Raw genomic sequence first — 68,219 nt, forward strand, 5'->3', positions numbered from 1 at the left:
ATTCCAGTCCTGGCTCCAGGAGGCTTCATCTCTAAAATGAAGAGCTTTTATTTCTGCCACATTTTAGACATCCATGCACTTTCATATTAGTTGGAGACCCAACTGTGTCCCGTCCAGCCCAATTCCTCGGTCAAAGCCCTTACTCCAAGTGTAACTGGATCTACAGATGGAGTCCGCAGGAGTTGGTCAAAGTGAATGAGGTCATAAGGGTGGGGCTTGAATCTAATAGGACAGAGGCCTTATAAGAAGAGGAGGAGGCAGGGGCACCTGGGTGGCTCAGTGGATTAAGCCTGTGCCTTTGGCTCAGACCATGATCTCAGGGTCCTGGGATCGAGTCCTACATCAGGCTCTCTGCTCAGCGGGGAGACTGCTTCCCCCCTCCGCCCCCCACCTGCTTCTCTCCCTACTTGTAATACCTCTCTCTCTTTGTCAAAATAAATAAAATCTTAAAAAAAAAAGAAAGAGGAAGAGAGACACATGAACACCCCTCCATTGGAGGACACAAGAAGTGTGTCTACAAGCCAGGGAGAGACCTCTCACCAGACCTCCTCCAGTGCCCTCCTGATCTCAGACTCCAGAACTGAGAGAAAATATGTCCATATTATTTAAGCCGCCCAGGCCACAGTATTTTGTTATGGTGGCCAGAACTGACTAATGCAATATTAAGACTTATTTTGTTTACTTCAATACACTTACATAAAAAGGACACTTGACTTTTCCTTTGTAATTGGAAAATCGGTAATACTCACCATAAATAAATGAATCAGGGCCAACCGGGCACGGAGCCTTGAGCCCAGGATATTTTTAGGGGCCTAGAAAATGCTTTAATGTAAATTTCTTTTAAAATCAGAAAAAAAAGAAATACAATAATGAGCCTGGATTATATTCTTATTTTTACCAATGCAGTCAAAATATAATTTATTTTTATTTATTTATTTTTATTGTATTTATTTTTAAAAAATTCTTCCTTTCTTTCTTTCCCTCTTTCTTTTAAGGAAGGAAGGGACCCACCAAGGTAAAAGTGTCTAGGACCCATGAAAGTCAGGATAGAACCCTGGAATGAATGTACCTATAGAAGAAACACAATGAAAATGGAGTGATGTCACTAACTTCTAGCAGATTCTACCTGCTGAAATTTATTTTATTTATTTTTTAAGACAGAGAGAGAGGGTACCTGGGTGGCTCAGAGGGTTGAGCCTCTGCCTTTCACTCAGGTCTTTTTTTTTTTTTTTTTAAGATTTTATTTATTTGACAGAGAGAGAGATCACAAGTAGGCAGAGAGGCAGGCAGAGAGAGAGAGAGAGGAGGAAGCAGGCTCCCTGCTGAGCAGAGAGCCCGATGCGGGACTCGATCCCAGGACCCTGAGATCATGACCTGAGCCGAAGGCAGCGGCTTAACCCACTGAGCCACCCAGGCGCCCCTTCACTCAGGTCTTGATCTCAAGGTCCTGAGATTGAGCCCGGCATTGGGCTCTCCGCTTGACAGGGAGACTGCTTCCCTTCCCCTCTGCCTGCCTCTCTGCCTGCCCCTCTGCCTACTTGTGATCTCTTTCTCTCTGTGTCAAATAAATAAATTAAATCTGTATTTTTAAAAAAATTTTATTTATTTATTTATTTGACAGAGATCACAAGTAGACAGAGCAGCAGGCAGAGAGAGAGGGAGGAGGAAGCAGGCTCCCCACTGAGCAGAGGGCCCGATGCAGGGCTCAATGCCAGGACCCTAGGATCATGACCTGAGCCAAAGGCAGAGGCTTTAAGCCACTGAGCCACCCAGGCACACCAATAAATAAAATCTTAAAAAAAAAAAAAAAAAAAGACAGAGAGAGAGGATGAGCAGGGGTAGGAGAGAAGCGCAGAGGGAGAGAGAGAATCTCAAGCAGACTCCCAGCTCATCGGGGAGCTGATGTGGGGCTGGATCCTATGACCCCAAGATCATGACCTGAGCTGAAATCAAGCATCAGTTGCCTGACTGAGCCACCCAGGTGCCCCTGAAATTTCCGTATCTTCTGAAATTTCTGTATCTTCTTTCTGTGCCTCCTTAGTCCTTATTGAAAAAGGAGATTAAGATGTATTAGGTATTTAGCTAGTAAAGACCTACTAGCCCCAAAGTGATACTTTGTCTTTGAGAAATCAAAAAGGATCAAAAGAAGTGGAAAAAGCAAAAGCTTTTTCAGTTTGTGATTTTTTGTTATCTGTACACCCAGAATTTCTTGACACCCCTTCTGTGAGTTCATCCAGTATTGGGGAGACACTGGGTTTGATGATGATGATGGTGTTGAAGATGATAATGTTGGTTATTATATTCCTGTGGCCCAGATTTAGTACGAATGCTTCCTGTATTTCAGGCCCTGGGCTAGAAATTTTCATATTCAAATCTCACATAATCCTCATAAGGACATTGGGAACATGGCATTATTATCTCCATTTTACGGATAAACTAAAGCTTAGAGAGGTTAAGTAACTTGCCCAGAATCACTTAGAAAATGTCAGAGCTTTAAATCCAGGGCTGATTGGCTCTGAATCCCAAATTCTTAATCCCTTGGTTACACTTCCTATATTTGTTTCTCTCTTTGCCATTAATTTTCTTTAAAAAAAAAAAAAAAAAAACATGTTGTAGGGGCATCTGGGTGGCTCAGTCGGTTGGGCATCTGACTTCATTTCAGCTCTGGTTATGGCCTCGGGGTCATGGAGCCTGAGTCGGGCTCCACACTGAGGGGGTGTCTGCTTGAGATCCTTTCTCCCTCGTCTTCTGCCCCTCCTCCCACTTACATGCTTGTGGGTTCTCCCTCTAAAAATAAAATAAAATAAAATAAAATAAAATAAAATAAAATAAAATAAGGTTTTATTTATTCATTTGAGATAGAGAAAGGGAGAGAGCATGGCAGGGAGGAGGGCAGAGGGAGAGGGAGAACCAGGCTCCCTACTGAGCAGAGAGCCAGACACTGGGCTCAATTCTAGGACCCTGGGATCATGACCTGGAGCCAAAGGCAGACGCTTAACTGACTGAGCCACCCAAGTGCCCTGCCCAAAAAAACCATAGAAAAACACATTGTATTTGTTTATAGCTTTGAATGGATAGTTATTCACGTAGTATAAAGTGGAAAGTAAGTCTCCTTCCCACCCCATTGGAAGATAGTTTTCCTCACCAAACTGAGGAACTACTCATCAGTTTCTCTTTCTTCCTTCTTTCCTCCGTCCTTCTTTCTTTCTTCCTTCTTCTTTCTCTCTTTCCTTTCTTTTAAAATTTTACTCATTTACTTGGGGCGCCTGCGTGCCTCAGTGGTTTAAAACCTCTGCCTTCGGCTCTACCATGATCTCAGGGTCCTGGGATGGAGCCCCACATTGGGTTCTCTGCTCAGCAGGGAGCCTGCTTCCTCCTCTTTCTCTCTGCCTGCCTCTTCCTACTTGTGATCTCTCTCTCTCTGTCAAATAAATAAAATATTTTAAAAAAATTTTTTTACTCATTTACTTGAGAGAAAAAGAGAGAGCACAAGCAGGGGCTTGCTGCTTGTGCTAAAAAGGGGCAGGCAGAGGGAGAAGGAGAAGCTGATTCCCCACTGAGTGGAGAGCCTGACACGGGGCTCTATCCCAGGACTCACGATTGGCTTCTCCTTCTCAAGAGTCACTTGCTCCACCAACTGAGCCGGCCAGGTGCCCATAAAGGAAGAATATTTTATTTTTTTTAAGATTTTATTTATTTGACAGACAGAGATCACAAGCAGGCAGAGAGGCAGGCGGATGGGGCAGGGAGCAGGCTCCCTGCTGAGCAGAGAGCCCAATGTGGGGCTCGATCCCGGAACCCTGAGATCACATCCTGAGCTGAAGGCAGAGGCTTAACCCACTGAGCCACCCAGGCGCCCCAAGGAAGAATATTTTAAATTTTAAATGTTATTCATTTTTGAAGTGGTTGACGAGAGAGAAAATCTCTAAAGGCCTGATACACAAGGGAAACCATTTTATATTTCTTTCTAAGTCAACACGACTGTATATAAACTTTGTTCAAACCAAAAGCCTGATTTATGGCCGGCCACACAGACATTACACATCTGCTTTGTGAATGAATCGCTTAAAGGAAAACCACCTTGTCCTGGAGATACCACTCAACGCTCCCATTTCCTGCATTCCTTTACAACAGAACTTGTGATTTCTGCCTATATGCTAATTGACAATCCTTTGAGCTTTTACAAGATGTAGAAGGTATATAACCTGTAAAATCTATTCCTTCTCCAGAACACTTTCTTCCCCATGAAGAGTGTGTTTCCCCAGTTAGCTGTCTTAACTTTGGATGGAATGAAACTTTCTTTTTTTAATTTTTGTTTAAAGATTTTGTTTATTTGACAGAAAGAGAGGGAACACAAGTGGGAGAAGGAGAAGCAGGCTTCCCACAGAGCAGGGAGCCAGATGCAGGGTTCGATCCCAGGACCCCTGGGATCATGACCTGAACCTGAACCGAAGGCAGATGCTTAATGGACTACGCCACACAGGCTCCCCAGTAAGAAATTCTTTAAAAAAAATGTTCATAGTAATAAAAATAATACTAAAAAATATTAAAATGATTTCTGATGCCTGTCCAGGAGCAAATGTGCTGGGTTGGAGGAAGAGAGATGTCTGAGTTTGTTTCCTGAGAGCAATGGGAATACTATGTTCCCAAATAGGAGAACCCTTTTTCCTTCTGTCCGATCTACTTATTGGCCATGTGTTCCTCCACTCTACAAAGTGTCTTGCGCCCCGGGTGCAGCACTGCAGAGGCTGCATTCCTTCCCTCTGTCTTAGAGGGACGCCTGGGTGACTCAGTTGGTTAGACCGCTGCCTTTGGCTTGGGTCATGATCCCAGCGTCCTCAGATCGAATCCCGCATCAGGCTCCTTGCTCAGAAGGGAGCCTGTTTCTCTCGCTGCCTCTCTGCCTGCTTGTGTGTACTCTCTTTCTGTCTCTGGCAAATAAATAAAACATCTTAAAAAAAAAAAAAATAGCCTTAGAGCTCAGGACAAGAGACCCCACGTTATTTATTTATTTAAGTACTCTTTATACCGAACATGTGGCTTGAATTCACAGTCCCAAGATCAGGAGTCACATGTTTCATCCACTGAGCTGGCCAGGCATCCCAGGGACCTCACTTTCTCATCAGGGTGTTCCCCAAAGGCAGGGCCTGGCACTCCTTAGTTAAATGCTAATACACGAAGATAAATGATCGGGCGTAGGTTCAGATGCCTTTCTACCCTCACCTTTCAGACAGTTTCCTCGTCATTTTTAGCATCTAAAAGATGCTCAGCTAGTTTACTTAATTGAATTAACAGACTTAATCATTCTGCAAATACATCCCACATCTGAGCAGGGAAATGACTTGGTTCTAACACACTTAGATAAAAACTATGCGGGGTACAGAGCTTAGGATTCAAAATACGTGCTCAAGATCTGCTGATTTCCTTCCTCATTTGGACTTGTGACAGGGCTTGGTCGCAGTGAGGAAAATGTGTTCAGTCCTCCCAAGGAGGAGAGTATTACTAGTATATTCTTCCCCAGATGCTGCTCATGCTCGGAGGCTGCTATTCCATGGTGGTCTCAGGGTCCAGCGAGGGGAAAGGTCTTTGCTCTCGCACAAAGGGGTGGAGGCCCCACGCTGTGTGTTGGGGGGGCGCCCATAGAATGTCCATTTATAATGGACGGGTGGTAAAATAAGGGAGACTGAGCAGCTTCCCCTGAAGAGAGGCCCCTGAAGTTGGGGCTCCCGCCACCCAACTGTTTCCCAAATTACCACATAGTGAGCCTCAGTAAACATTAAACCTACTCAAGGACCCAATGAATTGCGGACGGAGCCCCTAAAGCTAGAGGGATGGGTCCAACAGCGCCCCCTTGCGGTGCCCTGCACCCAAGCCGCCACCGGGGAGATGCGTCTTTGCGGTCCCACCAGTGAACACAGCACAAAGGACCCAAGCGGCCACGGGAGCGACCCCTGGAGGGAATGTCGTCCACGCCATCCCCCATCTTTTTAGAGACGGGGCACTGGGCCCAGGGCGGGTAAGTGGCTCGTCCAGCGGAGCCCCAGGAATGCGCTCCAGCGGCTTAAGGAGGCGGTCCGACCGCGGAGACCGCGGGCAACCTGCGGCGGGGCTGCGCTGGCAGCGCGAGGAGCCTGTGCTGACTCACGGAGAGTGTGTCCTGCGGGCGGCACGGAGGCGCCCGTGGGGATGCGGGGTCCCCTGCGGCCGCCGGCGCCGGAGCTTCAACTAGAACCCGGAGAGGCGCACTGGAGCCGCGCCCGAGCACACGGGAGTCCCCTGGATCCCAGCCCCGCGCGCGGGACCGAGGGAGCCAGAGTCCTCGGCGCAGCCGTGGCCGGGCGCGTCGAGGGGGCGGGGCTCCTGGGCGGGGCGCGCCGAGGCGGGGCTCATGGGGCGGGGCGCGCCGAGGGGCGGGGCTCATGGGGCGGGGCGCACCGAGGAAGCCGGGCTCCGGGGCGGGGCGCGGCGAGGGGCCGCGCCGGACCTCAGTCCTGCTGGAGCGCACGGAAGCCTCTCAGGCTCGGTCCCGAGATGTTGGCCAGCAAGCGGGTGGCGAAGGTAACGGCGGTCGGACGACCCCTTTCTCACGGCTCCCCTTGCCTGCCTTGCCCTGCCCCCTGCATCCCTCCCGCGGCTCTCGGAGCGCGGTTATTTGTCGCTCTCCCAGCCGCCGGGTCTGGAGGAGGAGTGGGTCTGCGAAAGGGGCGGGAGCGGGAGTTGAAGAGAAGCTGGGGTCGGGGATGGGGGTGTGGGGCATCGAACCCGGCTGTCGCTACCTCCCTGGGCTGTGCTGGGGATGGGGATGGGCTGGCTCCGAGCCGAACTGGTTTCGGTTTCTTTTCTCCTGCCAGAAACTTGTGATCACAATTGCTCGGGTCTCACGGAGGTGCTGGAAAGGTTCCAGGAGTCAGGGACTCTGCTGGGGCGGGTGTGTGTGTGTGTGTGTGTGTGTTGGAAACAGATAAAATGAGAACAAGGTCTTTGCCATGGAATAGCTCATACCCCGCCCCGAAATTGGGTACCTACATTTCTAGAGTCCTGAGAAGTATGGGGTGTTGAGTAGGAGTCAGGAACCAAGTTCCCTGGGTATTCTCAGGAGGAAAAGATGCCAAGGCGGAGCTGGAAGGCGTCCTGGAGTAGGTGGCCTGCGCTCATTCCTTCTGCAAATGTTGTCGAAAGCCTGTTATGTGCTGGCTCCTGTTCTAGGAGGTAGGGAGACAAAGATGAGCAAAAATCTTGGCCCCCTCCCCACCACCTTGAGCTTTCTTTCCAATCAGGAACACAACTTGAAGATTTATGTATTTTTATTTGAGAGAATCCGCTGAGCACGGAGCCTGAGCTGGGGCTTGATCCCATATCCCACAACCCTGAGAACATGACCCCAGCAAGTGGAAATCAAGAGCCCACACTTAACCGACTGAGCCACCCAGGTGCCCCTCCAATCAGGAACACAATTTGAAATAAGGTCTGGGAGGGTGTGGGGGGGAATTCTCCAGGAGGTGGGAAAACCCAGGGTGTTTGAAGGACTGGGGTGTAGCCAGGATGTGGGCGTAGGTGGGGAAGGAAGAAGGGTCAGGGTGAAATGGGTCTGGCATACCCCCAGACTTTGACTCTCTTGGAAGTGGCCCTCCACTGTGTAGAGTGGGGGATGGGCCTAAGGGGTTGGGGAGGGCTGCAGTCTCCTTTCCACCTTTGAGAGAGAGAGAGAGGATCTCAGATTGGGGCACAGAGCAGGCTCGGCCCAAAAGAACTGAAATCTGGAGCTTAGTAACAAAATGGGGCAGGAGGTCCTTCTAGCCAAGTGCGAAAGGGGTAGGAGCCAGTATTTATCACACGGGCACCACGAAGTGCCAGGCACAGCAACTCTGTGAGATAAGTCATATGCCCCCATTTTACAGATGAGGATGTTGAGGCTCAGAGAGAGTAACTCGGTTGCCCAGGGTCACCCCAGTAGGGAGTGGTGAGGCTGAAACTGGAGTCCAGGTTGGCGGAGCTCCAACCCACAGGCTTGTCCAGTGGCCTCTTACTTTCATTTTCTTTTCCTCTGAGTAAGGTGATTTCTTCACTGGCCTCAGGAAAGAGCTGTGTGTCCTAGTTTGGGTTTCCTATCCTCAGGCTTGCAGAATCTTTTGGCAGAACTCTTCTACAACAGAAAAGCCCAAGCAGTCCCAGTTACAGTAAAGTCGGGAAACTGTTGCAGAGCTCTGTTTGACTCAGGGTTTCAGCCTTGCCGAAGGGTCATAGATGGTACTGAAGCTAGGACTTACGGAGCAGATGCTTCGACTTTCGGAGTGAAAAATAATCGAGGGTTCATAGACCCTGGGCAGAAGACGTGAGAAGCAGTCTGGGTTGGAACAGAGACAGAACAGAGACAGAGTATGGGCTGAGACATGGGCGATGGGGCAGCGTTGTGTTTATTTGTTGGGGGTGCAGAGAAAGTTCGTGTGGTCCACAGTCTGAGAAGCCCCGCCCCCCATACCCTGGAGTGGTTTTGAGCTTTCTGTCCACCTTTGTTTATACCGCGGTTTCTGTTGACATCTTGGGCTGGATAATTCTTTTTTTTTTTTTTTTAAGATTTTATTTATTTATTTGACAGAGAGAGAGCGCGAGAGATCGCAAGCAGGCAGGCATGGGGAGGGGGGAAGCAGACTCCCTGCTGAGTAGAGAGCCCGATGCGGGGCTCGAACCTGGGACCCTGGGATCATGACCTGAGCTGAAGGCAGAGGCTTTAACCCTCTGAGCCACCCAGGAGCCCTGGATAATTCTTTATAGGATGTCTACCGACATCCCTGGTCTCTGCCCACTAGGTGTTGATGGCACTCCTCCAATTTGTGACAACCCAAAATGGTATAGGCATTGCCCAAGATCCACGGGGTGGGGGTGGGGGTGTCCAGTTGCCCTCAGTTGAAAACCAATGGTTTATACCCATTTGGTGTTCCAGAGGAATATGACTTGCCCTCAAATGTCTTTTTTATTATTGCTGTTGTTTGGTTTTCCAGAGAAAAGTTCTGTTGTCCTTTAGGGTGGACCCCAAAAGGGAAGAGGGGTTCCTTGATCAGATAGGTTTGAGAAGCACTGTGTGCTATGGGCTCACATCTTGGAGATTCACGATACACTTTAGCTTTCTGTTTTCCAATGTGCTTGGTCACGAAACCCTTTTCCATCAATAACTAGTCCGCTTGCGCGGGGTGCACTGTACATATTTGCTCCCTCCGCCTAGGGAACTCTGACCCTTCTCTGCATGAGGGAAGCCTGTTTACTCTGCATGGCCTGGCTCAGTGCTCCTCTGCCCTCCGCTTCCCCAGTGTGTATCCACACACCTTCTTCACGTAGTCCCGTTCATGTTTCTCCCATTACTCCAGGGAAGCTTTGGAGGGCTGGGCCTTTCCTTCTCTCTCAAGCGTCAATAGAGGGCACTCTGTAGTGGGCTGGAGGGGGAATGCAGCGATGTCCTAGTGACCGGGCTACATCTTGGGGCGGCGGTGGGCATGTGAGTCACTCCTGTCCCCCTGTTTTTCTGCTCAGTGCAAGGATCTTCATCTTCTTTCTCCATCTAGTACCTACAGAGCTTGGTGAGGCTTAAGGCAACTAAGTCATTTAAAACACTAAGCACCCTGCCTGACACAATCTGTTTTTGTTTTTAAGATTTATTTATTGGGGCGCCTGGGTGGCTCAGTCAGTTAAGCCTCTGCCTTCAGCTCAGGTCATGATCCCAGGGTCCTGGGCCCCACATCAGGCTCCCTGCTCAGCCGAGAGCTTGCTTCTCCCTCTCCCTCTGTCACTCCCACTACTTGAGCTCTCTCTTTCTCTCTCAAATAAATAAATAAAATCTTTTTAAAAAGTTATTTATTTTTTGAGAGAGAGAGAGCATGCCAAGCAGGGGGAGGGCCAGAGGGAGAGGCCGACTCCTTGCTGAGTGGGAAGCTGGATGCGGGGCTCAGTGGCATGACCCTGAGATCATGACCTGAGCCAGAAATCCAGAGTTAGACTCGTAGCTGACTGAGCCCCCCCAGACGCCCCCGTGACTGGCCCATTCTAAGTACTCCGTTTATGAGGGCTCTCACTTTGCCAGTTTCTGTCCCTGAGGGGGTTCCTTTTTGGGACCCGGGACAGCTTGCTGCTGGGACAGGCAAATGGGCAGCTGAAGGAGGGGAGACGAGCCATCTGTCCACGGCTCTGCCCCCTGCAGGAGCTGGAGGATCTTCAGGCAGAGCTTCCCCCCTACCTACGGAACCTGTTCATCGATGATGCAGACGTCCTGGTGTGGCACGTGCTCCTCCTGCCCGTGAGTGTTCCTGGGGATCATGGCCTTGGACTGGGGTGGCAGGCCAGGGGGCATTGGCAGGGTGGCTGAGGACGGGGCCAGAGTTTCCCCTCCCTTAGAGTCCTTTTTTGGACTCTAGTCATTGGTAGGTAGGGGTCTCAGGATTGATGCTTCTGAGATCAAAGTAGGCTGTGAAGAGGCTAGAAGAGAGTTCTGGATTTAGTAAGAGATTTTCCTCAAGCCAGTAGTCACCAAGCCCAGCACAGGAGGGTCAGCAGACAAATGGCTTCGAAAGCAGAAAGCAGACCTCTTGGACCTTTGTCAAGGGGTAGGGGTAAACTTCCTGTTTTTCTTTTTCTTTTTTTTTTAACTTCTTGTTTTTCACAGTTGCCCTGAATCTGCCCTCTCCAACCTAAAATGTATTTTCTTTTCTTTTTAAGATTATATTTCAGGCAACTATTTTTTTTATTCCAGTATAGTTCACATAGAGTGATACAAGAGTTTCAGAAGAACAATACAGTGATCAGACAACTACTGTTACATAGGACAACCCAGATAACTCACCTCTACTGTTCTGATTTGTCTCCATTTATTAGATCTTGCTCAGTAAAGTCTCCCCCTGAAAACAGTATTCTAGAGGACCTATCTGAGTGCAAGAATTCTATTTTATCATTAATAGACTGACAATATTTTCTATGGGAAGCCATCTACACACCTTTAGTTACATGAACATAAATATTAAAACAGTGAAGATTTACGGTAGTTTTTTGTACTATAAAGAGAACAATTATTTGATTATTTTAGGATTTGGACTTTTTTTTTTTTTTAAGACTTTATTTATTTATTTGTCAGAGAGAGAGAGAGAGGGAGCACAGGCGGGGGGGGGGTGGCAGGCAGAGGGAGAAGCAGGCTCCCTGCTAAGCAAGGAGCCCAGTGCTGGACTCAATCCCATGGCCCTGGGATCATGACCTGAGCCTAAGGCAGACGTCTGTTATGTCCTGTGCGCTGCTGGGTTGCAGTAATCCATTTACCTGGCTCGGAGTGAGGACTCCTGTTCTGGGCCTCAGGTGCCAGAGGACAAAGGTGCTAGAAGGTGCTCCAGGAACAGATTAGATCCCCCAAGGATGCTAGCTCTGAGGTGGATGAGAGCGAAGGTTGGGCAGCTGGTCAGAAGGAAGAAGGTAGATGACAGGGACCCCTCGGGCAGGTCACATTTCAGAGGATACTGTGAAATCCAAGGACCCTAATGGTTGGTAAGACCAAGATGGCTGGTCTTCTGGTCTGAACACAATCCCACTGTGTGGAGGGGTGTCCCCTCCCCCTCCACCAAGCAATTCTCAGGACATCAGCTGGGCGTCCTACTCTTTAACTCACTTCGGACACCGTCTACCTGGAGATAGCATCAGATCCACAGATGAAGGGCCCAGTCCCACAGGACTGTCCCTGCCGCACACACAGCCCTGCCTCCCCTCAGATGTCAGTCTCGAGTCTAGGCTGCTTCTGGCCGAATGGTTATAAATCAGAGGTTCCCATGACCCCTTCCTCGGGTTTAGTTCCTTTGCTAGAGAGGTTCACGGGACACAGAAACAGATTCCTTACTAGATGACCAGTTTATGATGGAAGTTTATAAGGCAGAACAGCCAGACAGAAGAGCTGCATGGGGCAAAGCACCAGGGAAGGGCATGGGGCTTCTCACCCTCTCTTGGCGCGCTGCCCTCCCCGAACCTCCAAGTGTTCACCAGCCCAGAAGCTCACTGAACCCTGCCCTTTTGGGTATTGGTGGAGGCTTTATGACATCTACACGATCAATGAAATCATTGGCCATTGGCGATTGAACTGGAGCCTTTCTGCCCTCCAACCCTTTAAGCCTAGGGTTGGCTCTCCTGCCAGAGCCCCCTTCCTTAGGTGCTTCCAAAAGCTGTTCCATTAACATAACAAAAGACATTTGGGTCACTCTCAACACTTGGGAATTTCCAAGGGTTTTGGGAGCTGTGAGCCAGGCACTGTGGGCCAAGACCAGATATATATGAGAACTATATCTGAGTGACCAGATATCTATTTCTTATAAATCACAATAGCATACTGGTTGTACCCTTGGGAACTAGCCAGAGACTTTCCAGCCATATAAGGGTCCTGATCAAGTCTGCTAGGTGGGAAGAGTTGTTGCAGGACAGCCAATTAAGGGCAGCCCGAAGGTGCCTAGCGAGGCCATAAAGGAGACGTGGTTGGCGGGCAGGGGAAGGAGAACCCAGAAAGGTCTGTGGGTCGAGCTGATAGATTGCCCCTCAAAAGCTCAGTCTCAGTATACAAGGCTCACCAAGGTGGCCCCACTTGTCACCTTGTAAAAAAGCTGATAGGGGGACGAGCCTTTGAAAGCTCACAGTAAGAGTTCCCATTCACTGAGAACCCCTTGTGGACAGAGCACTGTTTGCAGGACGTTGCATGAGCGGTCCTACTGAAAACCTGGCAACCACCCCACGGGGAAGGCTGACATCTCTTTACAGTTGAGGAAATGGAAGCTGAGGGGCTTGAGTGACCTATCACAGGGTAAGGTGGCAGAGCCGGAAGAGCAGTGAATGTTTTTTCTAAACCCAAACCCCAAGCAAATAGGACTTTCTCAGCTGACCCCAAGGCGCTGTATGAAGCCGTCAGGTGGTCCAACTTCTTCTTGTTACAATAGGAAACTGACTCCCGGAGGAGCTCCAAGCCACGCCCCAGGCCCGGGGCAGAGCTGGGGCCCGTTCCCAGGACGCCCTGCTCCAGGGCTCCTCGGCCTCCTTCCTCTGATGGAGCCCAGGAAGCCCGGTCTGGACCGCCGCAGACGGGACACGCGGGCATTCTCCCATCCCTTTCCTGAAGCGTCACTCTCGGGCCTATCTCTACTTCGCAGGCCCCTGGCTCTTCTTATTATCAAAAATGGAAATGCTGAGACATTTTCCTTCTCTGTCCTATAGTCGTTTCTGCTATCTCAGAGACACACCCAGGACTCCCGTGGCTCCCGTTTTGTCCTCTGCTAACCAAGAGGAGCTCTCATACAGCCTTGACTCTGGGCTTACCTCTATATGTCATTGTGGCTGTCTTTGTCCTATCTTCTTGGTAACGAAGTTTCTGAAAGGATCTGGAGTTTTGGAACCAGCCAGAAGCTGCTGTGCTCTGTGCTGGGTCACCTGAGTTCCAGGACTTCCTGTTTCTAGGAGTGTAGATTAGTGCTCACATGTGGAGACGTCGAGACCGGCGCTGGGTTCCCATCCGGCACTCCACTGTGACCCTGGGCAAGCTAGAGACATTGAACTTGAGTTTCCTCATCATAATATAGACCCTAACAGTGGTGAGTTTTCATGATCCTTACTGTAGCAGCTGACACAAAGGTAGTGTTTTCCATGTGGTAGGTCCTCTTCTAAGCCCTTAATATAAATGAACTCATTTAGTCCTCACATAAGTTCTGGGAAGAAGTCTATTCTCAGGACGCCTAGGTGGCTCAGTTGGTTAAGCAGCTGCCTTCGGCTCAGGTTATGATCCCAGCGTCCTGGGATCGAGTCCCACTTCGGGCTTCCTGCTCAGCAGGGAGCCTGCTTCTCCCTCTGCCTCTGCCTGCTACTCTGTCTGCCTGTGCTCGCTCTCTCTAACAAATAAATAAATAAAATCTTAAAAAAAAAAATAATTCTATTCTCATTCTCATATGGAAGCACAGAGAGGTTAAGTTACTTGCATAAAGTCACACAGCTTAGAGAATGGCAGAGCCAAGATTCATACCGGGGCAGGGTAGCTCCAAAGTTCATGTAACCGCTACCCTCTGCTGCGTGGACTAATGTGTGTCAAGCCCTTAACACGAGGTGGCACGGGGTGGTGCCCAGGAAGGTTTGAAGAATTTCCGGTTGCTCGAAGTCTGGAGGGTCTTTACCTGGCTCCTCGCAAACCGTCAGCCACTCTAGCCGCCAAGTTCTTTCTTCTTTAAAAAAAGTCTTTATCATGATAAGATACACAATAACAATATATACCATTCATGGACAAGCAGACTCCTTGCAGAACTCAGAGCCCGAGGAGGGGCTCGACCCCAGAGCCCCAAGATCATGACCTGAGCCCAAACCAGGAGTCGGACGCTTCACTAACGGAGCCACCCCAGCCTCTCCCTTCTTTTTCTTTTCTTTTTATTGTACCTATGTGAGAAGATGGATGTTAGCTAGACCGATTGTGCTCATCATTTTACCATATAGGTAAATCAAACCGTTACGCTGTACACCTTAAACTTGTACAGTGATGTCTGTCAATTATTTTTCAATAACACTGGAAGAAGGTTAATTATTGGAAAAAACAAAAGAAGCTGAGAGAGTCCTTAGAGCTCATCTGATCCAACTTGATCCAGTCTTTGTTGAGGAAATGGGCCCCCAAGGGGAGAGGCGGCTGGCCCACCCCCGGTTGCGCAGCAGGACTCAGGATCTGACCTTGGTGCCTCCCAGGCCCATGATCTTTCGTGACTCCGCTCCTTTGCGAATCCGTGGCTCAGTCAGCAAGTGAGTGCAGGTGCCACCTCCATTCATGGTCCTACCTGGGAGCGAGCAGAGAATGCCTGGGAGCCCAGGGCAGGGTGGAGAGAGAGAGGGAGCCGGACCAAGGTCCTAGGAGGAAACCAGTCTTTTCAGAGCTGACGTGTCTCGGAGTCGATCTCAACCCCTTCTCTTGCGCAGGAGGAACCACCCTACAACCGCAAGGCCTTCCATGTGCGCATCAGCTTCCCCAAGGACTATCCGTTCAAGCCCCCTACGGTGACATTTACTACCAGGATCTACCACCCCAACGTGGGCCACGATGGAAGCGTTTGCCTGCCCATCATCAGCCGTGAGAACTGGCAGCCTCACACCAAGACCAGCCAAGGTGGGACTGGGGCCCGCCTAACAGGAGGGAGGGATCCTGGATACGGGGTGAGGGGACTGATTCTGAGTCAGAAAAGCCCAAAAGAGGGGAGATAAACATTGCGGGTCTCAGCTGGGCCTGTCTGGATAGAAGGGATGCATCCGGAGATGCTGGGCTGGCTGACCAGGTCCTGCCCCTGCTCTTCTACCTGGACAGGTGCGACAGAGCAGCGGGCTCTAGAAGGAAGGGCTCTGCTGCTCTGTCTGCGGACCTTGGTGAGGTCTGTTCCTTCCCAGGCTCAGTGCCCTAAATGACCATCAAGGGGACAGGCCCAATAATGACAGTACACGCTGAGGAAGCACATTGAGTGCTGTGCTAGGAGCTTCGCACACAGACTTTATCCAGTCCCAGAAACCCCATGTGTGACTCCCTCATTGTTGCTTGAGTAGAGGGGGACCCCGGGGTACATGACAGCTAAAGTGCCTGCACAGCTGGCCAGGGGCTGAGCTGGGATTCAGAGCCAGGCTTGGCTGACCCTAGAACAGTAGTGCCCAGCAGAACGTTCTGTAGTGATAGAAATGTTCCATAGCGCATGGCCTAATTCCCAATCAGTAGCCACGCGTGGCTCTTGAACACTGAAATGTGGCTGGCTAATGGGATGGAGGAACTGAATTCCTCATTGCAGTTAATTTTAATTCATTTCAACTTAGATATTCACATGTGGCTAGTTGGACAGTGTGTCTCTAGAGCCCATGCACATTTGTGTGCAGTCTGTCCTGCTTCTGGACCACCTCAGGAGTTCTCTTTTAAAAAATTAATTAATTAATTAATTGATCAATTTTAAAAGATTATTTATTGATTTATTTGACAGAAAGAGAGAGAGAGATCACAAGCAGAGCAGAGAGGCAGGCAGGGGGTGAGGGAAGGAAGCTCCCTGATGAGCAGAGAGACCCACACGGGGCTTGATCCCAGGACCCTGAGATCATGACCTGAGCCAATGACAGAGGCCTAACCCACTGAGCCACCCAGGCACCCCAATTAATTTATTTTTTAAGAGAGAGTGAGAGTGTGTTCGCATAAGTGGGAGTAAGAGTAGGGGAGGGAGACGGGGAGAATCTCAATCAGACTCCCCACTGAGCGAGGAGCTTGACACAGGGCTCGGTCTAATGACCCTGAGATCATGACCTGAGACCCCGAGCTGAGCTGAAATCAAGAGTTGGAGGCTTCACCGACTGAGTCCCCCCAGGTGTCCGAACCAGCTCAGGAGTTCTTAGCCTTGGAAGAAAAGATCCCCAGGGGGAAGGGAGGAGGGGTCCCAGGGGGACTCTGGAGAACTCTGAATGTCAACCACGTTTGTGCGTGTTCATACGTGCACTTGCCTGGAGCGGTGGACCGCTGCCTTCGCCGGTCCCCAGAGGCCCCTGTGAAAGAGTGGGAGCCACGGGGCAATAGTGGCTTCCAGTCTTCAGCCTCAGAACCCTTTTTCCCGAATAAAAGTTGATGTATTTGGAATCCTGATATCAAACAGAAAGTGGTTCTTGTTGAAAAAGGAGTGGGACCCCGAAACCCCAGTTATCTCATCGACCCCCATGATGGGAAGCCTCTCGGGAGCCATGCATGGAACCTAGTTTGAAAGTGCTGGTGTCGCTGGTCGGGGCTCTGGGTATCATCAGTGAGGAACGAGGGGTATCCGACTCGGTAGAGCCGTCCTCATCCCGAGGGATGGACCCTCCCTGGGAGTCCCCCCATGGAGAGAGTGTGGAATGCCGGGGCGACTGGGGGGCGCTGCCGTGGCCTCCCTGCCAGGGTTTTTCTCTCACCCTGCTGTCCTGATCTGGCCTCTCTCCCCAGTCCTGGAGGCCCTCAGCGTGCTGGTGAATAGACCGGACCTGGGGCAGCCGATTCGGTTGGAGCTCGCCGACCTGCTGGCAGAGAACCCAGAGCGGTTCAACAGCGAGGCCCGAGAGTTCACCCTCAAGTACGGAGCCGACCGGCCCTCCTAGCGGTTCTCCCCCGTCCCTGCGCGGGATCCTCTGCTTGGGGGACAGACACGTCTCACAGACTGGGGGCCGGAGCCCTTCTCCTTCGTTCCGTATTTTCCTTCCTAGATTGTCTGTCCGTCATTAGTCTCTGTGGGGTGTGGGCCCATTCCCAGGTTCGCCTGACCACAGGTGGGCTTAGCTTCACTCCTTCTCTCTGCCCCAGAGCCAGAGGAGCTGGCGATGGTTACGGGACAGCTCTCCGGCGCTCTAGGGTGTGGGAATCCTGGTCTCACTAACTGCTCCATCTTAGGACCCCAGGTCACTCCAGCCTGGCTGGCAGGGAGCGAGCCCAGGAGCCCATCCGGGAACAGGGGGTACATCGGGAGGGTGTGTGGGAGGCAGGGTTCATATTTACAATTGAGCCATTTGTTTATTGCGTGACCAAAGTCAGTTAGTCCACTAATGGGACTGACTTTGGTCACACAATGGTGCTGAATCTTTCCTTTCCACTGAATCTTTCCACTGACAAATCGTGAAATGAAGGCTCTCCATTCCGAAAATCGGACTACATGGTTTTGTTTGCTTGTTTGTTTTTAAGATTTATTTATTGATTTTAGAGAGGGAGAGAGAGTGCACACAAAGGTAGGGAGAGGGGCAGAGGGGGAGGGAGAGGGAGAGAATCTCAAGCAGACCCCCCTGCTGAGCATGGAGCCAGACACAGGGCTCTATCTCATGGCCCTGAGATCATTTCCTGAGCTGAAACCAAGAGTTGGGCGCTCGATCGACTGAAGATTTTATTTGTTTGTTTGTTTATTTATTTATTTAGAGAATGTGTGTGTGCACAAGCAGGGGGAGGGAGAGAGAGAATCTCAAGCAGATTCTATGCAGAGTGTGGAGCCCAATGCGGGACTCCATCTCCAACCCTGAGGTCATGACTTGGGATGAAACCAAGAGTCAAATGCTTAACTGACCAAGCCACTCAGGTGCCCCCTGACTGCATGGTCTAAACCTCCTTGCAATTCCCTTAGGATGCCAGTTTCTGGGGGCCAGGCTTTAGGCTGGGAGGAGTGACCCCTCCCCCAGTGTCCAGTTCAGGGGGAACCACAGAAGCCACCTGCTTGTCCACCCATTCAAGTCACAGATGAATTTGGAGGCTGGCTGGGTGTTTGCTGAGAGGATGGTTGGGTTCATCCGGAGAACATGAGCCTCAGGGTTAGCTGCTCTCTACTAAAAGGTGTGACCCCACTCCCCAGAACAGAGGGCTCGCTGGACTTCAAGACTTGTGGAACCCCAGATGCTGTGGGGGGGAAACTGGCCATGGGGGACTAGGCTGTCAACCCATCTACAGGGGGAACACCCCCATTTTATGAGGCAACTGAGGCACAGAGTGCTTTGGTGGATGGCCAGGTTTGCCCAGTCGGTCAGGGCAGGGTCCACACCTTCAGTTGCACAGCCAAGCTGGCTGGTTTTCATTTCTGTGTTTCTCATGAGCTGTTCTTTTTTTTTTTTTTTAATTTATTTGACAGAGAGAGAGATCACAGGTAGGCAGAGAGTGGGGATGGGGAGCAGGCTGTCTGAGCAGAGAGCCTGATGTGGGGCTCGATCCCAGGATCCCAAGATCATGACCCGAGCTGAAGGCAGAGGCTTAATCCACTGAGCCACCCAGGGGCCCTTCTCATGAGCTGTTCTTGTCAGCGCACATGCTCGGAATGGCTGATAAGGTCAGACAGGCCTGTTAGCAGGAAATTATAAGCAGCTCAGGGGTGCATCTCTAATGAATGATAGAAAAGCAGAAACAAGCCAGAACTTCAGCCTGAGCTGGAAGGATTAACTTAACCTGAAGGAAGGACCTTCAGGGAGCAGCCATCTAAGCTTCTGGAAAGCCGCTGCTTGTAACAAACTGAGTGCAGGTGTCTCCACGGGCCCTGCTAACTTAGCTTGAGATTTCCAGAGAATCTCCTAGCCCAGCACCTAATCTGGGAGAAGTGTGGAAACAGGGAAGAGAATCAGGAAAAGCACCACCAATAACTCAGAATGTACAAATGCACTCACTTTTGGACTCACTTACGGAACACTAAGGGGACAGGCTCCCGGTGAGGCTGTTTGCTCATTTCATTATCTCATTCCACCTCCATCAGGTCTGTTCAGACCGGAAGCTGAGACTCAGAGAGGTTAATTCACTGCCCCGAGGTCACACAGCTGCATATTGGTGGGGGATGGGGGAAAGGAGTTGGAGGGGGTGGCACCCAGGCCACTGTCTTTTCCCAAGTGGCATCCTGGTTGTTGAGGAGATCTTGTCAGGTGAGGAACGCTGGCAGCCGGCAGGGGTTTATCATTCCAGAGGGAGCGAGGTCCCGGGGGGAGGGGGGCGGGGAGGTGCACCAAGGGGGCAGACAGGATTTTATAAAAGGACTTTTAATGCGTTTAAGACTGGTGCCACCTGCCTGGGCCCAGGCCCCTACTCTGTCCACCTCCACCCACAGGGCCGGTCCGCTCCTCATTTCTTCTTGGTCTTCACCAGCCCCTTCTGCACAAGGCTGCGGTACAGCTCCTGGATATAGGTGTAGACGCACTTGGAGTCAGGCACCGCCAGCCTCACCATGTCGTCCACCTCCAGCAGCTGGGCGCAGTCGGCCAGTTTCCTGAGGGACAGAAGCCAGAGCTGAAGCATGTGGAAGCCAGGGGGAAAGGGGCAGCCCAGCCAGGGTGAAACCCACAGAATCGTGTATGTTGGAGCCGAGAGGTCAGCTAGGCCGACCAACCCATTGTACAGATGAGGTCACTGAGCTCCTGACAGTCCAAACTCAAACTCAGCTTGGTCTGATCCCAAAGCCCACGTATGTCTTCAAGTTCAAAGCAAGTAACACAGCTGGGACTCAATCCCAGGCTTGCCTCCGGGCCTCCTTGCCCTGGGTCCTGGCAGTCCCAGCCTGTCGGGCTGCCATGGGTGCTGGCAGTGGGAGAATCCAGGGTCCCAGCAGAAACCCTCTCGGGCCAGAGATAGCCAGGCTGAAACCCAAGCCAGACTGGCCAGAGAGCCAGGGGAGGGGCGCAGACTGGAGGACTGCCAAGAATGAGACAGGGTCCCTGCGACCAGTGTGGTGTTTTCCCCTCCTGGGGGTGGGTCAGGATTCTGTCCCCCTACAGGGTTCTTTCCCCCTACACAGGAGAAGCTTCATTCCCACTGGACCTGAGGACTGGCGAGGCTGGGCTCTTCTGGTTGCACAGCTGACTGGGGGGGGGGGGGGGGGTGGAGAGCACTGGCTGGTCCCCCACATCCCAGGACTCCATGGAAATCAGGTGAGTTCCAGAACAGGGACAGTGGGGAGGTAATGGCTGGGGCAGGGGCCCCCTTACTTCATACACTTAATCTTCACACCAAACCCAAAGAGAAGGGAAGTCTATGGTCAAGAATCACAGAGCTAAGAAGACGGGGACAAGATCTGAATTCAGCAGGTCAGACTCTCCATCCTGCGGCCCCGTGCATCCCTACCAAAAGCCTTCCTTTTTTGCTGTTGCCTGATGCCTTCTGGCAGCAGGGTCCTTGTCACCTGATTATTCATCTTGCCTCCCCTAGCTTTGCCTGGCTTGGAACCAAAGTAAGGCAGCTGCAGGAGGACAATGACCTGTGTCCTGCGAGCCAGGGACACTTGGTTCCTGGCATTCACTTAGAGCTCTTAGCCTCTACTGGGAGTTTCATGTCCATGTCCCGGTTCTGCCAAGCCTTCCTGTATGAACCTAGGACGTTGAGGGACCTCACTACTGCTGAGAGGATTGAAGGGGATGCGCCAAAGAAAGCTCTTAGCAGGATGTCCAGCACCTAAGCACCCTCAATCCGTGGGGCTTGTCATCATCATTAAAGCTGCTTCTGAACCCAGAGCAGGACCTGGCACTCCTGACCCCCTCAGCTTCGCACCCCAGTGCACTCACTCCATCTCTTGGCAGGAAAATATGAAACTGGAAGGGATCTTCTGAAATACCAAGTCGGGTGTTTTTCAAATTGCATTCTTGGTGCCCTAGAGCCCCGTACACGTGCCTCAGGGAGCATCTTGGGAAGGGTGTTGGGTGCTTAGCTGGTGTGCTCCAGGAACACCTCCCAACCTAGAAAGCTCTCCTTTTGAGTGATGACCTTGATAGACCATGAACTCGAGGCTGAGGAGTGAAGATATAAGGAAGCTGACAGAAAGTGGAAAATGGTGAGGTTAATGGATTAGAAGTCCCCACGGAGTTAAAAATCTCTGGGAGTGGGGCTGCTAACCTAAGTGAGTTAGAGAGGTGAGGGGTGGGGGCAGGGGGAGAGAGTTCAATGTCTGAAACCAAGATTTTGAAGGTGGTACAATTATTGGCAAAAACTAGGTTGTTGGGGCCCCTGGGTGGCTCGGTGGGTTAAGCCTCTGCCTTTGGCTCAGGTCATGATCTCAGGGTCCTGGGATTGAGCCCCACATCTCTGCTCAGCAGGGAGCCTGCTACCCCGCCCCCTCTGTCTGCCTCTCTGCCTACGTGTGATCTCTATCCATCAAATAAATAAATAAAAATCTTAAAAAACCAAAAATCTAGGTCGTAACCATGAGCAGGTGGCTGAGAAGAGTGGCCTCAACTAACTGAGGCCAGTGGGTTGTAATGATTCCTTTTAACAGGTTACTTCATCCAATGTCATCCAGGCTACGGACACTTATCATTTGGGTTAGGACATGCTTTGCACCTTCTGTACCAGTTTCATGACATACAAATTACAACCTTGAACTCCAACCTCTAGGAAGGAGCTAGTGTTTGAAGCAATACGTACACTTCATAAGAAAAGTGTTATTTAGTTAGATGAAAGTTTAAAAAAAAATAAAAAATAAAAAGGTCCCCCTGTAATCTGTTTGAGGAATCTGCTGAAAAAGAAAAACCCATTTGCAAAGCACAGCTCCTCCTCCGTCTTCTCGTTTTGCCCCTGGGGGACACGCAGGCCCAGAGAGGAGAATACTGCTGCCCCAGGCTTCCCCACGGGTTTGTGGCCAGGGGCCACAATATCCTCTGCCTAATCTGTTTCTACCGGGTGGCTCAGAAGCCTCTCCCTGGGGCTAGAAGAAGGTGTGCGTCTGGTATGCACTCTCTGGGGGCCCTAAGGCCATCACCGTGTACTCTGGCCTCCCAGGTAGGTACAGACAGAGGCCTCCGGCTGAGGCCAGCTCTGGTGGGGCTTTAGTGGTGGGAGTACCTCGCCTCCCGCCACCACCCAGCAGCCGCGTCTTTGCTTCTCAGGTTCTTCCTTGGGCTCTGCTGTTCCTCACACTCCTCCTGCCCTTCCAGGACCCCTTTCTCCATCCCACTGCCAACACCCCTGGCATCCAGCCACGTGAGCCTCAGCAAGAAATCCCCCTCCAGATTCCAAAGTGATGAATAACTACCAAAAAACTGCTATTATCCATCATCATATAGGAACAACAGCTCAGATCCTTTTTTTGGAGTTTTTGCTGTGGGTTAGGCACTGCTATAAAAACCTCGCTTAATTATTTACTTAATTCTCACAGTAGCTCTGCAGAAGAGGAAACCTCGTGCCCATTTTAGAGATCCGGATGTGAGGGCTCAGGAGGTAAAGGAGGCTGTTCGAGATCACATCACACTGCTAAGAATTGGCAGACTCAGGCGCTGGCCCCAATCATGGCACTTTCCATGTGTAAAACAGCAGGCCTGCCTCCTGCCTATCGCTCGCCCTGCCTGTTCTCCTTGGGGCGCCGCCCCCTGACCCCCGCGTTACAGATCACACAGAGGGGTGTGCTTGTGGTCCGTCTTGCCCTTTAGACTGTAAGCCATGACAAGTGGGGACTCTGTCAGGATGGCTGCGTCCTGACACATAGCTCCTGGCGATCGAAAAGCACGTGTTGGATTTGTGACCCGTCTGACCCGCCAGCTCTCTGCCCTGCGTGAAGCCAGGCTCCGGAGCATCCCCCCTTCACATCCCGCCCCCCCCCCCCCCCCCCCCCCCCCCCGCCCCTCACCCCAGGGACCACCCTCAGTGGCTGCCACTCACTCTGCTGTGTCGAAGGCCAAGGTGAAGTTGTGCCGGCGCTGCGTGGGCTCCAGCGCTGCGTAGTCGAAGGCCTCGGGGAAAAACTTGTGGATGAGGGCGCAGAAGGCCATGCCACTGCTCCAGCTCGAGGAGAAGTTCTGGATGTCCACGTGCTGCCAGCGAGTGGGGCCTTGATAAGCCTCGGGCTGGAGGCCTGCCCCACTCGGACCCACCCCAGCCCTGCCGCCCTGGGGAAGGGTCCCCGCCCCACACGGCCCCTGCTCCACGCCCACCTCATAGTTTCTTGTCATGGCCCGGCACCACTCCAGGAGCATGTTCTTGACCCCACCAATGGCTGCCCCTGCGGCCTTCGTGTTTCGGAACAGGGCAGTGGGGCCCGTCGCAGCCCTGCAAGAGGAGGCATAGAGAAGACCGGCCCCCAGCAGTGAGAGGCCACAGGAGGCCCCATCGAGGAGGAGCCTGGGCCCCAGATATCAGTCCTCCCACCTGGCCTGGGCTGTTCCCACGCCCTCAGGCCTCCCGGCCCCACTGATGGGTCCATGGTTCACCCGGGAAAGCCCAGCCCGGCCTGCACCCTACCCGCCAAACTTGTCCACGATGGCTTTGCGGTTCTGTGCTCTGGGCCCCCGCGGCCGGGCAGGGGCTGACACCCGGCGCTCTGGTGCCTTCTCTTTCTTCTTCTCCTGGGACGGAGGGGGCTCTGTGGGACTCTGGGGCACATCGCTGGGTGAAGACTCACTATGGAGAAGGTTCAGAGCAGTGTGAGAGGGCCTGGGACCAGCCACTCCAGAGCACAAGGTGGGGGCAGGAGGTAAGGGGCCGGCTGGTGGTGGTGGGGAGCTCCCTGCAGTCAGAAGAGGTATAGGAAATTGTAGCCCCCCCACTCCTGGCACACGTCTCCTCTGTGCCCAGCACTGGGAGGGGGTCGAGATGAACTAATGAGGCTCAGTCTAACTTTGGGGGGAGCCTGTGGTCTGGTGAGATGTGTGGGCAGAGCTAAGACAAGTCTGAGGTCTGACCTGAGTTTGAATCCTGGCTTTGCCTCTTATTTGCTGTGTGATCTTGAGGGCTGTCATGTCACTTCTCTGAGCCTCAGCCTCCTCCTCTGGAAACTGGGGACACGAAGAGCTACCTGACACGGCGGCTCTGAGGCTCGAGAAAGAAGGGGAGTGGAGAGCACCCTGCGGAGCCCGAGTGAACATGCACCCACTGGCTTTCCTAAAAAAAGTGGCATGGAGGTGGATCTCGGGTCAAGACAAAAGAGGATTCTTCCAATGAGCCAAGTTGCACGATGGCAATAAGGCTCTCACTTTATCCAGCACCCACCGGGTACCCGGCACTATGCGCGGGGCTCTATACTGTTGTTCTTTAAAAAGATTTTATTTATTTATTTGACAGAGAGAGAGAGAGACAGTGGGAGAGGAAACACACGCAGGGGGAGTGGGAGAGGGAGAAGCAGGCCTCCCGCTGAGCCGGGAGCCCCATGAGGGCATTGATCCCTGGATCCTGGGATCATAACCTCAACCAAAGGTAGACGCTTAAGGACTGAGCCACCCAGGCGCCCCTCTATACTGTTTTATAAAAATAATCTCTATGCCCAGCATGGGCCTCGAACTCAGGACCCAGGGATCAAGAACGGCATGCTCTCCCGAGTGAGCCAGCCAGGCGCCCCGCATGCTTCATACATTTTACGGCATGTAAGCCTCACGCTAATCCTGTGAGGCAGGTATGATTACGTGGTGGCTTCACACAAGAGAACAGTGACGTGACCAAGACCACACAGTTGGTAAGTGGCAGAGTCATTGTCTGAACTCGGGCTTTCTGCTCACGCTCTGTGGGCCGTGCTGACGCCACGGCAGTATGCTCAGGGACAAGATGAGGAGCCCCGAGAAGATCTGCCTAGGACGCTGAGGAGGAGGAAGTGGAGGAGGGGAAGGTGGGGAGGCTCTAGCGGTGGAGGGGGCATGGTCCCTTCGCTTCCAGCCTCTGGCTCCTTTGGTTTCCTAGGTTCTGCCCTGGGGTAGGGGGCTGAAAGCCAGGAATTCTGGAATATCTCTAGATCAGTCGCCAGGGAGACCCAGGCCCAGGCGAGACGGTAGACTTGGAAGGGAGTGTGTGGGAGAGGCAGCTGGAACAGGGCGCCAGAATTTGACATTACCTGGCTGAAGGGCTGGTCTCTCCAGAAGCTGCCGAGTCTGGACCCAGCCCATCTGGAGGGAGAGCGGGGAGGGAGAGAGGGAAGCTGGAGCTATCTTGACTCACCATTGCTGTCAGCCCACCCCCTCAGGGTAGCTCCTGCACCCCCCCCACCCCCCCCCACCCCCCTGTCCCTGGGTCCCTGGACTCACTCACCTGGGCTGAGGCCACTGCCCTCTTCTGTGGGGCTCTCCAGCCATTCCTCAGGGGAGCTGGGAATCACCCCTGCTCCCTCCTCCGACTCTATCTGCGCACCCCCGTCCTGCTCTTCCTTGGGACTGCCTGGCTCCTGGAACCGGCATGACCTGTATGGGCTTGTGGACGCACAAGCACCTGTCCCTGGCTTTGTGAGGACTCCAGGAAGATCCGGAAGGGAGCCTGGGGCTCCTGGGCTGTACCCCCTCTCCCCCGGCTCTTAATGTCATTCAGAAGACTGGACTTACCCGAAGGAATAAAGCCAGGGGGTGGGAGGCTTAGTTCCTGGGGTGCAGGGGACTCCAGAACACGGCGGGGGGCCTCCTCCCTCCTCTCCTCTGCCACACTCACCGCCTCCTTCTTCACATCAGCTTCCTGAGGTTCAGCGTCGGTCTCCCCTTCCACAGCAGCCTTCTTCTGAGAGTCTGCGGGGGCCTCTGGGGCACTGGCTTTCTTCTGGGCTTCAGCTGTGGGCTCCTCTGTCTTGCTGCTCTTCTCCTGAGAGGCTGTGGTGGCCTCCTCCTTCCCATCAGCCTCCTTGGCTTCAGTCTTGGCCTCCTGCTCCCCAGCAGCCCGGTTGAGCTCAGCCTTGGTCTCATTGTTCCCACCGGCTTCCTCCCTGGATGGAGGCTTGGCGTCCTTCTCATCAGCTTGCTGCTTCTCAGAGGCCAGCACAGTCCCCTGTGCTTCCTCAGCCTCCCTGGGGTCGGCCTGGGTCTCTTCCTTCCCATCGGTCATCTGAGGAGCCACTGTGGTCTCTTCCTTCCTGCCGTCTCCCTTGTGACGTTCGGCCTCTGCTTTGGATCCCACCTTGACCTCATCCAACCCATTGGCTTCTCCCTGAACTCCAGATGGGGCGCCGTCCTCGGCTGGTGCTCTTTCCTGCTTTCCCGCCCCATCCAGGGGCCCCTCTTTTCCGCTCGCCTCGGTGGTGCCTTTGGCCTCTCCTGCAGAGGCTCCACTTCCCTGCGTCACAGGGGCCTCTGGGGTTGGGGAGACAGTGGTCCCATCCTCAGAGGGCTTCTCCTCCTTCCGCTCCATCTCTAGAAAGTAGAGACAAGCAGACTTGGTCATGCCACATCCCTGCATGAGGTGAGGAACCCGCCCTCAGAGAGCATTGGCCTGGGAGTCCGGAGGCATGCTACTCAGTCCCGGGTCCCCCATGTCGCCACTGCCTGGACATGTGACAGGAGCATCCGTGTTCCCTGTGGTAAAATGAAGGGGTCCAGTGTTGCTTCCCCAAGGGTGAGATGTTGGGCCACATGGACTTGGCCTTGGATGGTGTTCACCCAACTGCCCTCTGCAGGCCGTGGCTTGGGCTTTAAAGAATATTAGATCACGTAATTCCTTTTCAAGGACTTTGCCTCTTTTCAATTAAGCGAATGAAATGGTTAAAACGGGATCCTGGCATCAGGAACACCCGTGGAGTGGTTGTTCTTCTCCCTTTTTAATGGAGGTAGTAGCTAGCCTCGGTCTCGGGCTCGGAGCCCAAAGCAGGGGGGAGTATCCAGATCGAATCTAATAGTACTACTTGGTTTCCATTGTATTTTTGTTGTTGTTGTTACTTTCTATTTCTGGCCAGTGATATTGAGTTTCCATTTCCAATAGTGATACAAACTTTCTTTTAAAAATATATTTGTTGAATTTAAAAATAAGTTAATTCAAAGGAAGGCATTCAGGAAAGCAGGACACAGGTGGTACAGATGTGCCGAAATCCCGGGGGTGGCGTAAAAGTGCCTGAAATTTGGGAAGCCCAGGGCCAGCTGGTCTCTGGGGCTCTGCCAGCTCCACCAGCTGCCACCGCTCTGTCTCAGCTTGGCCAGGGGTTCTCCGCAAAGGTGGGCCTGGACATGGGAGAGTTTATTTTGGTGAGGAAAAGAAACGTACTCTCCCTAACCTGTGCCAGAGAAATCTGACCCTCTAACTGCCAGGGGTGGGGTGGGGAAGAGAGAGGTTGTGATAACTTGACATGAGCCCTCGTATTCGAGTACTGTATATACTGTAGGATCCACAAAGACAGGTGGGCGGGGGGCAGGCAGGGCCACCTCCTTCACCCCCCTGCCCTTCTTGGGTGTCTGTTTACAAAGAAAACAATCCTCAAATAGTGTTCAGGGCATGACTCAGGGAGTAAGAGAACGAGGTACTCGTGTCACCGGCTAAAAATACCTTCTGCCCTCTGCCGTGCCATCATTCTGGGCGACAGTACCCAGGGCACCTGGGCAGTTGGGACAGAGGCAGGAAGACAGGCAGGCTGGTACAGGGCTCCGTTCCCTGCCATCCACTCAGGTCTTACTGCCCCCAGTCCAGAGTCCCCAGGGTCCCTGGATTTGGGACCCCCACGGTTTCTGAGGAAGCCGACTGGGATTTGCAAAGATGCTCACACTGTCCTCCAACCCCACCCCTCCCACCAGAGCCCCTTCATGGTTCAAAAGTTTCAGCAATGTATTAACTGGGAGCTAACCAGCCAGAGTTGGGATGCACGTCAGTGGGGATCCAGGAGGCCGTGGAGCCGGATTGACCCCTATCGCTTAGTTGCTCACTCTGCGACCCGAGCTGACCTTCTGCTTCTCAAATCCTCAGTTTCTACTGACAGTGAAAGGATTGGTCTAGATGAGATTTTCCAAACTGTTCTGTGGAAAACTAGGGTCTCCTAAGACATGAATAGGAGCTGGGGTTGGGGAACTGTGTTCTCTGGAGGAGGCTGTTCCAGAAACAGCCTCCTCTTTCCCCTTTTAGAGATACACAACTTCATTAGTAAGGAAGGGGGTTCTAGATACTCCGTAGTAAAGAAACCTTAACTTTGCTTAGCCTGATTTAACTAATTGTTCCCCAAACCTATTTCACCATGGATTTCTTTTTTTCTTGCTTTCTTTTCTTTTTGTTTTGCTTTTCCTGAGATGCTTCTACCGCCATCTCAAGGAACGCCCTGTGTCCCAGAAGCGAGTATGGCAGATGCTGGCCTAAATCATCCACACAGCCCCAAACTCCATGTTCGTGTTGGGAAGGTGGTGTGGAGCAGTGGTGGAAACCATCAGTTCTGGAATCTTCCCACTGTTTACTAACGGTGTGCTTGAGCAAGCTACCCACCAGCGCTGTGTTGTGATGTGGTAGAGATAAAAGCCACCCTGTGGGGTGCTGGAGGGTTAAGGAAGCCAATGCATGGAAAGTGTTTTGAAGTGTGCCTGGCCTGAAGGGAGCACTCGGACTTTATTGTATTATTATTATTTCATTTATTTATTTATTTATTTGTATTATTATTTTTTTTAACTGGGCTCCACGCCCAATGTGAGGCTTGAATTCACAACCTTTAGATTAAGAGTCCAATGCTCTACCCGCTGAGCCTTGTGTCTGTCTATTAATGTTGGCTCTGACCCAACCATGAGGGCATTTCGTTGGTAAGACAAGGCAAAGAGGACTGAACACCAGTAAGATGACAACAGACCCCTTTCATACCTCAGAGTGCGATGGTGCTTAGCTAAGACTTACCAGAGCCCTGGAGCCATCTTCCCCTTCATCTACCTGCTACACTGGGGTTGGGGGGGAGGATGTGAGGGAAGGAAGGGCAGGTGCACGCATGTGCACACACACATGCACGCACGCATACGCACACACCCCTCAGCTGTCCTGGGTGCTCATCACCTCAGCTCTCCACAGCCCCCAGGCTTGTCATAAATAGATAAGGAGTGAAGAACCCCAGAATGTGAGAAGCCAGGGTAGCATCGCCCACCCCAACACTAAGGATCCCCTAGCAAGTTTCCAGCTTTCCCCACAGTGCCCTGTGGGACCTCACTCATTCCTTACTCTTGCCCTTTGGAGTAGGTGTTCCCGGCCCCATTTTACAGATTAGGAATTTGAAGACCCTTGAGTAAAGTCACAGGACAATTAAAGGGCCCAGCCAGACCTAGAATCCATTTCTCCTGAAAACCAGGCTGGCCCTTGTGCCAAAAAATGCTGCTGCTCTGGCCAGTTCTTCAGCGAGGGTCCCTTCAGGGGCCCTAGCCGGGTGTGAGGGGCACCCCACAGGTGGGCAAGGGCAGCTGCGTGTGGCTGAGGAGTGCAACTCTCTCTCTTCCACGTGCACGGCAGGCCTCTCCTCCGTCCCCTCTTCCTCTCCACGGCCCCCCTCCTTTTTCCTCCGGGGAAGCCTACAGATGCCCTGTTTTGTATCCAAAGCAGCACTCCTGACAGCTCCTCTTCCCTCTCCGTGTTTCTCTTGGCTGGCTGGGAGAAAAAGAACCCAGGAGCTCGAGTTCCAAACCCCAAATAATGTAGACGACACTTGATGGTTCTGTTAGAACCTCCCCGACCCCCTGACACCCAGTCTGTCTTCTTGTGGTCCTGAGGCTTCCGCCATCCCCCATCCCAGCCAGTGACTCCCCCTTGGAGAAACCACTCTCAACGGCTTAGAGAATCTGCCTCCCACCCTGACCAGACCAGGACGAGACCAGACTCCCAAGGCCCTCTCTGCCCCTGTCAGGTCCTCCCAGAGGATGGCCACCTGCAGGCTTCTCTGTAGGTGATTTCGAGTGGCCCTAGAGCTGGGTCCCTGACCTCTGGCATCCAAAGAGAGTTGACAGAGAGGTGGAGAGGATTAGCAAAGAGCCGGGATTTCTCCAATTCTGTGGCTCCATGAGGAGGCCCCCAGCCCCTGGAAGGTGGGAGAGGGATTGGCAGCTCGAGGGGGACACTTAGAAAGGGGCCCGGAGTTTCTCCTACCTGTGGGGCCTCTGCCTGGGGGTTTTGGAGCTGTCTCTTTCCTCCAGCTGAACGACCGCACTCCTGGGCTGCCTTTAGACCCAGCCAGTGGCCTCCAGCCCCCAGCTCTTCAGTCGGCTGCCTCCCCCTTCCACCCCCCCTCCAACCCCCCCACACCCCCACTCCAAGAGCCTTCAGCAGAAGAAGAGCATTGTTTATGGCCCTGTTGGTACAACACTTTCCCTTGGCCTAGGAGGCTCAGATTTCCCGTGAGGATCTGACAGGTGGCACCTTTCAATCACAGCCCAGCCCGTCTTTCCTGCCCTGACCCCGGCCGTATCCATCCTGTGGCCACTCTTCTTCCCTAAGTACTCGCCAGGCCCTGGTGACCCCGAAAGCCAACAGCAGGCCATGTGGAAGATGGTCACCAGCCCTCTGGGCTCGCCTGCCCATCGAGAGAGAGCCCGGGTTAGGTCTCCTCTGCTCCCTCTGCCCCCCTCACCCCATGTTCCTTTAAATAGTCTTTTACTCTTCCTCAGACAGAAACAGCTGCTGAAGGGTGGGCTGCAGAGGGGGTGAACGGGACAGCTGCCCACAGGGGATGTCTCGGGGCTCACACAGCACGGAGAGATGTGGAGGGGGAGGGGCGGACAGGTGAGGAGGCTGAGTTCTGTTTTAAACTGAAGTGACTGGTACATAGGAGGCTGAGCTTTTCATACTAAATTGAGATTTTTTTTTTCTAAGATTTTATTTTTAAAGTCATCTTTATGTCGAACAGGGGACTTGAACTTAATCCCGAGATCAAGAGTTGCACGCCTTCCAGGCGCCCCTGAATTGAGATTCTGCTCAGGAAAACAAATCCGCATCTTCTCTATGTGTCCTGTGATTTCAGAGAGGTCCTGCTTTGGGAGAGAGTGTGCAGGGGACACTCCTATCCCCTAGGGAGCCCCCAGTTCCTTTCACCTGGACCACACTGGCCTCCTTCCTGTTTCTAAAATTAATCAATTCCTTCCCAAGCTCAGGCGTGTTGCCTTTTTGCAAGAATGTTTCCTTCTCATTCTGCTCTCAGCTCGAATTCTGTTCCCTCGGCGAGGCGCCCGTGGCTTCAGTCCCTCTCCCATCATTTCGTCCCAGCTTATTTTCTTCATAATAGTTACTGGAATCCAAAGGGAGCTTATTCATTTCCTTACTGTCTGCCTCTCCCTGGACTCTAAGCTCTCTGTCTCTAAAGGCAGAGACTTTATCTCCCATGCCCATGGCTATGTGCCCAGGACCTAGCACATTGCCTGGTTTACACGAGGCGCTCCATATACATATATTGAATAAGTCAATAAGATAATAGAAGGTCAAGGGGTGTGGGGGGGACAATCCTGTGGGGCTTAGAGGCTCCTGTCAGGATGTTGGCTTTTGTTCTGTGATTGGAAGCCAGTGGAGTCTTTCGGGTTGTGAAGGGACATGATCTAACTTTAGTTTTTGACGAGATGACTCTGGTTGCTGTTTTGAGAACAGACTGAGGCGGGAGCATGAACTGAGGTGGGGAAGGCAGTCAGGGCATTACTGCAGGAAGCCGGGGGCAAGAGGGTGGTGAGGAGACATGGTGAGGAATGGTAACTGAATGACAGTGACCAAGGCTGTGCCAGCTTTGTCTCCAAGCCACTAGAATGACCTCTCTGTTCAAGTCACTGACATTCCTGCTCTCTCATGTCCTGTTCTCCTCCAGGGAGTTCACCTACACTGCTTTGTGTTCTCTACTCCCCCCTTATGAGTGGTCAGGGCCCCCTCTCAGATTCTGGGTGACAACCCTGCATTCCGTCCTTTGGGGTTGAGGTCCCATCCAAGAGGACAGTACTGATCCATGATGAGTACAAACACACAACTCCCTTCTGGGAATCTGGGAGGCTGGGAAGGGGTGGAACCCAGTAGAGAGAGAGAGGCCACAGCCACAGGGTGATGCTGACAGAGGTCAGCTACTTTAGACAGGGTATCTGGATTTCAAAGAGATCTTGGGAGGCTGGGGCTGTATATACTGTTTTTGTTGTTGATGTTGTTTACAAGAAGAAACTTAACAGAAACAATTGGAAATTCCTACTTATGGGTTCTCAAATTCCCAACTGTAAGTGTAGAAAGGAAAAGACACAGTTTCATAGTAAATAAAGAACCATGACATCATCATCAGTAAGAAAATTTATTACCCGGGCACTGGCAGGAGGAGGAAAAGTGTGGAGTTGTTCAATGGGTATAAGGTCTCAGGTGTAAAGTCTCAGGTGTTCAAAATGAGTAAGTCCCCAAGATCTTTTATACAACGTTGTGCACACAGTTAACAGAACTGCATCATGCACTTAAAAATTTGCTTAGAGAGTAGATCTCATGCGAAGTATTCTTACCACATAAAAAAGGGACCATTTAAAAAAATATTTTATGTATTTATTTGACAGAGAGAGATCACAAGTAGGAAGAGAGGCAGGCAGAGGAGGGGGGGAAGCAGGCTCCCCGCTGAGCAGAGAGCCCGATGTGGGGCTTGATCCCAGGCTTGATCATGACCTGAGCCGAAAGTAGAGGCTTTAACCCACTGAGCCACCCAGGTGCCAAGGGACCATTTAAAAAAAAAAAAAGATTTTATTTTTAAGTAATCTTTACACCCAACATGAGACTTGAACTCACAACCCCAAGATCAAGAGTTGCACCCTCCTCCAACTGACCCAGCCCGGCGCCCCCCAAAAGTGGCTATTTTTAAAAAAAAATATTTTATTTATTTGACAGAGAGAGAGACAGCGAGAGAGAACACAAGCAGGGGGAATGAAAGGGGGAGAAGCAGGCCTCCTTCTGAGCAGGGAGCCTGATGTGGGGCTCAATCCCAGGACCCCAGGACCATGATCCGAGCGGAAGGCAGACACTTACTGACTGAGACTCCCAGGCACCCCTAAAAGGGGGTATTTAAAATAAAATTTATTTATTTATTTGAGAGAGAGCGCACATACAAGTGAGGAGGCGGAGGGAAAGAGAGAGGGAGAAGCCGACTCTGTGCCGAGCAGGGAGCCTGACACTGACATGGGGCTCAATCTCAGGATCATGACCTGAGCCAAAGGCAGATGCTTAACCAACTGAGCCACCCAGGCACCCCAAGAGGGGCCATTTTTGAGAAATTGGGAGAAATGAAATATGTGCAAAAGATCACATTAAGAAGTTACTATAATTTTGAGAGTATGAAAATGGCGTTGTGGAAAAGGACTTTATTTGGAGAGGCCAAAATAGATGAAGAAAATATGACCAAATGTTAACAACTGTTAAAGTCTGGTGATGTGTATGTGGAAGTTGAGTATACTGTGCTTTTCACTTGTCTGTATGTTTTACATTTGCTCTAATAAGTCTAAAAATTAAAAGGAATGAGAATAATGATTTTTTTTTTAAAGATTTTATTTACTTATCAGAGAGAGAGAGAGAGGGAGAGAGAGCAAGCACAGGCAGACAGAATGGCAGGCAGAGGCAGAGGGAGAAGCAGGCTCCCCGCTGAGCAAGAAGCCCGATGTGGGACTCGATCCCAGGACGCTGGGATCATGACCTGAGCCGAAGGCAGCTGCTTAACCAACTGAGCCACCCAGGCGTCCCAGAGAATAATGATTTTTTTAACTGAGAGTCTGCCATGGGCTAGGTGCTTTAAGTCTATTTTTTCTTTTTCTTTTTTTAATGATTGTTTTAATTTTTTATTTTGAAATAATTGTAGGTTTGCAGGAAGTTGCATAAATAGTACAGAGAGAGTACTGAAAGTAAAATCTTACATAACTATATGCAATATCAGAGCCAAGAAATTGACACTGGAACAATGGTATGTATAGTTCTATGACATCTTATCACATGCTTAGATTTGTATAAACACCTCCACAATCAGGATGCATAACCACCCATCACCACAAAGATCTCCCTTGTTCTACCCCTTTATGGGCACACCTCCTCCCTAACCTTAATGCTGGGCAACCATTAATCTCTTTGTCTCTATAATTTCGTCATCTTGAGAACATTATTCAAATAGAATTGTACAGTGTGTAACCTTTTGCAATACCTAATAAAAATCCCATCAAGGAATAGATTATTCTTGTCAGAACCCATCTCCTTTTCCTATGCAATTTCTTAATATTCCATAATGTGTTGACTATATTATCAAAAGCTAAAACCAGGGGTGCCTGGCCGGCTCAGTCGGTTAAGTTTCTGCCTTCGGCTCAGGTCATGATCCTTGTGTCCTGGGGTCAAGTGCCACATTGGACTCCCTGCTCAGAGGGGAGCCTGTTTCTCCCTCTGCCTGCTGCTCCCCCTGCTTGTACTCTTTCTTTCCGTCAAATAAATAAATAAATAAAATCTTAAAAAAAAAAAAAGAGCAAAAACCAGTACAGCAACATGTGTCCACTAAAAGACGTGCACAATAATATTCACAGCAGCATTGTCATAATAGCCCCAAACTGGAAACAATCCAAAAATCTATCAACAGGTGAAATGATAAATGAATTGTGACTTATTCATACAAACACTAGACAGCAATAAAAAAGAATGAATGACAGATACACACAACAACATAGATGAAACCTTATGGATAGTACATTGAGCTAAAGAAGTCAGCCACAAACCAGCAAATAATGTATAACTCCATTTACATGAAGTTCAGGAGTAGTCAAAACTAACTGATGGCAATAGAAGTCAGAATAGTGGTTAACTTTGGGAGCAGGGGTAATGACTAGGAAGGAACCCAAGATAACTTTTGAGGGTGTTGGAAATAGATTGTATTTTGATCTGAGTGGTGGTTATAAGAATGAATATATATATATATAATATATTTAAAAATTTTATTGATTTATTTATTTGACAGGCAGAGATCACAAGTAGGCAGAGAGGCAGGCAGAGAGAGGGGGAAGCAGGCTCCCTGCTGAGCAGAGAGCCCTATGCGGGGCTCAATCCCAGGTCCCTGGGATCAAGACCTGAGCTGAAGGCAGAGGCTTTAACCCACTGAGACACCCAGGCGCCCCTGAATATATATTTTTAAATTAAAGTTAAGTTTAAAAAAAATTTAAGCTTAAGTTTCATGTATTTTAGTCAAAATGTTATACCTTAATTTTATTGAGAAAAGGTTTTTTTTTTTTTTTAAGATTTTATTTATTTATTTGACAGAGACAGTGACAGAGGGACTATAAGCAGGGAGAGTGGGGGAAGGAGAAGCTGACTTCCTGCTGAGCAGGGAGCCCTGGCCTGAGCAGAAGGGAGGAGCTTAAGGACTGAGCCACCAGGCACCCCTGAGAAAAGATTTTTAAGAAACCTCTATACCTAATGTGGCACTCAAATTCAGGAAGAGGTTGGGGGTTGTGGATCAAGAGTTGTGTGCTCTACTGAGCCAGCCAGGGGCCCCTGCTATACCTTTTTTCCAGATTTTATTTATTTATTTGGGAGAGAGAGAGAGAAAATGAGCTCAAGTGCACGCTCAGGAAGGGGCAGAGGGGGAGGGAGAGGGAGAGAATCTCAAGGGGATTCTGCACTGAGCGGGAGCCAAGGCAGGACTCTGCCTCACCACACTGAGATCATGACCTGAGTGGAAAATCGACGGCCCCATGCCTAACTAACTGAGCCACCCAGGCACCCCTACCTTAATTGTATAGTCTGGGGGCACAGGGCTTGAGAAAGATGAGTCTTTAGAGCAGAAATAAGCGCCAGAATTTAAAATCCTGACTTTCTTGGGCAATTAGGAAAGCATATAGTGACCAACCAGCCCACCTTCGCCAATGGGCATGTATACTTGCACCATAAATTTACATGTCCTAAACCTCGTTTACCGGGAAATCCCTTGAAAAATCAAAGGATTGGCGTGGGTTTTTGTGGTGCAGGGGTGCAGATCGAGGAACACAAGAAGTCTGGTAAGATGAAAAGAGTTCCCAAGTACTTTCTTCCTCCCTCGCTCAGATACACTAAGTTAGCTCTTGTGGCAGCCAGAATCACTCCTATCCATCTCTTTATGGTCCAGGGCGTCTAACGGAAGCAGCTGCATAGAACAGACTATACGTATCTCGTTTTTCTGTGAGCAGGAACCGTGCCTCGCTTCTCTGCAACCCCAGGGAAAGCTTAGGACCTACATGCCCCTGTATATGCACAGTCCCCGGGAGCACTGGCTCTCAAACCTGGCTGCACAAAGAAATCACCTAAGGGACTGAAACATTGACGGATGCCTGGGTATTACTCTTTAATTGGTATGAAATAAAGTACGAACATCGGGATATTTTAAAGCGTCCCAGGTGACCTTAATTCGCAGCACAAACAGAACTGCTCCTAGGGGGAGTCCCTCCTTCTCCGCGCCTGTTTGCGCCGGGGCGTGAACTCTCCAGCGGTGGGAGCGGGGTTCACCGAGCTCCGCCCTCTACCCCTTCCTACGAAGCCGTTAAACTCCAATCTCTCCGCGATCACCCGGGGAACTTGACAGCCAGGCTGCAGGCGCTCTGCACTCCGCCCAAGCCTCTATGGTATTTTGGCGTCCTCTCTAGCACATGCAAGGCGCCTTTGTCTTCAGCCACGGCCGGCGGCTCCCTCTCTATGGTAGCCGATTGCCCGTCCGCCTCTTTGGTACTTCATTCCGGAAGCGAGTCCTATCATGGAGGAGGCGGGACTTCCCTCCCGGAAGTGACCCACGTGCTTCCGCCTTAGCCTACCTGGTCGCGCGGTGAGTTTCGAGTGTTTGCCCGAAGTTGGGGACACTGCGGGCATTGTGACAGACCGCGGGCCGTGGTAAGTGACCTCTCTCCTCAAGGTGACCCTGATGATGGCGCCGCCATTTCAGAGGTGCAGACCCTAGACCGGGACCTTTGCATCTTAGCTCCGCGTGTTGTCGAATTCCCCGGGCCCTGGAGGTTCAGGTCCGCGGTTTAGTGTTCCTCCCCGGTCTCTGGATTTTCTCCTTGGGTAGAAGTGACCAGGAGGCACTGGGCCGCCAGGGCTCGATTTCCAGCCGCTCCACTGACATGTGACCTTGGGCTAGGCAGTGTTCCCTTTCTGGGCCTCAGTTTCCACGTCTGTGAGATGGGGTGGTTGAGCGCACTGAGGTCAGTGACCGGTGCCAGCCGCATGTCTTACGATTCCTCCGCATCCTCCACCCCCTTGGGATGGGAAATGGAACGGGCCGGGTGGAAGCTGACGGTGTGGTGTCTGCTCCCAGGACTAGAAGGCGAGAAGGAGCTCTCTTCCGCGGTGCAGGGCTGAGATGGATCCGCTCCGGGCCCAGCAGCTGGCTGCGGAGCTGGAGGTAGAGATGATGGCTGATATGTACAACAGGTAAGGGCCCACAGTGCGCTCCCTTGTCTTTGAGAATGGTCCTAGGTCATCCTCTCTGGGCTGCCTTTCGGAGGGTACCCGCCCGCACCTGCACTCCTCCTGGCTGAGGGCTAGTGCAGATGCAGTATGGGGTCACTGGAACAAGTTGGACATCTAGATTGGGATGCAGTTGGTGAGCAAGTAGCTGAGCAGGAAGAGAAGCACCAGATCAAGCTCTGGCTGGGTTCCAGGAACAGTTGAGCGTTTGCCTTTGTGCCAAAAAGCACATAGCCCACTTAGTAGTTAACACTTCTTAAGTTCTTACTCCACCTCAGGCCCATGCTGAGCAGTTTGCATGCCTTAAACTTTTTTTTAAGCTTCAAAGTGATCGACTGGGTCAGTTTTAGTTGTCCCATTCTAAGGTGAGGACACTGAGGCTTTTAGAGGTTGAGTAACTTCCCCAGGGCGCACAGCTGGTCAGTAGCAATATCAGGACCAGTACCTCAGTCCAACTCCAAGCTAGTGCCCTCAACCATTTGGCAGATTTGGGAACAAATTGTAACTGGTCTAGTCACTCTTGGTTTGGCCTAGGGCAGGTTACTTGGACCGTTTGGTGGCTTTCCCAGCTATAAAATGGAGGTAGGGACGCCTGGGTGGCTCAGTTGGTTGTTCAGTGCACGTTGTGATCTTAGGATCGCAGGATCAAGCCCCGCTGTGCGTTCTGCGCTCATCAGGGAGCCTTCTTGAGATTCTCCCTCTGCCTCTTCCCTGTACACCGACACACTCATGGCCCTGCACATGTTTTCTCGCTCCCTGTCAAAGAAATAAATAATAATAAATCTTTCTAAAAATAAATAAAATGGACATAGTAATGGTACCTACCTTGTGGAGACATTGTAGATGTTACGTGTAGAAACGTATGACAAGCTCTTAGTATTAAGCCCAACACAGAGTAAATAGTCCACACCTGTTTGCCGTTTTTATTGCCTTAAGCCCCCTGGTATTTTCTGTTGATGGTTTATCTTGGAGTCTATATATTAGAATACTTCCAGACATTTTTAAAAAAGATTTTTATTTATGATAGATAGTGACAGTGGGGAACACAAGCACAGGGGTGCTGGAGAGGGAGAAGAAGGCTCCCCAGCCCGATATGGGACTTGATCCTAGGATGCTGAGACCATGACCTGAGCCGAAGGCAGATGCCCAATGACCGAGCCACCCAGACACCCCACTTCCAAATATTTTAAATAATTTAAAAATGTAAGCTGTGAGGTCAGACTCTGGGGGTTCGTATCCCGGCTTTACATGGTCCTGAGGCTCTCCATGCTATGATTTTCTTATCTGTAAAATGGGGATAGTGATTGTGCCTACGTCATAGGGTTATTGTAACGACTGCATGACAAGCCGTGTCAAGCACTTAGCATGATGCCTGGAACATAGCCAGTACTCAACTAATGGTTCCTATTTAAATAAACCTGGGCTCAGATAGGCGAGCATTCTCAAGGACACTTTAATATGGTTGAGATGCGAACTGAGGATTTTACACTGCCTTCCTGGGAGATGAAATCAGCAAAGCAGGACAGGAATGATGGAGAGATCCTGGTATGCCTCCGGATGCTGCTGACCTGACCTTGCCCTTCCTCCCCGCCCAGAATGACCAGTGCCTGCCACCGGAAGTGCGTGCCTCCCCACTACAAGGAAGCAGAACTGTCCAAGGGCGAGTCTGTGTGCCTGGACCGCTGTGTCTCCAAGTACCTGGACATCCACGAGCGGATGGGCAAGAAGCTGACAGAGTTGTCTATGCAGGATGAAGAGCTGATGAAGAGGGTGCAGCAGAGCTCCGGGCCTGTGTGAAGCCCCAGACAGTGTACACCCCACGGTGTGCCCTGCCCCTTCCCACTTGTCCAATAAAAGTGCCCCTATTGGGTGTCGGCTATGAAGACTGCTGGGCCTCGGCTCCCTCGGGAGAGCCTCCAGGAGCCCAGAGTATGGTAGAGCTGAAGAGGGGTATTTGTCACACTGCGATGTGACTATCTATGTACGTGTATGTGTGTGTGTATATATATATTAAAACAGGTTTGTTGACACCAGCTACACGTAAAGCAGTGTGCCTGGCACTTATGAGCAGAGGCGGCAGCCGCAGCCTCTACCAGCAGAGGGAGTCTCATGTGTTTCAAAGCATAGGCTGCTGCCATGTTCTGGGTTCTATCCCAGGGCAGCCGCTTCTGTGTGACCCTGAACATGTCACTTTACTGTGCTTTAGCTTCCTCGTCTGTGGAATGGGGATAATCACAGGGCTGGGGCGAGGATTAAATGGTTAAATATGTGTCCAGCATGTGGAATAATGACTGGGACTTAGGAAGTGCTCTGTAGATAGGAGCTGTATACACGTGTTTAAATAGCAACCTAAAATTTAAATGGAGTCAGGCAGGCATTTTTCCAGATGTGAGGGAATAGAGGAGCGAGTGCACAGGAGATGGGAAGGAAGATTTGGGAAGGAAGTAGCCAGCGCCTGGGTTCTAAGTGGCAATATCGAAGCATGTGACGGGGCCAGCTTCATGTGTGGTGTGAGTGATTCAGGGAGGGGACTGAGCGAAAATGCTGCCGTTCACCGTTCACCTGAATCAGGGACTGCCTCCTCACTCTTCATACAATATCCCATCCAGCTCTTTCCGCCATCTTCCTGGGCTGCCATAATGGTGCACACGGATGTCTTGACAGATGTTCGCAAGAGCGTTAATGCTGAAAAGAGAGGCAAACACTAGGTTGTTATTAGGCCATGCCCAGAGTCCTCGTCTGGTTTCTGTGAAGATGAAGCATGGTTACCTTGGTGAATCTGAGATCACTGATGATTACAGAGGCTTGTGACCCTCATGGGCAGGTTAAACAAGTGTGGCGGGATCAGCCCCAGATTTGATGTACAGCTCAAAGATCTAGGAAAATGGTCGAATAATCTCTTCTGTCCTGCCAGTTTGGTTTCATTGTATTGACAGTCTCAGCTGGTGTTGTGGCCCGTGGAGAAACAAGATGAAAACACATGGGAGGGATTCTTTTTCTCTGGATGTAATGCATGCAGATAAAACGCCTCAGTTGGGGTGAAGAGTCTGATCTAATCCACTCAGCTGGGCTAAGGGGCCCTATTAGACAGTGGAGGCCCAGAGCCCTGGCTGCTTGTCAGAGGTCTCACAAGAGACCTGTCTCCCTGAGGAGATCACTGCCCCAAGTTCCTGAGTGTCCTGGAGAGCTGTGCGCCTTTCAGAACGCGTGGCTCACTCCCTCCAGGTAGGATTTTGGTTGATGTCAGTGCCACCGTGGCAGTAGTGCCTTCATAGCAGAGAGGTGGGTGTTGGGGACAGAACCTCACCAGGTCACTGGGCATCGGGTAAAGGATGCACTAGATGCAGTTGAGTTTGGAGCTTAGAAGTGCAGGCCAAGGGACTCGGGTGGTTCATTCAGCTGAGCGTCTGATTCTTGATTCTTGATTTTAGCTCGGGTCACAATCTTAGGGTTGTGAGGTCAAGAGGTCAAGCCCTGCCTTGGACCATGTGTGGGGGTGGGAGGGGGGAGGCTCTGGAGGAGTGCGCTTAGGATGCTCCCTCTGCTCCTCCCTTCACCTCTCTCTCCCTCTGTTTAAAAGAAAAAAGGGTGGGGGGGGCGCCTGGGTGGCTCAGTGGGTTAAAGCCTCTGCCTTCGGCTCAGGTCGTGATCCCAGGGTCCTGCGATCAAGCCCCGCTTCAGGCTCTCTGCTCAGTAGGGAACCTGCTTCCACTTCTCTCTCTGCCTGCCTCTCTGCCTACTTGTGATTTCTGCCAAATAAATAAATACCATCTTGGGGGGGAAAAAAAAAGGTGCAGGCCCAAGCTAGACTGCCTGTGGTGGAATTTTCTAGCTGTGTGATCATGGGTGAGACATTTACCTGCCGTGTGCCTCAGTTTCCCCATCCATAACATGGTAATCGTGGTACTCACCTCCTTGAATGAATGGTGTGAAAATGGAAAGTGTTCATAACTGCAACACTTAGGAAAGTGCCTGCCTCTGTCGGATTAAGTGCTCGGTAATGTTAGCTTGTGTGTTTGTTTGTTACTGCTGAGTTTGGTGTGAGAAGACCTTGGGCAAACTTAAGCCCTGTGCACTGACTTTAGTGGCAGGCAGAAGGCAAAGGCTCCTTTCTAGTACCGAAGTGCAAGCGTGGGTCGACAGGTGGCGCTGTCTGCTCGCAGGAGCAGCCTGGCAGCGGGCAATTCCACAAATGCCCGTTTGCCTGTTCCGTGCAGGCGTCCTGAGAGGGAGAGGGGAGGGATGAGAGAGCTAGATGCGGTGCCTGCCCGCGGGTTTAGCAAGGAACATCAAAAATTCTGAGAGCGCATAGCGGGAACATCTAGAAGGGGTGGTAGGAGCGGAGAGAAGAGGTTCCAGCTGGAGGGAATAGTACTTGCAAAGGCTTTGAAGTGGCAGAAAGTGTGGAGCGTTCAAGAAACAGCTTCAGTGTGCCTGGAGTGCCGAGTGTGAAGGGAGGTGGTGGTGAGAGATAAGCCTTGGGGGCTGGGCAGGCAGAGATCCAAAAGAGCCTTGAGAAGCTGCGTTAAGGAGTTTGGATCTTCTCCTGCCGAGGGCAGCAGCAGAGCGTTGGAGGATGTAAACCCTGGCAGCGAAAGATCTGCTCTCCCGGCTGCCCGCTGGGTGGGTAGTGGAAGATGGCGGGAGGTACCAGTGAAGGGGAGAGGTGCCAGGGAGCCCGTGAGAACAGCTGTTCAGTTGCCTGGTGTGCTAAGAAGTGTATCACTTCGGTTAATCCTTGTAACAACTTGCAGGCGGCTACGGTTATTCTCACTTAGCAGATGAAGAAGCTGAACTCTGAAAAGGTAGTTAACTTGCTGAAGGTCACGCAGCAGGCAAGGGACAGAGGCAGGGGTCCAGCTTATTCAGACAGCAGAGCCCACTTTTAACTGTTGCTCTAGAATTCGGGGGGTGGGGGGCATGCTCTCTCAAGAGGTACACGTCGGCAATTTCATACTTCATTCAACAATATTTATTATTGGCTGCTCCATGCAAAGAGCCACAGAAGGTATCCAAAGTGCATTTGCTCTGTCCCGGCTCTCATGAATATTGTGGGGAGCTGGAGGGGGTACAGGAGAGGTGGGACACACATACGGGTAGCAGATTAGGTTAGGCTCTTTCTGCCACAGATCGGAGTCCAAAACTCCTAATCCTAATGTATTTTTGCTTGGTTATCATTTTTAAAATCAGGAAATGTCTCAAGAATCTGGATTTGACTTTTTTTTTTTTTTTTTAAAGATTCATTTATTTGACAGTGAAAGAGTGAGAGAGGGAACACTAGCAGGAGGAATGGAAGAGGGAGAAGCAGGAAGCTCCATGTGGGGCTCAATCCCAGGACCCGGGGATCATGATCCGAGCCAAAGGCAGACACTTAACCACTGAGCCACCCCGGTGCCCCTGCATTTGACTTCTTTTGAAAGTTTAAAGTATCTGTCAGCCTCCATTTCTGCTTGGGAGTGGCCAAGGAAGAGCAGCGAAACCCCACTGCTGATTTCTTTCCTCATCCTCTGCTTGGCCAGTAGGCATTTGGTCCTAACCTGCCCTGGGCTTTCAGGTGAACCAGACGCTAGATGGGAAAACATGTCGATGTCGAGGGATAGGCGGGCGCTAGGTGGCTCCCGGTGGTCCTGCCCACAGCCAGGCATTCTTGGTACAGTCTGCTTCCCCCGGGTGTGCACTAGAGCTACAGACTTGCTTCTAAGAAACACCACAGCAGAGGTGACAGGATGCCCCTTCCGAGGTTAAGGTACAAGAGATAGGAATGGCCATCTTGTTAGTGGTATCTCTCCTCTTGCTTACCACGAGGAAGCAAGCTTACATCTTGTGAGTGGCCCTTTGAAGGGGCCGGTGTAGAAGGAACTGAGGGCAGCCTCGAACCCGCGAGGAACTCAGTCCCACAGACAACCCCGTGATTGCTTCTGCCTCTCCAGATGACCGCAGCCCCTGCTGACCCTTCCCAGCTCTGCCAGCCACCTTGGAAGCAGAGGATCCCTCTGAGCTGCACCCTGAGTCTGACCTACAGAAACCAAGATAATGAATGTCGTTTGAAGCTATTACGTTGCGGGATAATTTGTTATGTAACCATCTCTAACCAACACCTGGACAGATCTTACAACTACTATAGTAGTTGGAGATTCTGGTCTTTTCTACACCTCGACCCAGCATGGGCCAGGCCCTGATTCCAGGCATTTGGGACGCATCACTGTACAAAACATAAAGATCCCTGTCCTCTTGGAACATATATGCTAGTGGGGACAGTTCTGCATAGTAGAAGTCTGGGCTAGCAGTGCTGTTTTGAAGGAGAGAACGTTTTCCTTTCCTGGGGAGAGGTTTTTAACTGCTTTTAGGTCGCAAACCCCTCATGAAACTCCAAGAGACGCCATGGATGGTTCTTTAGAAATATGTACATGCACATAGAGTTTTGCATACAATTTTAGGGATTGTCATCAAAATGTTTGTGGGCTGACCGGAGGGGAGTTTTGTGATGAGCATTGTTTTAAGTGTTGGGACAAAGAGAAACAAGATTAAAAAATTGAATGGGGAGATATACTAACGTCAGTTGCTTTGGCAGTTGTGGTAAGTGCCACAGGAGATGTTCTGGAGCTATAGAGAGGAATGTGTCCCCAAGTCTGGGTGCTCAGAGAAGGATGTCTCCCAGAACGGGGTAGGTAAGTGAGATTTGAAGGATGAGTGGAATTTGGCCGGCAGGGGGCAGGTAGTGGTAGGTTCTGTGTTAAGTGCCAGGAGGGGTCCCCGCCCTCCTGCACAAACAGTCCTTTAGGCAAAACACACATCTTGATGAGTCTCCTCAAAAGGAAACTCAAACATATAGATCATATAGCAAGGGGATTTATTGCTGGAATCTTGCAGGGAGACTTCTTCCCCCAGGAAGTGACCATTAAGCCATAATCTGAAGGATTAGTTAGGTAGACTCGGGCAGGGGAATGTTCCAGGCCCAGGAGAAACTTGAGATGGGAGAACATGGGGTGTTAATGGGCATGGAGAGGTCACCATGGTGAAAGCACAGAGAAGAGAGAGAACAGAAGGGAGGCTGGGGCTGCAGGTGGGGCCCAGACGAACTTGGGGTCATTGTCGGGAGTTTGTATATTCACCCAAGGGTCATGGGAAGCTTGTGGGGGAGGAGTCTGATCAAATCCCTGTTTCCAGAAGATCATTCTGACTGGACCATGGGGTCATGTGCACAGGTGGAATCAGGCCAGCTTGAGAGGGGCGCCTGGCTGGCTCAGTTGGTGGAGCATGTGGCTCTTGATCTGGGGGCTGTGAGTTTGAGCCCCATGTTGGGTGTAGAGATGACTTAAAAATAAAACCTTAAAAAAAAAAAAAAAGCCAGATTGAAAGGGTGCGGGAGTGCAGGTGTAGCTGCTGATAGATAACCCAGCTTCAGGATGACCGTGGACGAAGACGAGACCTCTTTAACGATAGGGTCCATAGGCCCTCTAGTAGATTGGATGTGGAAGATGAGGCAAGGAGCAAGTCGGGTAACTCCAGTTTTGTGGCTTAAGCGACCAGGTGGCAGGTGGCACTTTTACTGACACAGGCAACAACGGAGCAGAAGGGGGTTAGGGGAGAGGAAGGTCCTTTGTGGTCATTATTGGGCACTTCTCATTTTAAAAAGATTAAAAAAAATTTTTTTAAGTAATCTCTCTTCCCAACATGGGGCTCAAATTCAGAGCCCCCAGATCAAGTGTGGCACTTGACCTCCCAACTGAGCCAACCAGGTGCCCCCCTCTGACTATTTTAGAAGATCCAACATAGCTGGATCTTTCCAGCTGCATCCTCACACCACAGTCCCCTCATTCTGCGGCTTCATCCATTCTGTCCCTCATTCAGCAGACTGACTGCCTCTGGCATCCTCTTGCCGTAGGACCTCCATGTGCACTGTGTCCTCCTCTTGGCGGGCTGATAAATCCTACTGATTCAGACATGGGAAGCTGTCTTCAGATCAGACTACAAGCACGCTGACCTCTGGTCTCGATCAGATCCCCTCCTCAGTGAGATGTTCGCCTGGCACCCTCCGTCTCTCTTCCTTAGCACCTCCTTTGGATGCAATTACACCACCTGTGTAATCACTCAATTCCTCTATACCTCTGTCCCACTGGACTTTGCATTCTGAGGGTAAGGTCTGTATCCTACTCACCATCGAATCCCTAGTGCCCGAAACATGTGAAGGTGTGTGTGTGTTTGAGATATAAATTCGCATATCATAAAATTAAATATTTTATTTTTTAAAAGATTTCATTTATTTATTTAAGAGAGTATGAGAGCATGAGAGAGACAGCCCATAAGCAGGGGGACGGGCAGAGGGAAAAGCAGGCTCCCCACCGAATAGGGACCCCAACGCAGGACTCGATCCCAGGACCCCCCAGGATCATGATTTGAGCCAAAGGCAGTTGCCTAACTGACTGAGCTGCCCAGGCATCCCAAATTGAATATTTTAAAGATTTGTATTTATTTTTTAATGTAATCTCTACACTGAACTGGGGCTCTAACTCACAACCCCAAGATCGAGAGTCCTATGCTCGCACCAATGCAACCAGTCAGGCGCCCCCTTCTCTTTTTAAAAATTACAAAATTTTTTGCATAATCTTAAAAGTAGTTTAGTGTAAAATTCGGTGGATTTTAGTATATTCAGAGAGTCGTACAACCATCACCCCTGTCTAATTGCACATTTTCGTTGCCCCAAGAAGAAACTTCACACCCACCAGCCATCACTTCCCATTTTCCCACCTCCAGTTCCTGGCAACCACGAATCCACTTCTGTCTCAGTGGCTCTGCCTGTTGTGGGCATTTCATATACATGCAGTCACACAGTATGCGGCTTTTTGTGTCTGGCTTCTTTCACTGAGCAGTGTTTACAGGGTTCTCCCATGTGGGCACAGCATGAATTGCTATGACCAAATACAGTTACACTGGAGATGAGCACACACACATTTTGTTTATCCACCGACCGATGAATGGTTGGGTGCTGGCACTCTATGGCTATTCCGAATAACGCTGCTGTGAACGCTTGTGTCCAAATTTCTGTGTCTATGGCTGTTCTCAGTTCTCTGGGGTATATTCCTACAAGTGGAATTTGCTGGGTCATGGGGTAGCTCTATGCTAACTATGTGAGGAACTACCAGCCTGTTTTTCCAAAGCGGCTGCACCATTTTATTTACATTCTTCATGCAAAAGTTTATAATAATGATTTATTACACAGAAGAAATAAGTTCTGACATAGTGAACTGTATACCATTATTTCCAGCACCTAACGGACTAGAAGAGCGAGGCTCAGCAGCGTGCATGCCTTGGGCAAAATCGCACAGCTCTTCAGCTCTTCAGAGTCAGGATCAGGACTCCGCAGCGGACGCTGCTGTCGGCCCAGCCTTGAAGCAGGCTGCACCAGCAGGAGATCCTATATGATTGGGGGGGGGGGGGGGTCAGGGAGATGGAGTTTAGGAAGGCATTACTTTTGGGGGCAGGGAGTGGGCTGAGAAATCCTATCAAGTCTGATACAGAAGTGTATCTTAGGTCTTTGCCCTCCCCCCCCATCTGAACTATTACAGTGGCTTTAAGGTCTTTAAACTGTCCTAAGTTCTCTGTCCTTTCCAATATATTCTCCTTTCATTAAGCACACTCATTAGGCAAACTCAACCACGTCCATCACCATCCTTAAAAGGAAAAGAAAAAAGAGACAAGACAAGACAATCCAGGAGCTCCTTTGGGCCATCTCACAGCCCTGGAAGTCCTTGGCCTCGCAGAGGTCACTCCAGACCAACCCCAGCTGACTCTTTCAGCTTCAGGCCCCACCACCCTTTCCTGTATTCATCAGATGTCTACCAGAGGTTCGTTCCGTGCCTGGTGCCAGGATAGTGGCAGACCTATCTCTACCACATGGTTGTGGCCCCCAAGAGATTTGCAGCTCATGGGGAGGAGGCAGGCAATGAAACCAATGAGTCAAGTTTACTGTGAGGGCTTCAGTGGAGATTAGACTAGTGTTTTGGGGAGTATGTGGGCAGGGCCCCAAACCCAGCCTAGGAGACCAGACAGCTTCCAGAGAAAGGTAAAACTTGAGGTGAGTCATGAGGGAGGAGTGCAGTAGATATGAAGGTCGGGGGCGCCTGGGTGGCTCAGTCATTAAGGGTCTGCCTTCTGCTCAGGGCATGATCCCAGGGCCCAGGGATCAAGCTCCACATTGAGCTCCCTGCTCAGCGGGAAGCCTGCCTCTCCTTCTCTCACTCCGTCCACTTATGTTCCCTCTCTCCTCTCTCGCTGTGTCTCTCTCTGTCAGATAAATAAATCTTTAAAAAAAAAAAAAAAATGAAGAGGGGAATCTGTCATGCCCACAAGAAGGAGGAGCATGCGCAAAAGCAAGGAGATACGACGAACCCGGCTGGTTTACACTTCGTTCCACAGGTGCTTGCTGAGGGCCTCTTAGCTGCCAGGGACTCTTATAGGTGCTGGGGATACAGCAGGGAACACAGCAGACAGACCAGGTCCTCGCCCCCATGGAGCCGACGGTCCACGAGGGGACAATGTGGAAATGTGTTGGGGATGAAGAAGGGCAAGCATTAAAGCCATAAAGGCCCAGGGACCCCTAAAGCCCATCTCAGGGAGGGGACCCACAAAACCCTGAAATTTGAATATGAAGATGTATGTATGTGAGCTCATGGTCACAAACGCATTTTCACAGGGAGTGGACTCATAACATTGCCTATGGTGTTCTCAAGGGGATCCATGACTGTTTGGGGTTAAAACCCTTATTCGAGGGCACCTTGTGTTAAGCTAAGGAGTTTGACCTTGATCTGGAACTTCTGGGAGCAGGTAATGAATTTTAAGAGGTGAAACCATCAGAGCCTGACTCCGTGCTCTTGCCAGAGAAAACTCCTTGTGCCTTTGTCCCCGCTGAGCCTTTGCTCGTGTTCTTTCTCCTGGCCGGGAGTAATGGAGCGGGCCACACTTAAAAGCCAGATCTGACTTTGCATCCTGCCTCCACCCACCTCGTTCCAGCAGCTGGCTAGCCTTCCCTCCTTGTGAAAACCTGTGGAGATGAGCCCATGATGTTTTGAGGATTTAATAGTTTTTGCTTGGCAAGTGCCCAGCGTTCAGTAGCCACTCAGCCAATGTGAATTCCTCTCTTGGCTTGGTGACTTAACTGTTCAGGGATCCTCTCTTGTCTGAGGTCGTGCTGGTGGTTGCTCACACTGCCACAGAGCTTTGTGGGTATCACCACTCAACTCTTAACACCCTCTGTTAAGCTCACATCTGTATTGACTGGCTTTTGCCTCATCTCATTAACCCACACTTCCCCTCTATCTTATCGTGGAGGAACCTGAGGCTCAGGGAGGGGTCCGGAAGTGTCTGGAAGCATCCCATCGCCACGGCTTTGGAAATAATAATAAAATTAGCCATAGCAGTAACAACAATGAACCCGCAATGTGTTACTGAGCACCGCTCGCTCAGCATTTGCCCTGCACCACAAGCCCCAATTCCATCCTTCACCTCCAGCCTCCATAATTAGGTACTGTTACCTGAATTTACAGAGGAGGAAACCCAGGCTCAGAGAGTTTAAGCAGCTTGCCTGAGGTATCCCAGGTCAGGCACTTTTAAAGTCCACATGCAGACCTCCAGCTGACTATCCCCTAGGAAACCCGTGTCATTCTGCTTCTTGGAAAACACTACTCCCAACTGCACAGTTCAAAACCCCACCCAAGCCCGCCCTTGCATCGCGGCCAGTCTGCTCCAGCTAAGTCGTTCTCTGTTTTGATCAAGGATACGGAGGGCGCTGCCCAATTCTTCTGGGGGACCCGGGGGAGAGGATTGGGGTGAGGGAGTGCGGGTGAGGGTGGAAATATTAGGTGCTGGGGCGTGTGCCGGGGGGAGAGTATCTGGGGACCGGAGGCGAGTCACGTGCGCGTGAAACTCGACCTAGGGGGAGGGGAAGAAAAGGGAGCCCCCGCCCCTACCTCGGGGCGCAGCCCGGGACGAGTGTAAATACCACGCTTAACTCAGTGGATCCACTTGGTCTATGCCCCACCTTAAGGATCCCGGGTGCCCGGCGAGTTCCCAGCCCCCCGATTTCATCCGAGGGAACAGAGGCGGCAAGAACACCAGACTGCGGCGCTGAGTCTCCGAGGCGGCCCTGCCCCGGAGCGCAGACAAGTCCGAGCACCCGGGCGGTTCGGAGCTGGGCCCGCGGGACAGCGGACACCGAGTGTGGACGCGCCCCGAAGGCGCTGCGCTCCCCAAGGCGTCGCGTCCGCGGCGGCCAGAGGCGCGTTTGCCCCCAGACCAGAGGTGAGCAGCGGGCGTGGGGAGGGGGTCCCTAGCTGCGGGTCCGCTGAAAGCCCCCCGGGCCGGCTCTCACCGACACTCGCAGGCTCCACAAAGAAAACTTGCTCCCGGAACCCGTGGGTCCCGCGGCGCACTGTCGACGTCTCTCCAAGCGTGCCCCTCCTTCCCCTTCCCTCCCGCCCCTCCGACTCCCCTCTTCCTCTCCGCCCGCTCGGCGGCACTTCCTCAGTTTGGAGCAATGGTCTCGTAGTTTGAACGGGCGCGCGGGAACCCAGAGCCCCATTGCACAGATGAGGGTACTGAGGCCCCGGCGGCCGCAGCTGGTGTCCTCCGCCCCTCCCTCGTGCTCTCCCCCCTTGCCCTTCCCCGTCCCTCTCCTCTCAGCGGTATCCGTCTCCCCCTGCCGCTCCCCGCCCCCGCGCCGCCCGGGTCCCGTCTCCTCCCACGGTGGTGGCGGCGGCCGCGGCGGGGGGAGCTCGGGCGCCTTCCCTCCCTCTGGTAAACACACCCGCCCGCCGCCGGCCCGCTGGCCCATCCGCCACCACTGCCCTTATAAAGTCAGCGGCCTCGGGACTTCCTGCCGGAGCTCGAGCCCCCTTCCCCGGCCCGAGAGCGCTGGCTGGCGCCGATGCGCGCCTCGTGGTGGCCCGCGCCCCGCCGAGTGAGTGAGGGGCGCCCCGACTCGCCCTAGGTCCCCATCCACGTGGCAGCTGTTGGCTAGGATCGAGAGACTGCAGGGACGCGGGTCGCCCGGTGCGGAAAAGGAGAGGGGGGAGGGCTGGCGGGGTCCGGCCCCGGAGCAGAGGAGTGGTCTTAAGCCGAGCAGCAGGAAGGGGGGGGTGTCTTAGGCGAGCCCCAGACTTCCCCTTCCTCCTCCTGCTTGCTTCTGGGGGGTCCTTCCTGGCGCAGGCCGCCGGATTCTGGCCAGCGGTGGCTCTTCAGAGCGCGCTCTGCCCCTTGCTGACCTTTGGGGACTTGCGGGAGTGCGGGTTTGGGCCCGGGGAGCCGGGCTCCGCGCTTCTGGCCAGGGTGAAAGAGCCCGGCAGCGCGCCAGGAATCGGCTGCGCTCGCACAGGACCTGCCTTGTTTCCGATAGTGGCCAGGCGGGAGCCCGGCGCCGCGTGAACCCCTGGCACTGCCAGTGCGCACAGAGCCAGGTTGGCGGCACCCGCCGGGAAGCCGGGGGTCCTGGGGCCTTCCCGGGCTGGCTCGAGGGGGTCTCGGGAGGCTCCATGATGCGAGACCCTTCCCGGGGGCCTCTGGGGGTTCCCCCAGCTCAGCGCTGTGTTCCTGTGCAGGCTCGCGGCCGGCATGGCCCCCACGCTACAGCAGGCGTACAGGAGGCGCTGGTGGATGGCCTGCACCGCGGTGCTGGAGAACCTCTTCTTCTCCGCTGTGCTCCTGGGCTGGGGCTCCCTGCTGATCATGCTCAAGGAGGAGGGCTTCTATTCCATCATGTGCACAGGTATGCCCGCTGGGGGAGGGACAGCAGCTGGGCAAGGTGGAAGCTGAAAAAGGACAGGTGGCCAAGGGGACAGAAAGCAGGGCTGCCAAAGAGGGAGCACTGGGCTGACGCACTTCTTGACCTCTTCACACTTCCCCTAGAGAGTGGGTGGCGATCTGCTCACTCTACCTCCTTTATCTAATGGAGTCTTTTCCGAATGCCAGGTGTCCTGCTGGATATTCAGACCCTAGGACTGACCACTGGAGTCCTAAGTCTTTGGCACCTCAAGTCTGGCTAGAGTAAGATGGAAACCCCTAGAAGGAGAGCTGCCGCACCCAGCTAGGGGGGGGGATTTTTGTTTTTGTTTTTGTTTTTTTAAACCAGAGCTCCTGGAAGGCTATACAAGACAAAGGAGCCCCTACAAAGTGCACTTAAACGTGACTGGTCTGTGTCCTTCCTCTTCTAGGACTTTGAGCCCCCAGATATTCAAATCAGTCATCTGTACAAGGTTAATAAGCCAGGCATTATGGAGGGACCCTGTTTTCCATTTCAGTTCCTTTGGCTTCCTGTGAGCGGCCCCTAATGAGGAAGTAGGAATTCTAAGGCTCCTGAGTGGAGGGGAGGAGACCAAGTCCCCTCTGAGTTGTTTACCCTGGAGACTGGGGGGCGACCTGCTCTTTGTCACCTCCTGCTCTTGATGCTTGCCACTGCCCATCCTGTAGCTCCTTCCTGCCTCACTCCGCCCGCTTGGTTTGGGCGTTTTGGTTTAGGTTTTTTTGGAATCAACTTTATCAAAGATTAGTCTACAGCACACACTTTGATGAGACTTGACAAATGTGTGCCTCAGGGACCGTCACCCACCACAATCAGTATTTAGAATATTTCCATCACCCCCAAACTCCTGCTTCCCTTTTGCTGCCCATCCCTCAGCCTGTGCTTTTTTTTTTTTTAATCCACCTGTGCTTTTTAAAAACACATGTGAAAGCTTTATTAAGATCTAAGTCATATACCTTCCAATTCACTCATTGAAAGTATACAGTTTAAAAAAAATATTCTATCTATTTGAGAGAGAAAGCACAACAGCAGGAGCAGAGCGAGAAGGAGAAGCAGACTCCCTGCTGAGCAGGAGCCCCAACATGGGACTCCATCCCAGGACCCTGGGATTATGACCTAGAACAAACGCAGCTGCTTAACCCACTGAGCTAGGCAGGTGCCGCTAAAGTATACAATTTAGTAAGTTATGCAGCCATCACCATAATCAATTGTAGGACATTTTCTTTACCCCAGAAAGCAATCATGTACCCATTAGGAGTGCCTTAGTTTACCTTGGACAAAAATAGAATTTTTTTTTTTTAAAGCACTTGTTACCATTTAGTAAACCTCCACCCAAGGGCTTCAAGCTACCAGAACACAGCCACCCCCCGCCCCCAAATCTTCTCTTCAACTTTTCTGTTGAAGCATTTGGCTTTCCCAGCGATGCGTGGCTTTGGGCAGCCCTCTCTTGTCTAGCACTCTGTAGTAGCCTGATTTTACCCCTCCAATGATAGGAACTGTTTGCCTATTTCATGTAAATGGCATCTTATAATATGTAGTCTTTTGTGACTCACTTTTTTTCACTTAGCATGATGCTTTCAGGGTTGATCTGTGTTGTCAGGTGTCAGGACTCTGTTTCTTCTCCACCGTATGGATCAACCACATTTTATTTACGTACTCATGAGCTGATATGCATTTGTTTCCACTTTTTGGCCATTATGAATGCTCCTGTAAACACTTAGGTACAAATTTCCATGTGGGCATAGGTGTTGCTTCCTCTTAGGAAAGGAGTAGAATTGCTAGGTCAGGTAGTAACTATATGTTGAACATTTTGAGAAAATGCCAGACAGTTTTCTGCAGTGGCTGCACCATTTTCCGTTCCCAGTGACGGTGTGAAGGGTTCCAGTTTCTCCACATCCTCGCCCTCACTGATGATTGCTTGTTTTTTTTTTTTATTATAACCAGTCTAGTAGATACAAATATTATCTTCTTATGGTTTTGATGTCCAATTCCCTAATGGCTAATGATGGTGAACAACTTTTCATGTGTTTCCTTTTTTTTCTTTAGATTTTCTTTATTTATTTATTAGACAGAGAGAGATCACAAGCAGGCAGAGAGAGGAAGGGAAGCAGGCTCCCCACCGAGCAAAGAGCCCCATGCGGGGCTCGATCCCACGATCCTGGGATCCTGACCTGAGCCGAAGGCAGAGGCTTTAACCCACTGAGCCACCCAGGTGCCCCTTTTCATGTGTTTCTTGGCCCTTGGTATATCTTCTTTGGAGAAATGTCTGTTCAGATCCTTTGGACATTTTTAAGTTGAGTTACTTGCTTTTTTTTTTTTAATATTGTATTTTTTTAAAAGATTTTATTTATTTATTTGTCATAGAGAGAGAAGCGAGAGAAAGCACAGGCAGACAGAGTGGCAGGCAGAGGCAGAGGGAGAAGCAGGCTCCCCACCAAGCAAGGAGCCCGATGTGGGACTCGATCCCAGGATGCTGGGATCATGACCTGAGCCGAAGGCAGCCGCTTAACCAACTGAGCCACCCAGGCGTCCCTATTTGCTTTTTTTAAATTAAATTATTTGACAGAGAGAGAGATCACAAGTAGGCAGAGAGGCAGGCAGAGAGAGAAGGGGAAGTAGGCTCCCCACTGAGCAGAGACCCCCTAGGCAGGGCTCGATGGACCCTAAGATCATGACCTGAGCCTACGGCAGGGGCTTAACCCACTAAGCCACCCAGGCACCCCCCTCTTTTTTTTTTTTTTTTTAAATCATTGAATTGTAAGAGTTCTTTATATTCTAGATACAAGTCCCTTATGAGATCTGCGATTTATAAAATTTTACTCCCTGTGGATGGTTTTCTCACATTCTTTTGGGAGCACAAAAGTTTTTAAATATTGATGAAGTCCAATCCAGCCTTTTCTTTGCCATTTGTGTTCTGGTGTCATGTTTAAGCAATCCTCGCCTAACCTACGGTCATAAAGATTTATGCCTGTGTTTTCTTCTAAGAGTTTTTATAGTTACAGCTCTTACATTTAGATCTTGGGTCCATGTGGGGGTAATTTCATCTGGTGTTTTGAGCTGTCCAGAAGTGAGTGTGTGCCTGAGCCTGGTTGTCTGGGATCACTAGAGGTGACCAGACTGAACCCTCCTTCTTTCTCAGAACTTATTTGTCCACTCTTGGAAAGCAAGGCACAGCACGTCTCTCTTCCCCTGGCTCTCCTTCCCTCAAGTGACTTAGCCTAAATCCTTGAGCTGTCAGGCTGATTGGGGGTACTGTACCTTCAGTTATGCTGCCCTATCAAAAGTGTTTATTTTCTGCTTCTTTTAAACATTAAAAAAATATTTTATTCATTTATTTGAGAGCAGAGTGAGCACAAGAACAAGAGAGCATGAGTTGGGGGAGGGGCAGAGGGAAAGGGAGAAGCAGACTCCCCAACTGAGCAGGGAGCCCGGATCCCAGGACCCCGGGATCAGGACCTGAGCTAAAGGCAGACGTCCGACTGGCACCCCTGTTTTCTGCTTCCTGAAGCCACATACACAAGAACACAGAATCAGACCAGGAATGTGGGTCCCCACATTCCCTGTGTGGAAAGAGCCAGGCTTCCAACGCTATGTGTCTCTTGGCTTATATTAGGTGTTTACTTAGCTTTCTGAATATCTCAGTTACCCCATATGTAAAATGGGACTGATCATCCCTACCCCATGGGACTGCTGTGAAAATGAAACGAGAGCAAGTGTGTGGACTCCATGTGGGGGGTCGTTGTTACGTGCTGGACCCAGCTCTGCCGTCATTCGCCATGTGCCTGTCATTCTCTCTGCATCTCTGCTTCTAAGTCTGCAAAACAGGGTGGATGTGCCTCACCCTTCTTGCCACAGAGCAATGACATGAGGACCAAATGATGTCAGTTAACAGAGGTGGGGTTCATGATCCAGGTGTTCACCAGTGTTGGCCTTGGGGTCCCTGGCTACACCCTCTGTCTTCTCAGTGTTTCCTGCTCCCCCTTGAGGTTTGCCCTGCGGTGAGTGGCTGAACCACCTCTAAGGGTGTCACAGTTGAAGAGGGCTCTGTTACTCAGAATTCAGGCAAGGACAATCCAATTTAACACATACTACTGTATAGCCAGCAAAACATGCCAGAACAATAAAGTGATACCTAAAGTTCATCAGGCCTTTGGTATTTGCTAGTTAGGTCTTTAGTCCTATTATGTGGTCTATTAGTCTTATTATGTAGAAGAGAAAGCTGAAGCTCAGAGAGGCTAAGTGACTTGCTTGAGGTCACACAGCTCTTAAGTAGCAGAGTGAGGATTCAGCCCGTGCTCTGACTCCACGACCTGTCTCCTGGTCCTCATGGGAATAGTGTAGATATATCTCCAACCTCCTGGAGCAGTCCCACCATAGACGAGACAGCAAGCTGGAGCCCAGTCCTGCAGGTGTTTGAGTGAACGTGACTGTCAGTGGACGGATGGATCCGGGCGTGCTATGCATACCACAGTTTGGGAAACACATTTTTTTCTAAGACCTCAGCTCTACCACTAACTCTATACATTTTCCCTGTCCCATCCTATGCCTCACTTTACTTGCCTATACAGCTGGGGCCATTAGATTTTTTTTTTTTTAAGATTTTATTTATTTATTTGACAGAGAGAGATCACAAGTAGGCAGAGAGGCAGGCAGAGAGAGGGGAAGGGAAGCAGGCTCCCTGCTGAGCAGAGAGCCCGATGCAGGACTCGATCCCAGGACCCTGAGATCATGACCTGAGCCGAAGGCAGCGGCTTAACACACTGAGCCACCCAGGCGCCCCCCCGCCCCGGGGCCGTTAGATTTTGATGACCTCTTCTGTTACAATTGACATGAATAGAGTTCCAAGGAGTCTTGGCAGCTTGGGCTGGCTTTATCCAAGAAGTCCAGCTGTATCCAGCTACCAGAGTGATCAGGCCTCAGGAGCTGGCTCACGTTAGTTATCAATCAGGCTCACGAGAGGCTGATTGAGAGACCAGATAGAGCAATGCACTAACTGACCTTGATTAGTAGCTGTCCACGGGCTGGCACGCTCCACGACTGGGGAACACCTCCTCTTGCCTGCTTGAGGAGGGCTTGGGAAGCACCTGGAGCTGCTGCCTACAGGACTGGGGGTCCTGTTGGGGATGGAAGAGTGCTGACCTTGGAGAATGTCTTGACTCCAAATGGAAGCCTGCCTGTAGGAAGCAGCGTGGCTGGGAGTTGCAGGGAGGTTGTGAGGATCGGATGAGATACTGTATGAAAGAGCTTAGCACAAAGGGAAGGTGCCGTCTGATGGTGAAAGACCGAGGAGTGGGGCCGGAGTCTGATTCAGCAGCTGCACACTCGGACACCAGCAGGGGTCAGGCAGGTTGTAATAACTAATTAATAATCAGAATTTAATAATAATAAAATACGGCAGGTGCAACATGGCGAATGTCTGCGAGCTACTGGAGAGGTGAGGACTTGGGTGGCCTGGAGAGGGCAGCGGTGGCGAGAAGGGGTGACCGCCGCTCAGCAAGTGCCGGATCTTCTGGCTCGATCCATCCTTCCTCCCTCCGTTCATTCGGTCGGTTCTTCCTTTCCTTCTTTCTTTCTTTCTTGATTTTATTTGAGAGAGAGAGAGCGCGAGAGAGCATGAGCAGAGGAAGAGGCAGGGAGGGAGAGCAATGGTGGGCTCGATCCCAGGATCCTGGGGTCATGACCTGAGCAGAAGGCAGACGCTTAACCCACTGAGCCATGCAGGTGCCCCGATCTTCTCGCTTCTTAAAGAGAAGCCAGATTTTCCAGGGATAGCTCCCGATTTTAAACTGCATCCTGTTACAGTTTGCAAGCCAAGCCAAACAGGCGTGGGGGCCACTGCTGGTTGCCTGTTTGCAGCCTCTCGCCTGAATGATCTTTGCATTTTTTGCTGCTTTACCCATTGCCCCAACACGGTACCTGGCATACAATAGAAGTTCCTGAAGTGCACGGAGACTGAATAAAGCAGAGCAGACGAACCTGGTGGAGACATGAACAGTGATTGTGACCATCACGAAATTATGGGGCTTACCTGAACCCCAAAGGCCATGTGGTCTGAACACCCCCACTGCTTCTCCCATGGGCCTGAGCAGTCTCCCCTAGCGCCCGGGCACTGGTACTGTGGCCAGCTCCCCGCGGCCCGAGGTGCCTCCTCTCCTGGTTGACCGGCACTCAGGGTCCGAAACGTCTTCGTCCTGTTCTTCCTCATGTCAACACATGGGTCGCCTCACCCCTCTGCCGCCCGCACGCCCTTCGGATATCTGAAGTTGGGAGTCACCGTCCCCACCCAGGGCAGGTGCTTCCCCTCTCAGCATTCAGGCATCATCATGGTCTCCTGTTTTGTTCTCTTCATGGTACCCACCACTCTTTACCTACCTTTCTTTCTTTCTTTTTTTCTTTCTTTCTTTCTTCCTTTCTCTTTCCTTTTCTTTTCTTTTCTTTTTTTTTTTTTTTAATGTAAGCCCTACGCCCAGCGTGGGGTTTGAACTCACAGCCCTGAGATCAAGTCGCATGCTCTGCTGACTCAGTCAGCCGGGCACCCAACAGCACCTGCCACTCTTTAAATCAGGGTCCATTTGTGGACTTGTTTTGTATCTAATATAAGCCCCATGAGAGCGGGGAGCTTCTGTTTGTATTCACTGTGGGATCCCCAGCACCTAGAGAAGAGGCTGACCCCATCATGACCCTCCCAGGAGGGCCGGCCCCCACTTACCCCTTCATCAGCTATTTCAGGAGAACCTTCTCTGGGCCAGGCCCTGTGCCAAGCTCACCTTCCCCAGCTGAACCTCCTAAGGAACCTGTGCATTAGGCTCCCTCTGCTTCCTCTGTGGCCCAGGGAGAGGAAGTGCCTTGTTCAAGGTTGCCCAGCTCATAGGGATGGCGGTGGGAATTCAGACCCTGGTTGGTCTGCCCTCCAGGGGCCCCCTGAGTGTGCCTTTGGCAGTGACACCGAGGCAACAAACGGGGCAGGGGAACAGCCACCTTGTGACTCCGTGAGCCCTGAGTGAAGCAAATTGCCCTCCTTCCTCCATTGTTAACCTTTTTCTTAACTCCTCACGACTCCAAGTTGGCAGGTTACCTTGAGGGCGAGTCCTCACCCGAGTAGATAGGACTCTGGGCCACCCTCAAAGTCACCAGGTTGGCAGGAAGTCATCAGCTCCGGAGCCCCGACCCCAGGCCCTTCTCTCCTGCACCTGGGTGTTCCCGCTGCCGCGTGCTGAGCCTTCCCTTGCCTCCTCAGCCGAGAACACCACCAACGTCACTCAGGGCGAGCGGCGCAAGTGGCTGAGCTGTGACGGCCAGGAAAAGATGCTCAACCTGGGCTTCACCATTGGCTCCTTCGTGCTGAGCGCCACCACCCTGCCGCTGGGGATCCTCATGGACCGCTTCGGCCCCCGGCCCACGCGGCTGGTGGGCAGGTGAGGCTGGTCGGCAGGTGGGGGACTGAAGGCAGGGGCTGCCGCTCAGGGGCAGTGTTGGGGGGCGGGGGAGGCTCAGAGTGTTCATGGGCAACTCCTCCCCCTTCCCTGGGTCTCCACAGTGCCAGCTTCGCTGCGTCCTGCGCCCTCATGGCCGTGGCCTCTCAGGACACCAGAGGTGAGCTGTTCGGCCTCTCGGGTGACCACAAGGTAATGGGTGGTATGTGGGTGGATCATCTGCTCCCAGCTCCTCCCTTTGCCTCCGACAGCTCCCCAAATGCCCTCACCCAGCCCTCTTCCCTTCCCAGTTCTGTCTCCGCTGATATTCCTGGCGCTGTCCCTGAATGGCTTTGGTGGCATCTGCCTAACGTTCTCTTCACTCACGGTGAGTGTGACCGGCCCCACTTGGCAGCAGGGTACCCAGGAGTTGGGGGGGGGGGGGAGGGGGGCTAGAGGGGAGGAAGGGGGGGGGGGGAGGGAGGGGAGGGAGGGGCCGGTGGCTGCAGAGCCAATGCTTGTGTGTTTGTGGAACCGCGTAGGCGGCCGCTAAGGGTGGGTGTGAGGCTGTGCACGTGGGGACTCGACGGTGTGTGAGTGTGGGTGTTGGGCCGTGCGTGTGTCCCAAGCAGGCGATGTCTGCCGCCTCCGTTCTAGGCACTGGGGCCACAGTGCAAACAGGACTGCCAACTTCCTCGCCTTACTGGAACTTCTGTTTGGGGGGTGCTGAGTGAACAGGCAATGCCCCCCCCCCCAACAAGTAAACTTACAAATGATGTCAGTAGTCATAAGTGCTGGAAAGAAAATAAAACTGGGTGTTGTGATAGCTAGTGACAGGGAAGGAGCAGCTGGGGTGTGTGTTTGCCGTGTTGTGTCTTGTGTGATGCCCTAGATGGGGAAGGGCATGTGTCGGGGAAGGTATTTGTGAGTGTACGAGGTTAAACCCGGTGAAATTACCGCCGCTTGACCGTGCCGGACCTACAGAAACAGCTTCTTTGCATGATTCGCTCTCTTACGTATGTGTTTGCTGTGCTTGTTGCTCTGAGGGCGTCTGTTTATGGATGTGAGCGAGTGTAAGGGTTAAAGGCTTGCGAGTGTGAGGTGGGGGAGGGGTTCCTGGCTGGGCCAGCTACAGGCTGTTTATCCCTGACCCATCCTGACCGCCAAACTGGGTGTTTTTGGCTGAATTTCACCTCACCCAGCAGCCGCCTTTAATTCCAGCCTGGGACATTTCACAACTCTCTCGGAGGAAGCGATCCTTCCTCCCCACCCCTCTGCGCAGCCCCTTCTCCACGCTGTGCAGCTTGGCTCGGGCCCTGAATCCTTTCCCTCCCTTGCCCTGCCCTGCGCTGCGCGGTGCCCAACCTCAGACCCTGCCCTCGCCGGCCTAGGGAACGCTGCCCGCCGCCCCGTCCCCCCCCCCCCCCCCCCCCCCCCCCCCCCCCCCGCTGCCCTCCGCCCGCCGCTCCTCCCCTGCCCCGCCGCTGTAATCTCCAGCCAATGGCAGGGCCCGGCGCCCGCCCCGCCCCGAGCCTCTGCCCTAGCCTGCCAGGACAGACTCGAGCCGAGCCGGGACGTCCAGTGCTGCCCAGCCCCTCGGCCCGGGTTAGCCCGGTCAGCCTCGCGCCCTGCCCCCGGCGCGCCTTGCTGGGCGGAGGCAGCGCCTGGGGACCCTGGGGCGGGGGCGCCAAGGGTCTAGCCGCGCTCTGGCCCTGGCCCTGGCACTTTATCCCGCGTCCTTGGCGGGGTGCCTCGCAGATACCGGGTGTCAGGGAAACCTCTGCCCCAGTGAGGGTCAGCCTGGTCCCATCCCGTTTTCATAGCCACTTGGAAGGTGGCGGAGGACTCCGTTCTCCGAGTTTGCCATCTTCCTTCCCCAAGGTATTGCAGGTCCCCTTCCTGGCCTGGGTTATCCTCTCTGTGGAGAGGGTTGCATTTCCATATGGCATCTCACTCCGGTCCCAGCTGTGGGAATCTGTTGCCCTGGGGAGGATGGGGGGGCCAGGGGAGGGGTGTACACAAAGGGCGGAGTGACTTTGCTTTCTCCTCCCCAGAGGGCCTGCTCAGGCCAGTGAGCAGAACATATGATCAGTTCTCTCCTGGTGGGAATTCTGGGCCTGCTCTGCACGTCAGAGCCACCTCTCCTGGAGACCTGGCCTGCCCTTACCCTACCTTCAGTTCCACCCTTACCTCCCTGGCACCTCCCATGACTTGTCCTGGCTCAGCAGATTGGGGCCTTTGGTGTGGCCAGGAGGGTTAATTCCAGAGCCGGCCATGGTCCCAGCCTTGGGGCCTGGGAGACAGCAAGGATCACCAGCACAGGGAGAAAGTCATTAAAGAGCTCTGTGAACTTGAGTACATTTCTCACCCTCTCTGGGCCTCAGTTTTCTCATCTTTCAAATGGGTTGCACTTGATCAGTTTTTCTTAAACAGCCACTGCATGGGTTATTAAGAGGCATCGCCCAATAGAAGGGTTCCATAAACTTGGAGAACCTGGGGGTTAAGCAAAATTGACAATTTTTTTTTTCTTTGAGTGCATGTCTGGGAACATTTCACATGCTAAAGTGCATTGGGAGGGTGCTAGCTAGTTTCCAATCAAATTTTGCCTTCAGACTTTTCTGTTGCATCTCCCAGAGCTAGTTTTCCTGGAGCTCACGCTGAGGGCTGCAGGGCTGGTTGCATTCAGGTTTTACCCCATGGGGCTGGGCACAGGGCCCCCTGGGTGGCTGTCAGGGTCCCCTAGCTCACCAGTGCTGCTTCCCTCCCTCAGCTGCCCAACATGTTTGGGAACCTGCGGTCCACATTCATGGCCCTCATGATTGGCTCCTACGCCTCTTCTGCCATCACTTTCCCGGGAATCAAGGTATTGGAACTGTTTGGGGTGGGGGCAGTGAGGTCACTTGGGTTTTCTTTCTGCCTCGACACAAAAACTGGGTGGGACTGGGTGAGTAGTGGCTGGCATGTCTGAGGATCCTGTTCTTGCTGGCTGGAGGTCAGTCCCCACCACCTGGGGACAAGGCGCTGCCGCTGCCGCACAGGTCTGGCATCCCTGCTTTGCCTCCTTTCCTTTACCGGGCCTAGCCTCCATCCTCTCTCCTAGGCTAGCTCAAGCCTTTCTAGCTGGTCTCCCTGCCTTTGACTATCCCCCTCTCTGGTCTGTCATTCACATGACTTCTAGAATGATCTTAGTTGGAGGCCTGGCTCGCACACTTGCCCTGCTTCGCTGACAGACTCAAGTCCAACCCATTCACAAAGGCATTCAATGCCCTTCACCTCCCTGGCCTCAACCAGCCTTTCCAACCATGTCTCCCTCTCCTGCCCTGGAGGGACTGGTTGCCTTGGGTCCGGGGTCATGAACGTCGTCCACATGGAGCTGGAGCCTGGACAGGTCTGCCTGGTGGAACTAGAACCAGAAGTCCTGCGTTCTAGCTTGGGGGAAAGCTTGGGGCCTCATTTCTTCCTCTGATATCAAGGAGTGGTTTCACCTGGGCCATCGCGTACCCTCCAGATTCTGCCTGGGGCAGTCACGTGTGTTATTTTAGAAGGCACTTGCTTGGCATCCCGGAAGGAGTTTGAGAGTGGAGTGGTGGGGGCAGCCATCAGTCACTCAGGTAGCACCAGACATGGAGGGTGGCAGGTTCTCCCTTCTCTTTGAAGCTCTGTCCTGTCCCCAGGGAAGAAAGAGCCTCCAGGCCCCAGGCTGAGGAGGAGCAGAAACATTTCCAAGACAGCACTGGAGCTCTGAGCAGGAGCCTGAGGGGGTGGCAGATGTCCATCATCCCAGGCATGGAGGATAGGGGGAGGGACACCATCTCTGTGTACCTGGCTTTCCCGTTGGCACAGAATCCCAATCAATTCAGAACCTGCTTGTCCTGATGTGAGGAGGCCTTGCAGAGAGGCTTTGCCCATGCGCGCGCGCGCACACACACACACACACACACCCCCCACACACATAGTTGTCGTACCTGGGAGCACCTGTGAAAGGAGAGATAAGGCTTCTCAGATTCGGTTTGTCTTTCCCTCAGGGACCATGCCAGGAAGGGGCAAGATAAACACAGTTAGGCCTGGGGTAACCTAGAACATTAATTTTTCTCTTTTGTACATAAAATGAAATGGCATTTTTGTGCGAAAGCCAATACGTGCATCGACTCATAGGTACACTTGGGTGCCTTTTTAAGATAGTAATTGAGATTCCAAAGCCCTTCCATGCTTGTGGCCAGCAATTTCAGCTCCGTGTGGGAATTGTTTCACACCTGTTTAGGGGACTTGGGTGAAAAAGAATGGTGGGTCTTCTGCATCTGACTCTTAACTTCTGGCCTCAGCTTCCTTATCTGCAAATCAGGCACAAGGAATGGGGTAGAAGAAACCTTGTCTCAGGCCACTGGGTCCTGGGCTCTGCCTTGGGCTGGGAGAGGTGGGGCCAGGCGGCCACCCCCGTGAGTCTGCCCCCTTCTTCCACAGCTGATCTACGACGCTGGTGTGTCCTTTGTGGTCATCATGTTCACGTGGTCAGGCCTGGCCTGTCTGATTTTTCTGAACTGTGCCCTCAACTGGCCTGGTGAAGCCTTTCCGGCTCCTGAGGAGGTCAACTACACGTGAGTGGCTGTGGAGGGCTGTGTGGGGAGGGGGACTCCCCTCTCTGTGGAGGAAGAGGTGGGGGGGGACTGGCGAGCATAGTGGTGATGCAGTGCACAGACTCAGCTTTGGTGTCAGAGAGACCTGCCTTTGCTGATGGCCTCTGTTTTCTCATCTGTACAATGGGCTTGATCCTTCCCACCCACAAGTGTTTGAATAGACATGGCACGTAAAAGGTGGTCAAAACAGGGCGACTGGTACTGTTAGTATCCTTTCTGAGTTTGGGGTGGGATCAGAGTAGAGGGACCCCAGCCAAGGTGCTGTGTGCCATGTGGTCCCAGCAGGGGGATACAAAGACTCAAATACTCCACCCTTTATGGGGCAAGCTAAATGCCAACTTTCCCCCACCCCCTTTCAGCTTCCCCACAAGGAAGCACATGGGGTGCCAGTCAAAAGCTGATGTTTATCCTGTGTGTGCTTCTGGCCAGGCACTGTGCATAGCTCTCATACCATTGTCAACAGTCCTATGATGGGGCCTCTGTTATTAACTCCTTTAATAACGAAGGCTCAGGGAACAAAGTGATTTTCCTAAGGTCATACCACTGAAGGGGGCTGGGGTATGTCCTTGTGGGTTCCTTGCTAAGGCTTGGAACCAGGCTCTCTGACTCTGGAGTCTGAATTCTTAATTCTGCCTCCATGGCATCAGCCCAAGTGGAAAATGACTTACCCACCCACCACGAGGGTGCCAAGCTGGCCCCTGGCCCCAGGCTCTGAGAGATAGACACAGTGGGCCTGTCAGTCAGTGCTAGGTCAGGGGGTGCTCAGCACCCCTGGGGACGACTGGGACAGACTGTGAGAGGCTGGCTGTTGAGGACGGGCTCTGCGCAGCTGGTTCCCATACGCCCTGGCCTGGCTGCTGGCAGGAAGAAGATCAAGCTCAGCGGGTTGGCCTTAGATCACAAGGTGACAGGTGACCGCTTCTACACCCATGTGACCATCGTGGGCCAGCGGCTGAGCCAGAAGGCCCCCAGCCTGGAGGAGGGGGCCGACGTCTTCATCTCATCCCAGGATGTTCGTGGTGCCTCGGAGAACCCTCCTGAGAGTGAGTGTCTGGTCAAGAGGCCAGTCTTGGGGGACAACGAGGGTGGGTCCTCATGCTTAGTGAACACTCATCCTAAGCGCTCATTCTCTCTGCTTGTGGTCTCTCCACACCCGTGGCGTAGGTGGAACATGCTCCCCATTTACAGATGGGGGCAATCAGAGCTCAGAGAATTCTGGAAGTTCAGACTCAGGGGTACTGGATTCCTGGGTGAAGGAGGGAGGGAGAAGCTTCCAGAAGGGGGCAGGCTCTCCCGGCCTGTGGGGCAGTTGGTGTCCTCAGGGCTCCCTTCAACCCTTTGAGCCCCTGGCTTCAGGTACTGTCCCCTCACCCCCCCAGGCCACTGTCTGGCTAGGCCCTCCAACGTCTGGCTGGCTCCCCCTGCTGGCCGGAAGAGGAGCTGCAGCCACCTGCCTGGGGCACTTCCTGAGGTGTCCTCTCCCAGATTAGAGGAAGGTGCACTGACCTTGGAGTCCAGAGATGGGGGTTTGAGTCTGGCTCCCCAGTTGCAGGCCATATGACTTTTGGGTCGATCCTGTAACCCTGCTCTGGCTTTCCTTATCTCTTAAACCAGCAGTAATAACACCCACTGACCAGGGAAGTTAATCGTGAGGATTAAATGGTCTACGGAGGGGCGCCTCGGTGGCTCAGTGGGTTAAAGCCTCTGCCTTCGGCTCGGGTCGTGATCCCAGGGTCCTGGGATCAAGTCCCGCATCGGGCTTTCTGCTCAGCAGGGAGCCTGCTTCCCTCTCTCTCTGCCTGCCTCTCTGCCTACCTGTGTTCTCTGTCTATCAAATAAATAAATAAAATCTTTTAAAAATAAATAAATAAATGGTCCACGGATGTGGAAGCTCTATTATGGGCACAGGAGTGTGCAGGTGTGAGTGTGTCACCCCCGCTGCTGGCCTCCCATGACAGAGGGAGGCCGGCGACCTGCCGCTTCCAGCCCTGTGAGTCTGAGCCAGTCACTGAGCTCTGGGCCTCCGTTTCCTCAGCAGGAGAAGGTACTAAAGACAGGGTTTTGTACGCTTTGAGTAAATGGGCTGGTATGTGTTGAGGGAGTGGCACATAGTAGGTGCTTAATAAATAGTAGCTAGAGTTATTATTATTTTTTTAAAGATTTTATTTATTTATTTGACAGACAGATCACAAGTAGGCAGAGAGGCAGGCAGAGAGAGAGGAGGAAGCGGGTTCCTTGCTGAGCAGAGAGCCCGATGTGGGGCTCGATCCCAGAACCCTGAGATCATGACCTGAGCCGAAGGCAGAGGCTTTAACCCACTGAGCCACCCAGGCGCCCCAACTAGAGTTATTATTATACACCAGCGAGGACATCAGAGGTCACGTGAAAATCTTCTGTTGCGATCATTATCAAACTGGGCAAGTACCTGGAGGGCAGTGAGTCTCAGCAGTCGTTTTTGAAGAAAGCAGTCTCCCTCCTGAGTCACTAGTGCATGTCCGAGCCCCCTCTGGAGCTGCATCTGCGGGGACAATCAGAGGGAAATGGAAGCTCCGGGGGCTCACGGGCGCCCTCTGCTGTCTCCCCAGAGACTGTCCCGTTCCGCCAGAGCCTCTGCTCCCCCATTTTCCTGTGGAGCCTCCTCACCATGGGCATGACCCAGTTGCGGGTCATCTTCTACATGGCCGCCATGAACAAGATGCTAGAGTACCTGGTGACGGGGGGCCAGGAGCATGGTGAGGGGCTGCCGAGCCTGCTGGGGGCTGGGGCACAGGAGGGTCACCCTGCTGAGCTCCTCTCACTCTGGCTTCTCCCCCCACCCATCAGAGACAGACATCCTGAGAAAAAGGGCAGCAGAGACAGGTAAGGGGATGAAAATTGGGGCCTGCACCCCCCACTGCCCTCTCCACAGGGAGCCTGGGCCCATCCTCAGAGCTCTGGGCATTTGGGGTATCGAAAACCTGGGCTCAGGGGGAGGCAGGGCTGGCACCCCCTCTCCTACACCCAAAGTGGGTAACAGCGTCCACTGGGCTGCCGGCGTCTGTCGTGCGAGCTCCTGACTCTGCTTTTCTTGCCGTCCCGCCCAGTGGGGTTCTACTCCTCCATCTTTGGGGCTATGCAGCTGTTGTGCCTTCTCACCTGCCCTCTGATCGGCTACATCATGGACTGGCGTATCAAGGACTGCGTGGACGCCCCCGGTGAGGGCGCTGCCCTTGGAGACCCCAGGTGACCGGCACAGGGATGGCCATAGCCTGTCGCTTTCTCTGCCCTTTCACATCCAGCATCTCATTTCATTCTCCCCAGAGCCTTGAGAGAGCAGGAGCCTCTCCCCATTTTACAAATGAGGAAACTGTGGGGGAGGGAGCTGATGGCTTGGTGATGAGTGTAGCTCATCTCAAGTGCTGACTGTGAATGAGGCATCTTGCACTGTCCTGTCGAGCCCTGCGACAGCTCTCTGAGGTTGGTATGTTGTCCTCATTTCACGGGTGAGGACGTGGAGACACAGAAAGGTTAAGTAACTTACCCAAGATCACACAGCTTTTATTTTATTATTTTATTTTACTTATTTTATTATTTTAAAGATTTTATTTATCGGGGCACCTGGGTGGCCCAGTTGGTTAAGTATCTGACTCTTGGTTTCAGCTCAGATTGTGATCTCAGAGTCCTGGGATCAAGCCTGCTCCCTGCTCAGTGGGGAGTCTGCTTCTCCTTCCCCCTCTGCCCCTCCCCCCTACTTGTGAGCCCATGTGTGGACACTCTCTCAAATAAATAAATAAAACATTTTTAAAAGGATTTTATTTATTTATTTGAGGGGGGGCGCCAAGCAGAGGGAAAGACAGAGAGAGAATCTCAAGCCGACTCAAGCATGGAGCCCAACTCGGGGCTCAATCCCAGGACCCAAATATGGTGACCTGAGCTGAAACCAAGAATCAGCCATTTAACTGACTGAGCCACCCAACTTCCCTACCACACAGCTTCTAGTAGCAGGTTCTAGAACCTGTTATAAAGGGTATACCCTAAAGCCTTCTGTGGCTAGGAAGAGAGAGAGTCGGTATATCAGATGTCGATTGCTATATCACAGATTACCCCAGAACTCGGACATCTTTAAACAGCTAACATTTATTGTCTCATAGCGTTTCTGAGTCAGGAATCTGGGGATGACTTAGTTGGGTGGTTGTGTCTCAGTGTCTGTCTGAGTCAGTTTGGGCCGGTCTAACAAAACACCACACCTTGGGTAGCCTAAAAACAATAGAAATTTAGTTCTCACAGTTCTAGAAGCTGAAAGTCTCAGATCAGAGAACCAGTGGTTGACTGAGAGCCCTCTTCTGAGTGGCGGAATTGCCCCAGTGTCCTCTCATGGCCTGAGGAATAGGGAGCTCCGTGGGGCCTCCTAATCCCATGACGAGGGCTCTGCCCTCGTGACCTAATCACCCCGCAGAGGCCCACCCCCTAATACCATCGCGTTGGGCATTAGGCTTTTGGCATATGAATTCCAATGGGACACAGCCATTCAGACCATAGCAGGGTCCCAGGAGGCTGCAGTTCGGCTGTTGGCCGAGGCTACAGAGATTTGGGGTGTTGACGGGAATGGGGGAATCCATTACTGAGCTCACTCACGTGGCTGTTGGCAGAAGGTGTGGCTCCTCCCTACCTGGGTCTCTCCATAGGGCTACTTACCACAGGGCAGCTGGCTTTCCCCAGAGCCAGGGGTCTAAGGGAGGGAGATCAAGATGGCAGCCTCTGTGTCCGTCACAGTGAAATCTCACAGGATACGCACCATCGCTTCCATGGTCAGTCACACTTCCATCTGTCAGTCACACAGAGTCACTGGTGTGGTGTGGGAGGGGACAACA

At 52.2% G+C, this 68,219-nt stretch overlaps 4 protein-coding genes across 9 annotated transcripts in view; 3 read left to right on the plus strand and 1 right to left on the minus strand.

The window, feature by feature from the left end:
• Window positions 1-6,418: 6,418 nt before the first annotated feature.
• UBE2L6 (ubiquitin conjugating enzyme E2 L6) lies at window positions 6,419-17,662 on the plus strand. Of its 2 annotated transcripts, XM_059405170.1 has the most exons (4): window positions 6,424-6,558; window positions 10,190-10,285; window positions 14,950-15,136; window positions 16,967-17,662. In XM_059405170.1, the coding sequence occupies exons 1-4, from the start codon at window positions 6,532-6,534 to the stop codon at window positions 17,116-17,118; spliced, it is 462 nt and encodes a 153-aa protein (XP_059261153.1). In that variant the 5' UTR covers window positions 6,424-6,531; the 3' UTR covers window positions 17,119-17,662. The 2 variants fall into 2 exon arrangements, with proteins under 2 accessions (XP_059261162.1, XP_059261153.1); XM_059405179.1 differs by lacking the exon at window positions 10,190-10,285 and having other exon boundaries at window positions 6,419-6,558.
• A 1,834-nt stretch (window positions 17,663-19,496) lies between these two features.
• On the minus strand, window positions 19,497-26,545 carry SMTNL1 (smoothelin like 1). The gene is made up of 7 exons (XM_059405157.1): window positions 25,814-26,545; window positions 25,466-25,598; window positions 25,272-25,323; window positions 23,693-23,851; window positions 23,386-23,500; window positions 23,114-23,265; window positions 19,497-19,739 (listed from the first exon to the last, which is right to left on the minus strand). Exons 1-7 carry the CDS (start codon window positions 26,543-26,545, stop codon window positions 19,595-19,597), a joined length of 1,488 nt encoding a protein of 495 aa, XP_059261140.1. The 3' UTR covers window positions 19,497-19,594.
• A 10,297-nt stretch (window positions 26,546-36,842) lies between these two features.
• On the plus strand, window positions 36,843-39,564 carry TIMM10 (translocase of inner mitochondrial membrane 10). The gene is made up of 3 exons (XM_059387777.1): window positions 36,843-36,952; window positions 37,380-37,495; window positions 39,127-39,564. Exons 2-3 carry the CDS (start codon window positions 37,425-37,427, stop codon window positions 39,326-39,328), a joined length of 273 nt encoding a protein of 90 aa, XP_059243760.1. The 5' UTR covers window positions 36,843-36,952; window positions 37,380-37,424; the 3' UTR covers window positions 39,329-39,564.
• A 10,094-nt stretch (window positions 39,565-49,658) lies between these two features.
• The window catches only part of SLC43A1 (solute carrier family 43 member 1), a 23,646-nt gene continuing 5,085 nt past the window's right edge, over window positions 49,659-68,219 (plus strand). The window contains exons 1-11 of one of the 5 annotated variants that reach the window (XM_059405225.1): window positions 49,659-49,828; window positions 51,124-51,290; window positions 58,561-58,738; window positions 58,861-58,916; window positions 59,047-59,123; window positions 61,506-61,598; window positions 63,197-63,330; window positions 64,234-64,412; window positions 65,955-66,101; window positions 66,193-66,228; window positions 66,453-66,591. In XM_059405225.1, coding sequence (XP_059261208.1) covers window positions 51,137-51,290; window positions 58,561-58,738; window positions 58,861-58,916; window positions 59,047-59,123; window positions 61,506-61,598; window positions 63,197-63,330; window positions 64,234-64,412; window positions 65,955-66,101; window positions 66,193-66,228; window positions 66,453-66,591 — 1,193 coding nt within the window. In that variant the 5' untranslated portion in view covers window positions 49,659-49,828; window positions 51,124-51,136. Of the gene's footprint in view, window positions 49,829-50,284; window positions 50,579-50,737; window positions 50,983-51,123; window positions 51,291-58,560; window positions 58,739-58,860; window positions 58,917-59,046; window positions 59,124-61,505; window positions 61,599-63,196; window positions 63,331-64,233; window positions 64,413-65,954; window positions 66,102-66,192; window positions 66,229-66,452; window positions 66,592-68,219 lie in introns of those variants that run through there. The other 4 variants (XM_059405191.1, XM_059405209.1, XM_059405216.1 and 1 more) reach the window with 4 other exon arrangements.

This window comes from Mustela nigripes, chromosome 1, assembly GCF_022355385.1.
Source record: "Mustela nigripes isolate SB6536 chromosome 1, MUSNIG.SB6536, whole genome shotgun sequence".
In the NCBI taxonomy this organism is placed as follows: domain Eukaryota; kingdom Metazoa; phylum Chordata; class Mammalia; order Carnivora; family Mustelidae; genus Mustela; species Mustela nigripes.

Coding starts and splice junctions, on each gene's coding strand:
- UBE2L6 (XM_059405170.1), top strand. CDS start 6,532: ATGTTGGCCAGCAAGCGGGTGGCGAAG. Junction 6,559..10,189: donor CCAGCAAGCGGGTGGCGAAG/GTAACGGCGGTC, acceptor TGCCCCCTGCAG/GAGCTGGAGGATCTTCAGGC. Junction 15,137..16,966: donor TCACACCAAGACCAGCCAAG/GTGGGACTGGGG, acceptor CTCTCTCCCCAG/TCCTGGAGGCCCTCAGCGTG.
- TIMM10 (XM_059387777.1), top strand. CDS start 37,425: ATGGATCCGCTCCGGGCCCAGCAGCTGGCTGCGGAGCTGGAGGTAGAG. Junction 37,496..39,126: donor ATGGCTGATATGTACAACAG/GTAAGGGCCCAC, acceptor CTCCCCGCCCAG/AATGACCAGTGCCTGCCACC.
- SMTNL1 (XM_059405157.1), bottom strand. CDS start 26,545: ATGGAGCGGAAGGAGGAGAAGCCCTCTGAGGATGGGACCACTGTCTCC. Junction 23,852..25,271: donor GAGACCAGCCCTTCAGCCAG/GTAATGTCAAAT, acceptor CCTTCTCCATAG/TGAGTCTTCACCCAGCGATG. Junction 23,266..23,385: donor CCATGACAAGAAACTATGAG/GTGGGCGTGGAG, acceptor ACTCGCTGGCAG/CACGTGGACATCCAGAACTT.